The 72,089-nt window shown below is 36.3% G+C and overlaps 1 protein-coding gene across 1 annotated transcript; it reads left to right on the top strand.

Annotated features, from left to right (window-relative positions):
• The first annotated feature begins 16,453 nt into the window (after positions 1-16,453).
• LPCAT1 (lysophosphatidylcholine acyltransferase 1) lies at positions 16,454-63,133 on the top strand. Its single transcript, XM_070939110.1, has 14 exons — positions 16,454-16,606; positions 27,751-27,893; positions 30,098-30,312; positions 35,565-35,677; positions 41,118-41,178; positions 42,972-43,030; positions 45,210-45,244; positions 47,132-47,186; positions 51,122-51,204; positions 53,034-53,159; positions 53,905-54,058; positions 55,881-55,979; positions 61,271-61,409; positions 62,958-63,133. The coding sequence occupies exons 1-14, from the start codon at positions 16,454-16,456 to the stop codon at positions 63,131-63,133; spliced, it is 1,611 nt and encodes a 536-aa protein (XP_070795211.1).
• The last annotated feature ends 8,956 nt before the right edge of the window (positions 63,134-72,089 follow it).

Raw genomic sequence — 72,089 nt, 5'->3', positions numbered from 1 at the left:
TTACTTGCTATGGTATCTTCTTGCATTATTATCCTTTTACTTTTCTATAAAGATATTTAGAGCTTATTATCATTTCTTTGTGTATACCAACTTAAAAATTCAGTGTTGCTAGTAAATCTCACCATTTCACTGTATGTATCAGTTTATTTGGGACACTGGTCCCAAAGCACCATAGTTCATCTGATACAGAAAATGTCCATTTAGTCTTGCTTTCACTACTTTAACCAGTTAAGTAATTCAACTATTTCTCTTAATCCATGATTTCTAAATTTATTAGCAATTCTGACTTTTTCAAAATATTTTTGCAAAAGCAATGCCTATCCCCATGTTTTTCTTAAACTATTTTATTTCTATTTCTCTATTTCCCCATTGCAAAGTTGTATTGATTTTTTCTTCAAAAATACTTAATAAAGTCATATTTACAATTTACTTAGAAAAGACATTGTCTTCTGGCTTCATGGTATTTTTCCAAAAATGTTGTAACACCTACCTCTACAAAGACATTTATTTCATTAGTACTTACTATACTTGTAAGTGCTTAAGTTCTACTTGCTTCTGCTTATTTGCATGTTACACAAATAAATCTCCTAAATAAAGTACATTACCATAGTACTTTGGTATTTGGCTGAAGCATTGGCCAAAAAAGGATTCTGATGTGATGGGAGACACACATTAATTTTTTTCTAGCCGTGTGCCATAGAGTCATATCATATTTATAAATAATGGAGATATTATCTTCCATTGATACATGTACTACTTATTTATACAGAGATGCAGAATACATGAAAACAAAATCAAGTTTACATTTATTGTCCATTTTCTGATCTAAAAGCTTGATTTACTTGCATACCCTTATTTAACCCATAAACTGGGGCTGATTTCCAGAAAAATCAAGCAGGGAAATAGTGTTCGTGGTATCTTGTCCCATGTGATGGCTCTACCACTATATTTCCAATCTCAAGAACACCTGACCAAAGCAACAACTGTAACAAACCATGATGGAGCTAAATGACACACATGAAATCACATAACTCTGAAAATGCTGACATTACATATTATATCAGAATAAGTGACCCAAGCATCTGAGTCATGCGTGTGTTGTAATTTGTCCATTTGTGGGCACCACACCTAAGTTAGTACTTTTCACATTCTTCTTGTACTTTTTCAGTTGAGCACCCATCACCATCTCATGTTTTGAGAACCAACTTATTTTTTGAGAATCAACTTGTAATTTGTTTTAGAAGTCTTTGCTCTAATATTTACCGGCTACTAATCTGAAATTTTCCAGAACACTCTTCTACTCAATGGCCTACTTTGAGAGGCTCTCATGTAGTCCATCATTCTTACAACTTCTTTAATTGCTTCCCACAAATATAGGAAGGAAGGAAGGAAGGAAGGAAGGAAGGAAGGAAGGAAGGAAGGAAGGAAGGAATAAATTACTATGTATAACTATATGACATCAATTTGACATGTCTGTCAGTAACTGGGAAAAAAACTAAAGTGAAAATTAAACAAACTGAAATTGTAATTTATGTTATAACAAAATAAAACAAAATTGAACTGAACTAATAAAAAAAAAACAGAACCCACCTGCTAATCTGTTTGCATCCTGGACTGATCATTTTATTATACTACATTTGATGATTCTCACCTTAACATATAAATTACTCCCTTTTAACAGTATTAATACATAGTATGGATTGATGCTGAGTTTGGGAATCACAAAATCCTTTAAGTGGCAAATTTGTAATGACTCGGTCATGTATACTGTTCAAAAACAATCTGAACCAGAGCCACAATCCCTTGTAACAGCCATTTACCGGGCTGCAGTATGTAGCTACTTTTGCCTCATGAAAAGATTGATCTTCTTTTACGAATGTCCGTTGTAGTATAGGTCCTAGGAAAGTGCAACCTTCCCTAAGTTGGTACACTCCATAAGATTCCTCCTTCCTCTCCTCAAATTCAGTATGATAACAGAGCTAAGAGAAGGCAGTGACATTTGGAATGAGCCAACCTGCAGAATAATAGTTGTATATTTGGTATATGTTGCTTTCTAAATGTGAACTTGGGGTTGTCTTGGGCAACTAAATAAACACATTCTTGAATTTTCTCCCTAGTAGCCATCAATTGCAGTCTTTACTGCTACACAATTTCTATGCTCTCTCGCACATAATGGAATTAATTTTTCTATTAATACAAAATTGCTTTGTGGTGAGATGGGCAGCAAACAAATTTAATAAATAATAATTAAAAAGTATATCTGTGTTTTCCTTAACAATATCTACCACTTTTGTAAAATACTGTCTATTGATTTCATAATTTTTGCATGAACAATCTGAGTCTGTGTTTGTAAATAAGGCCACATTGCATTTAGTTTGGGTTCCTGTTACGTTCTGAACTTATTTCCACTGCTTTTTGTACCTTTGTTCTATTGCTGAGCACATTGTAAGCCGCCCTGAGTCTTCGGAGAAGGGCAGCATATAAATCAAATTTAAAAAAAAAAAAAAAAAGAGGAAAATTAGCTTTATGACAACTAGCAACACTTACCCTATATTTTTTAAAAATCAATGTTAAATTTTTTCACAGCTGATTTTACAAATTTTTAAGCAAACATTGTTAAACTTCTCGTATGTCACTGGGAGTAAAGTAGGTTGAGCTATATTGGCTTTTGAGCAGATATCCAACTGGTAGGAAAGGGATTATTATCCCAATTGCACCACAGAGACACCAAATCACTCTGTTCAGAATAACTTTTCAATTTACTTTATGAATAAGGAAAAAATCAAGACCTTCCTGCACATTCCACATGAAAGTAAATTCAGATTAGATGCCTAGTTGACTCTGATCAGATAAACTGATAGACAACATACCTCTCAATGTTTTATTATAATATCTAAATAATTTTATGTGAAATCTTCACAAATTTAATTTGATAAGTACTTATTGCATCATAATAAACAGAATGGTAATTCAGTAAATTAAATTTCATTGACATTTAGCCCCCACTGAGGTGGCTAGTGACACCTCAAGAATTTTGTTGTAATACATACAAGGAAGATGTCTAATGCTTGATCATCAGGGCTTGCTTCCCACCCATCTTTCTACACATCAATTCAACTCACAAATCTGCTAATTGGCTCCATCTATTTAATATATTTTGGTCATTTTTTATTTTTTATTTTATTTTATTTTAAAAGACTTCAACATACCTTCTTAACAATTTTTTAAAGGATGGGCCAATATGACTATTCTGCAGAACTGACCCATACTACTGAAGGATACGACTGGTGATTCTTCATGTTCACAGCAAGTCAGATCAGGGACCAGATGCTAGAATTTGTTAATTTTTAAAATACGTTTTCCCTCCAGTAATGAGGTTGAGCTCTAGGAAAGATTTCAGGCAAATATTATAACTCCAAGCATAGATTTATGCATCAAAGAACTAAAATAGGAGACTGGGCTAAATTCATCCATGCCCATTAAGAAGCAGCTGTTAGCCTCATTCCCTGAAGCTACACCTTCTATCAATATCACCATGTGGCCATCCAACCCTTCTTTAAAATACTAGAAATGAGCTCATGTCCATATGAATCCATTCTAGTATGTACTAAGCTAGGTATTCTTTATTAGTACAACTGCTGTTTCTGTTTGCCTGTGCTACTCACATTCTAAATGTTATTTGATTCTAGAACTGCTAGGGGTTGAAAATCAACTCCAGCGCAGTTTTTTGTTTGGAGAGCTACAAGCAACAGGAGCCCTACTCATGCCACCCATGCCCTAATTGAACAGTGAAGAAAAGAGCTGGGCAGATATCTATCATGTGAATTTGAGTTCTGTTGTGGTCCGCCAGTAGCCTGTGGAGTTGGCAGCGGAGTCAGACAGTGAGGAGTCTGGGGAGGAACATGGGCCAGTCCTGGAGTCTGGGGAAGGCCCAGATGAGGGCTCTGCATCAGAGGCAGAAATGGAGCCAGGGCCATCTGGGAGTGATGCGTGGACTCCGGAGCCTCCAGAGTCGGACATCAGAGAGGCAGAGGAACAGGAGGAGCCTGTTCCTAGTGCATGCATGTGCAGAGCTGCCAGAAGGCACGAACAGGTAAAACAAAAGGGACGACTCGGGAGTAAGGCCTGGAGATGATTGGCTCCTCCCATAAGGCTTAAAAGAGGAGCAAAGGCACATGGGCACTTTGCAGGAAAGCAACGTTGTTAATTCTGTTCCCAGTCGGCATCTCTGTTTGATTCTGGAATCTGTGCGGCTTTGCCAAGTAGGTCTTTGGCAGTGTCAAGGGAGATAAAGGTTGGTGATTATCCCAAAGGACTTTTTGCAACTAATTGGGACTCAGCTGTGAATGAACGTAATTCACAGCTGTTGCAATAAAAGAGGTTTTTGGGACTACTACGTGTGTTTTAATGACTCAGGAAGCCTAGGTCACAACAGGTTCACCATGATATTCTGGCAGCACAGGAACAACCAAATTTGCAATGACTCCCCTCTATATAGATACTGTTCCTAAATACATATAGTCCTCAACTTATGACCACAATTGAGCCCAAAATTTCTGTTGCTAAATGAGACATTTGTTAAATGAGTTTTGCCCCATTTTATGACCTTTCTTGCCGCAATTGTTAAGTGAATCACTGCAGTTCTTAAGTTAGTAACATGGTTGTTAAGTGAATCTAGCTTCTCCATTGACTTTGCTTGTTAGAAGGTAACAAAAGGTGATCACATGATCCTGGGACAAAGCAACTGTCATAAATATGACTCTGTTGGCAAGCATCTGAAATCAGGTCACCATGGGGTTGCTGTAATGGTCGTAACTATGAAAAACAGTCATAAGTCACTCTTTTCAGTGCTGTTGTAACCCTAACCCTAACTTGACCTGGGGTGAACCCCAGGGGGAGAGCCTTCTCTGTGGGGGCACCTACCCTCTGGAATCAGTTGCCCCCAGAGAGAAGGAGAATCCAAGACCTCAGTGCCTTCCGCCGTGCCCTTAAAACCCACTTTTTCCAGCAAGCCGGGCTGGCTTAGGAAGAAATTTTTTAAATTTTTTAAAATTTTTAAATGTTTAATTGGTTTGTGGTTTTTTAAATTTTTGGGCCAAATTTATATATATTTTAATTGTTTTTAATATTTGTATTTCATGTTTTTAATTCTGGCTGTGCACCGCCCTGAGTCCTCAGGGAGAAGGGCGGTATATAAATTGAAAAATAAATAAATAAATAAATAAATAAACTTTGAACGGTCACTAAATGAACTGTTGTAATGCGAGGACTACCTGTAATTAAGAATTTAAAAAGGGAAACTATTCACATCCTTTACCTATTGCTCTGTTTGTTGGATTCAGAGAACAGTATCCAGATGCTACATACAACCTCTGAAGCAGAAAAGAATATATGGATCCTTCCCCACTATAATTCACAAAATAGAAAAACAATTGGGAGAACCATTTGGGAAGAGGCCTAAACATTAATATTCCAGCCTAATAGAGACTTTCATATGTCTATACCTTTGCCCCTTATTATATAACGGATCCTGTGATTGCTGAGAGTTGATTTGGATGGTGGCAGGAAATAAATGCAGTAAGTAAATAGAAAGATATAGGCATCTGCATAAGGGTGGGGAGGAGATGACAAAACATACTCCTGCCATTACATGCATGTGCAACGTCATAATGCAAGTAAGAAAGGGCGCAATACAATACGTATTTTGTCATTTTTTCTATCACTGAAGCTAGACATAAATGCCTATATCGTATGAATACTCTATTTAAATTATTTTAGTGACAAAATCAAACTGCTTTCTGAACGATGTTCTGTGGAACAATTCCAACACTATCCTGATCCTTTGACCAAAAATACACTTAGAAGAATATAAACAACTTGTGTTTCCTGGAATTTGCAAATGTGCTGGAGGTTCCTCTAGTTATTCAAGAAAATAATAGGGGATTTCAAGCACAGAAAGCAGGAAGTGTAACAAAAGAATTGTAACATAATAAAGATTCTTGCCAAATAGATGTGTTAATAGCAGCAGATTAAATACCAAGAAATGTATAGACTACCATGACCTTATTTTAATCAGGGTACCTAAGGGAAAGTTAAACAATAAAATATTAAAATTCATATAAATCTTAATAAATGCTATAAGGGAACAACTGTGGAGACATTGAGCTAAAAGAATCTCTGTGATTGTGTCGTGCAGTAGGACAATATAAACAAAAAAAACCCAAAAACTTTACACTTCAAAAGTAATGTAAATGCAAGACTTACGTAATCTGATTCCAGTTAAATTAATTGTTATTATTATATACCAAATGCTTGTCAACACCTCATGCACCTTCCTTTCATTGACTACAATACTGCAAGTCAGGTATAGACTTGTTTTTAATTGAGCAGTTCTGTAGAAAACTAGTACCATGTTTTATTTCCTATTTTCGCAAACCAAAAGACGAAAGACGCATGACAACCCTAAGCAAAGCTACATTCCAAGGAATTCAGTGAGGTTGATGCTCCTGAGTGAGTAAAACTGAAATTCTGTCAAAATATAGTCCATACCACTGATTTTACCAGCAAAAACCTGTAAAACCTGTATTAGCTCTTATTTGAAATAAATTCTACGTATTCTAGAGCACTAAATATAAATAGTTGTGAAAATTATTATCACAAGTTTAAAAAACAAAATAGTAAAGCTGTCTCTAAATATTTTTTCTGGACAGCTGGGTAATTCTCAGATCAGAGTAATTCTAATCTAATTCCAATTCTAATTTAATATACCAGATCCCTTGTTCGCTACATTTTCAAGACCTAGATCAGGAAGGTTCAGGACAAATGCTAGACTGTAGAAAAGTCTATCAAGTGATCACTAAGAATCAACACCAACTTGATGGCACACAATTGATCAGATCAAGAAGAAAAACTATCTATGTAGTGATAGATAGATAGATAGATAGATAGATAGATAGATAGATAGATAGATAGATAGATAAGTCTTTAGCCCATATCAATGTACAGGTTCAAACACATATATGTAGTTGCTATGAGTTAATACTGACTTGATGGCACATAATCAGTCAATCAATCAATCAATCAGATGTTACACGAATATATGCTGTAATTCCATAGTTCATTATTTATTTGATTTGTAATTTGTAATATTTCCAAATTCTGATGAGACAAAACTAAACTAGAAAGAATGAATTACAAACAACTAAATGATAGAATGGGTTAATTGCTTGCATATACTGTGTTATGTAATAGGCTATGAGAATAACCTTGGGAAACAGGAAGAAGAGCTACACAGGTGATATAAGAGACATTTCAGACCACAAAAGCCCACAACAGAGGGTGAAGAATAGCACTTAGATTTATATCACAGTGCTTTACAGCCCAATCTAAGCGGTTTACAAAATCAACATATGGCCCCTAACAATCTGGGTCCTCATTGTACTGACCTTGGAAAGATGGAAGGCTGAGTCAACCTTGAGCAGATGAGACTCGAACTGCCAAACTGCTGGCAGCCGGCAGTCAGCAGAAATAGCCTGAAGTACTGCATTCTAACCACTGCGCCACAAGGCTGAAACAACTATATGCAAAAAATACACACATAAGAATTGTATATGAATTCTAGTTTAGTTAATATCCCCAAATATTTTATTATTATTTCATACTTTTTTTAGTATTTTATGGCATTTGTCACTGAATCAGGAAAAACAGTTAATGATATGCTTCCCATAATAGCTTTTGTCACAGTTGCTAGTCATCATAACATACATATTGTTTGATTTGTTATTTAATTTTCTGATTAGACTTACTAATAACTACAGGTAGTCCTCAACTTACAACTACAATTGAGCCAAATATTTCTGTTGCTAAGTGAGACATTTGTTAAGTGAGTTTTGCTTCATTTTACAACCTTTCTTGCCACAGTTGTTACGTGAATCACTGCAGTTGCTAAGTAACATTGTTGTTAAATGAATCTGGCTTCCCCATTGATTGTGCTTGTCAGAAGGTTGCAAAAGGTGATCACATGACTCCAGGACATGGCTGTTGTGGCCCCACCCTCTGAGCCTGTCCCATCGGAGGAAGAAAGCTCCGAGCATGAGGAAGAGGAGTCAGCCAGGCCTCCCTCTCCAGGCCCCTCCCCTCTGGCATTGTCTCAAGTGCCGGCCGAGGGAGAGGAGACAGCTGATTCGAATCAAAGTGATAATGAAACATCATTCCTGGACGCATGCCTCCGAAGGCGTGATAAACGTTTGCAGCAGCTTGGGAGGCGTGCTAGGGATTAGAACTGAGTCACTGGACCACACCCCAGAGACTATATAATAGAGGGTAGTGGTCAAAGGATCCTTGTGACGAACAAAGCAAAACCTTGGACAGTCACTAAAGCCTCGTCCGGAACTGCTGGGAGGAATATTATTTCTGTTTGGACTTTCTTGAACGTTCGTATCTTATCTGTCTGTTTGTGAAAATAAAGTCCCTTGGCAGACGGTGTGTCTATCGCTGCCAAGAGGGAGATAAGAACTGGGTGCGTTCCAAAGTGTTTCCTTAACCCTCGGCTGGCTGTGTGGTGTGTGTGTGGGGACGGGGACAGATCAATGGCAACTGGCATAACTATGAGTCAGTTGCCTAGCATTTGAATTTTGATCACGTGATCATGGGAATGCTGCAACAGTCATAAGTATGAAAAAGGTCATAAGTCACTTTTTTCAGTGTTATTGGAACTTTGAACAGTCACTAAATGAACTGTTGTAAGTCAAGGACTACCTATATAGTATTTTTATTGAAGGTTGGAAGACAATACAGGGCGATAGAGGAGGAGGAAAAACAGGGCATTGTTTGCAATAAATTTAAATATTAGCAATAAAATAATAACAGAATGGTTTTGTGAATCTATGTTATAATATTCAACATGGTGCTTGCACCTCTCTTTATCTACAATTAAAGAATAAAATCTACCAATGAAACACATTTTGAATGAAAACATGAGTAAGCCTCTTGAAATTCTGGTTTCTTCTTTCTAACATAACAACTAATTCTCAGTATTGTTTTATTGTTAGTTATTTATATAAGAACAATTTACCATACAGGTATAGCTGGAATATACATTTGAAAAGTAAGAGTAAAAGGCTGGTGAAATAAATCACATGCTTTTCTTTTCTCTGGTTCATTTTATAATCTTATCAACATAATAAAAGCCAGAAGTCCAAAAGCAATAGTAGCTATTTTAAACATAGGCTCAAATAATGTTCAAATAATCCGGTTAAGTGATCTATGGCAATTTATATTATATTTCTATCCTAATATGGTGACAGTTTCAAAAATCCCCTTGGAATATCATATAATAGCTGGGTTCACATTGCATGTTCAACTAAAATGTAATGGTCTAGTTTGTGCAAATCCAATACAGTGAGTGAATTAGTGTTATGTATGTAGATTTTGGGCGGGCAATTTGAATTAACTGACCGTCAGCTGATTGGCTGACCACCACAGCTGCAAGGTATATAAAGGGAGCTGTTTCCCCTGGTCAGTCGCTGGGTTCTCACCCTACAATAAAGAGCTGTTGTCACTCACTGCCTGGCTTGCTGCGTCCTCATTCATCCAATTTAACAAATTAGCTAGAGTCAAAACTTTATGGTTTACAGCAGGGAGCCCCAACCCCGAGACCACGGCCCACAACCTATTTGCAACTGAGCCATGTGAGCGGCAGGCCGGCATACACACACACCTGTGCAGCTCAACTCGCGTGAGCATTAGGCCGATGCACATGCACACACGCAGCTCAACTCATGCAAGTGATAGGCCAACGTGCATGTGCATGCGTGCTGCCCACTACTCTGTGAGTCAAATTGCGTGTGCACATGTGCATGCTGCCCCACAGCTTGTGCGGCCTGGTTCTCCACTCCCCCCTCAGCCGGGCCGCCAAGCCACAAAAGTTGGGGACCGCTGGTTTACAGTACAGTATAATGCAAACACTGGCAATTGGACTAATTCACTTGAACACTGTCAAATAAACCACCTGACTGCCAACCTAAACCTATAAGACAAAGTAAATCTCATTGGTCAGAGCTCTATTTACTGCTAATTATGTATGTACTGGAATGTTAGAATGTAGAAATAATTATAGCACTTGCTTCTGATACTGAACATCACTAGCACTGATGATGTTATCTAGTCTGGGTAATGAAACATCTGCAAGAAAACAACTAAACTCAGAAGGCATCAAGGACCCACCCCATAAAAATAATTTTAGATAATATAAAAGCAGCTTCCATAGCCAATTTGAAATATTTTCATATAACAAATTTAAAATTACAAAGTCTGAACCTTTAGTAGGAAATGAGGGGCTTAAGTGATGATTAGCAACCCTAGTGCTCTTGATTTTCTTGGCTCTAAATTGATATTAATATACATGCACTATGCATTATAAACACAGAGAGACAAATAATTACTGATAAATCTGTATAATACCCCAATATTCTGTGGTAAGAATAGCTAAATGGAAGACGGGGTCTTTTAAAACCAATGTACTATAGATGATGGAATTTTAGTAGTGCAAACTGTCTGCTGAAATTCTTTCTTGCATCAAATTAACCATGTAATGCTTTTCTTTCACAACTTGCTACTTGTAGAAGGTAAATTAGGGTGAGCTGTAATTTATAAGTATGCTTTTCTAGAGGGGAAATCAAGTATCAGCAGAATACTTTGATTTCTAGCACTCTCTGTTCCCCAGGATAAGTGATACTTTACGTATATCTAAGAGTATGAGTATCTACAAAAATATGTTTATTTTTGGGGAAGAAGCCACTTATGACTCAGATATCAGGCGCTGCTTACTCCCTTTGATAAACTAAAACAAATTCCCTAGTTAAAACCTGCAGATGCATGTACTCTTATGTCTATAGTTTCCATTAAGAGTCATCACCATCATCAGATATAAGGGAAAGCTTTACACTACTTTGCAGTAGCAGAAGTACTACAGATTAACCTATTTGCTTATAAAGCCTCTGAATAGCAGGATTTTTATATATGTAAAACTATAGTATAGTATGTCTAACAACAGTACTTTGAAAAATAAATCTCCTAGTTTAAAATTACACACAGAGGGCCCCAAAGTAATGCCCTCTTCATTTTAGAGAGATATGCACAGGCAGAGATCTAGATCTACCATCACATAATGGTAGATAGTATCTGGGAACAATTCTTTCTTCTATGAATACTTCCCTGCCCATAGAGAAAATTAGCAAGTCAAAACTGGTGGCAGCATGGAAGTTGTTTGGAATTATTTTGGGTATACTACCTTGAGTTGTGTAAAGGCAGGATATAAATCTAATAAATATATCTTTCTCTTAATTTAATATTTTGCAGTTTTATTTTCAAATTCAAATACGAGAAGTACGTTCACAAGAAAATGTTTGCATGTGACAAATTGGTGCAGAATTATACTCAACTAGCCAACCTTGGAAAAGGAATGTTACAGGTAGCAAAACATAATTTAAACCAAAGAGAAGAGAAAAGAAGAGAGAAGAAAGTGAAAAAGGAGAAAAGAAAAAGAGAAAAGAGAAAAGAGAAGAGAATAATGTTAGAAGTGTAAATTGACTCCATCCTAACAATCTTTAGTATAAGAGGGGTGGGAAAAGGCCTTCCAGATTGTTACCATACCTTATATTACTAAAATAGGTTTCTGGTATTTTTTACCAGAGTTAGCTTCCTAACCTGGCCTACCATGAAAGGATAATATCAGTCTTAAAAGCCTCACAGTGATCCCCTGATACCAAATATAGCTAAGGCAGATCTAGTTTAAGTTTAATTCTAATGTTCTGTTCCTGTGGTGGAATTAAATTATGTTTTGCTAACTAATACATGTCTTTTCCAAAGTCACCTCTGTCCTTCTCTACAACACCTTACCATAGAGCACTGGGAATTCTCTGGGAGATCATGATTTATTTAAAAAAAAAAATAGAGACAAAACAAAAACCTTCCAGCCTCCAATACTGTGTTAGCCCACAGGAGCATGCTTTGATCCCAGGCAGGATTGTACAAATCATTGTATTTTATTTTTTTATGCTGGTCTATGACTATAATAAAAATTCTGACCTGTTAAATCCTGTTGCCTTGTTGCTGGAAACAAATTATCTTCTTAATCCAAGTCCTCTAACACTGTGTGTGCTGTGCCTAGTGTCTGGCTCCTGAAGGAATGCTAAAAAAAACCAAGATGTAGAAGAGGAATGAGGAGAGGAAAAACAGGTGGTACAGAGCACATGAGAGACGAGAGAGACGCTATCAGGGCCTCTATGCTGGGACCTCTCCTTAATGGTGTTGCTTGCCTTCCTGTAGCTGCTGAGGCCCAGAGGGAGGGGCTGTTTAAGGACAGACACTGATCTAGGGCTGTGCTGGCCTGGGCACCAGCAACAACAGGCACATACTTGCCTTTCTACAGGCACACACCTGCCTTTCTAAGGATGCAGGACTGCCTTTCTGCAGACACTGTGGCCTGGGGGGCTCTATCTTAAAATAGAAGCAGGAGATCTAGGCCTGGCCTTGGCACCAGTGGCAGCAGGCACATACCTGCTTTTCTGCAGGCCAGGGGGCCCAGGGTGGGCATTCTGTCTCAGACCAGGTGCAGAAAATCTGGATCAGGCCTGGCCTGGGCAGAAGCAGGAGCCATCCATAAAGCAGTGGGGGAGGGGAGGGAAGTTTCTTTAGTTAATGCAAATATGCAGGACTACACATGAATATAATTATTTTGTAACTTCTGGCCTATATTTCAGCCTGAACATGCAGGGATTCCCTGAGGCTGAAAAATACATTAAAGGCTCCTTCAGGCTCCAAAAGCTGAGAAAAGCTGTTCTACAATAAAACCAGCCTAAAACCCCTCAAGATAATGAGTAAAGTTGTTTAATCTTATCCTAAGGATCAATACCCAGCAGCATAGTTAACCTACTAAACAGTCCTAGGACTGCTCAGAAAAATAACAACAATCATTGTCAACATTTATTGTAAAGAGGCACCAACCATAGAGTGATGCCTCCTGAAACAACAAGCTGTAAAAATTGAACTACGGATTATAAAAACAGATTATGAAATATCCCGGCTGACCTCAGCAAGTCCCACTCTGAGAACTTACCCTAGCATTTATATACTTCATTGTCTTTATTGTAGTTGATCAATGAACTGTAACAGAATAGAAACTCATAGTTGAAGTAAGAGCTGTGTTTGTCAATATAAAAAGACACGGTAGAATTCAGATACATAAACAAAGTTGCCTCTGCACTTGAACCAAAAAAACCCCCAACCTTTACTCTAAAACTTTTCTGAAATCTAGCTCTGCAAAACAGTTCATTTGAAACAGTTACTACCTGTATTTCCCTGAAAATAAGACCTAGTCATATTTTCGTCTGGCCTTGAAAATACGCACTTGGGCTTATTTTTGGGGAGGTCTTACTTTTTTTTGATGTACAGGAGGTGGCAAGTGTGGGGGCCAACAGGAGTGGGAGCGCAGCTACCGCTGACCTGCCCCCTCCGGCTCCGTCCCATTGTCCACTTGCCCACAGCTGCAATGGGCCAAGCTCTCAGCACGACCCGGTCTTCACTATGGCAGACAAGAGCAGCCCAGATGGCAGCCAAGAACAGTGCTGCCAGAAGGGCAAAAGGCCCACAGCCCCCCCTTTCCTGCCAATCATCCTTTCCTTGTGCCGAAGATGCATGGAGGCAGGTGTTAAAAAGTTAACATTTCAAAAATGTTACCTGCGGAGGTCTCCTGATGCAACACTCTGCCACAGCTTCAGAGCCAATCTCCACCTTCCCTGTGCAAGGCTGGAAGCTTTGGATGGAGCATTTTTGGAATGTGTGTCATTGCAAGGCTCCCAAGGAATGGACAATTGGCAGGAAAATGGGAGGGGGGAGGGTTTTCCTGCCAATCGTCCATTTCTTGGGAGTCCTGCACTGACCCACATCCCAAAAATGCTCCATCTAAAGCCTTCAGCCTTACAATCCTGCACAGGAAAGGTGGAGGTTTGCTTCACAGCAGAGCTGAGGCAGAGTGTTGCACTGGGAGGCCTCCACAGGTAACATTGAGTTGCATGTCTTGCTCCAGCGAAAGGAGTGCAGGCCAGGCGCTTGGCAGCCAGCGAAGATGGGGTTTTGAGGTGCAAAGGAGGAAGGGGCGATCTTCCCTGCCCTCCTGCTGCAGGGCCGCCTCACGCAGGGCAGCGCAACCCATGGTGAAGGGGGCCTTGGCAGGCCAGCAGTGGGGGAGGTGCTCCAGAGATCTGGGCCAAGTTGCCAGGCACAGCCAGGAGGGCAATGAGGCCCAGTGAGGCCAGCAGCAGGTGCAGCAGGCCCAGCAGCTGAGCAGAAGTGAGGGGGGGAGCCAATTCCGACATGCTGCATGGCTTTCTGCCTCATTGTAGCAGCAGCCTGAGCAAGACCCGAGCACCAGGCCTGGCAGAGTGCAAACCCCTGGTCGCTACCTGCTCGAGAATCAAGGTGAGCTGCAGAAAAGGGGCCTACAGCTGAGAGGTTGCCTGGCTCCATGGGCAGGGCTGGAGCTTGCAAGTGTGTGCCAGAAACACCGCCAGGTGCCCAGAGAAACATAATGTGGGACACTCTTGGCCCTTGCTGGCTCAACTGATTTGTGGGCCGTGATTAAGGGACCAAGCCTCCATGAGTGACCAGGGAAGGGAAAGGCTGCCTCCTGTGCTGGCCAAGCCCACCCCTTCACTAGGGCTTATTTTTGGGGTAGAGCATATATTAGGCCCATTCCTAAAAATCAGGCTAGGACTCATTTTCAGGGTAGGTTGTATTTTTGGGAAACACGGAACATGCTTGGATGCATAACCTGTTAGAAATTCTGTTTATATATAGCAGTAAAGCACATGGTGACTGTACTCATTTGATCTGTAGTGCTATATATAAACAGACTTTCTAACAGATATGTCTATATATTGATATCATTTCAAGAGATCAAACCTGTAATGTAAAAGTTTCACTGAATCTAAAAGGTAGGATTAATGAAAGTAGAATAAAAAAGTTATAGGTATCATGTTCTTATTTCAAGGAACAATTCAATTCAATCACTTTTTGATGCATCTTAATCTAAGGTCAAAAAAAGAGACCAGCACAGAAGTCTTTCAGGTAGTATTTTCATTTTGATAGGAAGCAAAACTCTTAAGTTGTATTCTATATAAAGGCAGAGATTTGCAGTCTGCAGACTAGTTCCAATGTGGAAATAACTTTCCGTCCACAATTTAGGGGCAACAATCTGTTTTGTTATATAGAACAGAATTGTTTGGCTACAGAGTTTTGAAATCAATTAATACCGCTTACTAAGCATCATGCACTAACATTTTTTGCTCACTACTGCTGACAATGAGCCAATGTCTTGCTGACAATCAGCCAATGCTTGTTTCCAATTCATTTAGAAAACTGAGTTGAGCAATACCTCTTATCCACACTACCATTCATAATATAATACAATTGTATATTTTGTAAAAGATGTTTTACAGTAGTACTTAATTCAAGACATATTTGTGGTAACGTTAGCAACGTTCCCGCATGTTTATTTGGAAGAACATTCAGTATAATGACACTTAATTCAAGATATTTTAGACCAAATAAGTATTGTTGGCTCTAACCAATCATTATAGAATCTATGCTTGTTCTATCTATCTGAATTCTTATCCTCATTCCATCTGATTCTACTAATGTAAATGAAAATCCTTCTTCTCTAGGAAAAATCTTATGCACGAATACACCAATGTGCGTGCCTTGTTTTTGAAAAGGATTATTAATGACATTTAAAAAAAAAATCAGGGAATAATTAGAAGGTCCCCTAACCAAGTTTGCTTAAAGCTCTGCTTAGAAGAGATTGGAAGCAGGTGTCCAGAGGATGGAAAGAGGATTGTCAATAAATCACTTCCTTCTAAATGAAGAACACACGGGCTGCCGGCCAGCTTTTGCTCCGGACGGAGCCTGCCTTCCCCCCCTCCTCCCCCCGCCTTTGCTTCTACTTTTCCCGCCCCTTGTCCTAAAACCGCCAAGCGACTGTCGCGCTTTCCTTCCCCATCACTGCGCCTATTGCGCATGCACCTCCTTGAGGGCGGGGCTGAAGCCGAAGCCTGGTAGCGGCGTCTGACAGAGCCGCGCATCCTCTTTCACTCCCTGCCGGTTCAGGGAGAGCCAGCGGTGGGTCGCTGACCAGATCTCTTCCTCCACCGCCACCGCCGCCGCCGCCTCCGCTAACTACGTTGTCGACGGCATCCCCGGTTGGCCTAATTTATTCACCGCGACCCCGAATTTTACTCTTTTTTTCCTTCCTCGGAAATATATTTTCCTCCCCTTTACCCCCTCCTTTTTTTTTTTTTTTTTTTTGTAAAGCCACTGCGCCCATTTTCTTTCTTCGCTGTCTCGCCCCTCGATTTTTTTTTTCCTCCCCTCCCCTCCTCCTCTTTTGCGCCTCAAAATGCGACTGAAAGGCCGGGGATGCTGCGCCCGGAGCAGAGGCAACGGCGATGGAGTGGAGGAAGGCAGCGGAGAAGGACGCGGGCCGCCCCCTCCACCAATGCGGAGTCCCTTCCTGCACCGGCTGCACTTCAGCGCCCTCCAGAAAGCAAAGGTGGGTGTGTATGGTGGGGGGGGTATGCGCGTGTATGCGCCTACACACATGCACGCGTGTTAAGCAGGCCGGCGGGAGGAAAAAAGGAAACACGAAAGCCGCTCCGCCGCCCCAAATACGTAATGGTGCTTCCAACACCCCCCCTTTCCCCGGGTCTCCAAAGAAGTGTGCGTGTGCGCGCGCCCCCGCGAAGCAGCAGTTGCTTGCTCGTGTCTGCGCCTGAGACATCCTCAAAACCTCTCGGGGCTTTATTAGAGAGGTAAGCGTGCAGAAAGTGCAATAGCCTGCCGAGATAGCTCTGCCTGTTAGAAAGAAACGGTCCCTCATTGTTAGCCTGGTAGGAACTAACGCAGGCGTTAGAATCCTTCATATTGTAGCTGCAGCTATGCACTGGGGCTGTTGCATCTAAGGGTCCCTTGAGGTTAATATGGGGAGGAAGGGCAGCAGGCAGCTGAATGTGGGAAGAGACGGGTATTAGTTGCTTGATTAGCCTAACAAAGGAAGCTGAAGGCCACAGTAGATGGAGCCAAATTATTAAAATAAGCAGAGTAACTTCAGAAGGTGTTCTAAACCAACCAAGCAACCAACCCAACCCCAAAGCTATACGGTATTTGTTGTTGCTGTTTTGGGCTCCCTTTTTCTGTGTGCTCCTTTTTCATAAAAAAGTCCCCCCCCCAATCCATCATAGTTATTGTTAGGTTTCTGTGGCACTTCAGAATCCTGACACAAAGCATGAGAGGTGCAAACCTTCTCTTTGAACACCCATACTTATTAGCACTAGTTGTAGTCCAGTGTTTGGTCGAAGGCAAAACTAGTCAAGGAGTTTGCAAGAACGTAATGTTGGGATCCATAAAATTGTTGCCGCTTCAGACTGCTGTTTTAATAATAATTACATGTAGAAACAATATTAAGGGAAAACAATCAGAACTCTCCAAAAATTTGCATTCACTAGGGATTATTCATCTGTCCCCAGTGTTCCAATTTATTAACGTTTTAAAGTTAGAGGCTCCCAGAGCTCTGTATCCATTTCAGTTTCTACACCCATGTGATTTTAACTCACAAAATAAGCAGACTTAACTTCTTGATACTATTTTTTGGGCCTAGCAGGCATGAGAGACCAAAAATTCCAGGCTCAAATATACCAATTGGCTGTGATTGCATTTTTGAGAAACACAGTACATGTATCCTAATTGGCTCTAGGAAAACCAATCAATCTCAGATATAGAATACTGACAGAGATATTTCTCAAAACAGCCCCATCTTTTCATGCATACCTACCCATTATGTGCTGTAGAAGTCAAAAGAAGAGTGCCTTTGAAGAGAAGCTGACTTGTTATGTAGGATTTGCTGTTTTATTAGAGAAAGAATTGAACTCTGCTTTAAGGTCATTGCCCTACCATCTTTACAAAGAACTTGCCCTGTTTGAGAGAATGAGAGAAGCATCCTTCACTTACTATAATTTTTATGTTTTAAAATCCATATGAGAGTAAATACAATTTTAATCTCCATATCTATGGAGCCCAAAATGAGAAAGTTGGGCTTACTATATTCACCACAGGAGGGTGGTGGCCAACTTATTGTGGCAACTGAATACGATTGAGGTTTGCTGAAATCCAAGCTTAGTCAAACCCAATGGTTAACCAAGATTACTTAGAAATGACAACACTGATTTTCAGCACAACTAAAATATGCATACGCTTAAACGCCTAAAAGAATTAAAAAGTTTAGTTGCAAAGAAACCCTAGTTTAAATGTCCTAATATCTGAATACAAGCCATTTTAACGCCATTTTATTTTTATCAGTTTACCTTCAGCCACTTTGTAATTCCAAAGATAGGAACATGAAGTAAGATATATATCTCACATTTGATTGAGGACCTTGCATCAGAACTTCTTTGGGCGTTTTAATATGGCTGAAAATTAATTGATTTTGGAAATAGTGGATTAAACAAATTGTGGTCTAATGTGGGTTCTCCTGTGACATTCTTTTAGCAGTAACAATGCAGGATATTCAAAGTATGTACAGAGAACCAAAGAGTAGTTACAGTATTTCATGTAGATAGCATCACCATAGAATTCTGCGATTGGTAAAGCTGATCCATTTGCCTTTTTTATAGTAATGGCACCGGTATTCTGGTAATATTCTGGGTGCAAGAGGATGATGAGGGCATTTTGTCTTGTCAATAGTTATGTGCTCTAGAAATCACAGAAGTAATTTGCATATATATATGTATATAATATTGCATTGAGATATTCCTGTTTTGAATGGACATACTTTTCAGTTTGAGGGACAGATGTTCTCATTCATTTTGTTTAATATGAAGAAATGCGCTAGCTTCACTGTCAGTTTCCTTAAATATTCATTAAGATAGGTAAAATTGTTTGATTTCCTTGAATCTTTGCTCTGTGATTTATAAAATTGAATTATTAAAAAAATCAAAGTATAAATAGAAAAAATGCTTATTACATCCTCCTTTCTAGTTCCAGAATTATGCATGAAATTAAAAATGTGTCCATCTAGACCTGCTAATCCCAGTCAAAAATGATAATTAGTCATTGATCTACCTTTCTTTGCCAGCAGCTTTCCCCATTTGTGCTAAAGCATAGAGAAAGTGAAAGACCAGACTAAGTCTCAACATAAAAGGAAAAGCGTACATCAAGTCAATATAGTGGAATACTTGGAAATACAATATAGGGAACAAGTTGAGTACCATCTAAAAATGAGCAGTAAACAGAGTTTTGTTCCTGACCTATTCATTGAATGTTAATTGTATTCCCTATATTAATTGACAAATCCAATGTGTTCCTTAAACTAAGCTATGTTTTGATCCTACCAAATGTTAGTTTAAGCAGACCATGCAAAGGTTTAGATTACTTTGCTTCTTCCCCTTTCACATCCAGCTAGCATTAAACCAGGATTTATAGTTATGTTGAACCCAAGATACAGTGATTTAAATTTTTTACTTAATCATGTCTTGCTGAATAAGCTTTACAAATCAATCAAACCTATTAACCAATCCCCATTTGGGTTCACACAACACATTATATCAGATCCAAAAATCAAACAAATGACATTATGAACCTTGGTGTGGCATTTAAGAAAAATCTATGTAGGTTAAAGAGATTTTTTGCCCTCTATTCCTTTTGCAGCCTAAAACTTTGAGAGTTGGGGGATTGTTTGAGGGCTATAGGGAATCTCATCTTCTGATCTTTGCATAAGTAATATTCAGTAACATAGTGGATTTAGTAAGCACTAGTTCTTTATCATATATATGTTTTTGAGTGTTTAAAAAAATTCTTATTGTTTGTATAATAAGGATTCTCAAAATATCAAATAAATGAAACAAAAAAGCATGGATTAAATTCATTTTTCCATTTCAATTTCATGTAGTAGTTGAATAATTATGAATTGGTTGCTAATAACACTAAAATGTGTTAATATACAACTAAACATCCTACAATGTTTACTTTATGTAACTATTTAGAAACATTTGTTCTTAAATTATATGCTTTTATGATTAAAAGTAAACTAAAGGCATTAATATGTTTCTTTTCTGAGTAGCAGGTTCTTTTCTCAATTCCTGTTACTCTTATTATAAAGATTTTTTTTCCTAGTTAGGAACAAAAAATAGATTTGTAGGCATGTAAGAGTTTTAAGAGAACCAGCTGGCTTAGAAAGCAATAGAATGTGAGTTATAGCCTACTCTGTGAACACTGCTTGATGATTTTGAACCAATCACTCACTCTCAGCCCAACCCACCTCATAGGAATGTTGTGCGGAAAATAGGCAGGACTATTAGGTATATTTGTCACCTTGAATTATTAAGTTACCATATAGGTGGGATAAAAATTATAATTTGCATGGAAAAAACCCTAGAATTCTACAAGTTTCATAAAGTTTAACAACACAACATGGATTTTTTTTCTAATTGTTTTTTGTAGCTGATCCGTTTTCTCTTACCTTGAACCCAGGAAATAAATCATCTAATGGAGTTGACCAGCTGCAAAACTGCTTGCCTTGCATCTACATTGCATCTTTTCTGCTTGCTCACCCAGCTGTTTTTATATAATATAACTGTTAAGATAAATGAGAGATAGAATACAAGATAAAGGGGGAGGTGGATATTGCTTTTCAGGGAGAAGAAAAGGCAAAGACATGGAGAATATAGGTATGAGTAATTTTCAGATTATGTGGTTTATCTGCTAATTTAGATATAGAGCTGGTATTTATGGAATAAAAAAATTTCAAGTGATTCAAATTTAACTTCTATTCCATAGTTTTTTACTCATTTCTTTAAAAAAAAAGTCTTTGTTGAATCACATTGCTTCATAGTCATCCTATCACCAAGATCTAAATAGCATATTTCTCATCTGTGGTTTGTAACTGATGAATCCTCACCAGACAAGAGAAGTACTTAATATAACCTTGAAATTGCACAGATTAGATCTCCTTAAATTCCATTAATTTCATTGGAAAATTGTCATATTTATGTTGAATTAGCCAAATCCTTAATTTTAATTAATTATGGGCTTCCTGAATATGTAATCTCACGGTTGACTCAGTCTTCCATCCTTTCTAAGGTAGGTAAATTGAGGACCCAGTTTGTGGAGGCAATAAGCTGACTTTCTATAAATATACAAAAGTATGAAGGCTATTGCTTAACGCATTGTAAGCCGCCCTGAATCCCCGGAGAAGGGTGGCATATAAATCAAATTAAAAAAAAATACATTGGATAACATAATTATCATTCCAAAATTAAAATAAAGACAATGACAAATCACTTCCATATTTTTGTGGAGATAACTGAATGCATATGTCTATGAAGTCACAGGAATTCAGTTTGACTTGAAGACAACTTTATTTTTATTTTCTCATCAACTTATTTTAGGTGTAGTCTCCTTAACGTGTATTCTTTTTTAAAATGCAGTAAAATATTCACTGGTTTTGGGGTGTTTTTTTGTTTGTTTGTTTGTTTGTTTGTTTTTTTGGTATGGCTAGTTCAGTTTTCATTTGTACCTGTAATTTTGTCTTTCTTTTTCCAGTACAGTAATAATTTGTGAGGAAATATTTTGGGATGTTCAATTTTAACTGCTATTACTTGTTGACAGAAATCTACCTGTCCCTTCAAAAGCTATCCAATGAGTCTTGGTAAATTTGCATGCAATAATTCTATTTGCAAGATAGTCCATCTATAATGTTCTATCATATTATTTGTTTTCTTTGGTATGTGATCTAGGGATTTTTACCCACCCACCCCTTCCATTCATTTGTGTGTCTAATTCATGGAGACTGTGTGGACATGTCCTTGCAGCTTTCCTCGCAAGGTTTTTCTGAAGTGGTTTGCTATTCCCTCCTTCCCAGGGCTGAGATAAAGTGACTGACCCAAGGTCACTTAGCTGGCTTTGTATCCAAAACAGGACTAGAACTCAGTTTCCTGGTTCTAGCCTGATGCCATAATCACTACACCAAACTAGCTCTCTCTAGGGTATGGGTGTCAAACTCGATCATGTCACGTGATGTATCATGACATGTGATGTTTTTTGCCTTTGCGTAGCTGGGATGGGCATGGCCTGCGTGTGATGCATCCAGCCCATGGGCCACCATTTTGACAGGCCTACTCTAGGGATTTAGTTACCATCAAAGATAATTCATAATTATTTAATTTGTTTCTACTACACTTTAAAATTACCTGTTTATTAGGTAACACCAGATCTCACTGAAAATCGAATAGATTTATGAATAAACTTTCAATTTGAGGCTCTGCTGCTTATGAACTTAAGGTTAAAATGCAGGTAGTGCTCACTGTTTTACTAAATGAGTAAGATTTATTCTCAACAGTTACTACTTAGCATCTGCTGGTGTCTTACCATTCTAGAATAGCATAGTGATTATGATACCTAAGAGCAGCTCTGCTGATGTGAAAAGAATGCATTTTTTCTCAACAGGAGCCAGCCAAATGGCAAAAGGCCCATAAACAGTGTCTGTGTTATTAAACAGAATCCAGACTAAATATGAGAATTTTATATCCATGTCATGGCAAAATAGTTTTTCTTCGTTTTTGCTATGTTGAAGGCTGCCAGCAACAGTCTCTGGTGCTTGACTGTGGAAGAACCCCCATTGTTCAGAGGATTAGTATGTGAATTTTGTTTGATTGGCAAAGATCTGCTATTTGAAGAAAAATAACTGAGCCGTTTGCCAATGAGTAAGAATTGTAGGGTGCAACAATGAAATCTACAACTCTTGTGGTGCCCCTTGATTATAATCAAAACATATGCATGCCATCCCAAAATCCTTTTGAACTCTTCTAATTCAAGGGCTGGCTTTATTAGAGAGAGAAAATAGTTACCTAGAGAAAACAATATGGTATAATAGCACCATCTTCTTTGAGTTGTGGATATCTGTATGAACCTTATGAAAGGTGTCAGGACAATGTGGAAAATAGATGATGTCAAAGCTGAAACATAGCCATTATTACCTCATCTGCCTTTTTTCATAAATTTATTTCTCCTTCTACCCTCACTCATTTTTTCAGTCCTGAAATTAAACATTCAGTTCTAATTTTAACTTTCTATAAAAAGGTAATAGGACAGAAAACCTTCAGGACAGCATATCATTTCTCAGCTATGCTTGTGCTCTCATGGTTATCTCTGCTATTGCAAGGTATTTTTCCCCATAACTCAAGACAAGCAAAACAGGAAATTAGTATTGTTTGCAATGCTTGAGCTGTTGCAAAATCTATTGGAACACAAACTACTTACACTCTAATAATTATATCAACCGGTTGTATTATTTCATTTAAACAGACATGGTTTAAAAATATTTTCAGATTGGTCCTTTTTCCTTCCTATATTCTTATTTTCAATATGATAACTTCAAGCAAATGATCACAATACAAAAACAGTACTTTTTGGTAATTTTAGTTAATAAAAGTATAGCAAAAAATATCCAGTCAGATTTTTTCAGTATCTTCAGTGCTATCTGGTAGGTTTTTTAGCTAATACTTACATGCTAAGATCACAATGTTAACTATTTGTTTTTTAAGTTACTTTGGATTAGCAACAAATGATATTAATTTCTAGAAACCCATCTACAAGTAGTAAGGTGAGATGATTATTAAATTTTCTGTGATGTGAATTTCTGCTTGAAATATGATTCATGATTATGCTCTTTTAAATTGAATTGATAAAAATGATAAATGATGAATTGATAAAAAAAGTTGCATATGCCTCTTAAACTGAAAATCTAAGTCACAATATATTTATTTACGAATTTATTCAAACAAGGTATATAGCTTCCGTTTCACAACAGTGCCTTGGGAGGGACGGGACCTAGCAAAGAAAGCTCAGTAAAAGTTTCCCACAATAATTGGCAACTGAGTCACTACTAAGTCACTACTATAACTTGCATTTCACAGGTCTCATTAATCTCCCAACCCCGCATGTTTTTAAGGCTTTAGGAAAACATTGCAGAACATCAGAAAAAGGAAACAGATCATCTATACAACATCTTGTAAAAAAAAAAAAAGAGGATACCTCCACAACTTTATCAAAAAGTGCCTGACTCAACCCAATACAGCACAACCAACACAGGCTGTGAAAAGCATAACACTGCCACAAAAACATCTCAGAAACCATCATTAGAATCACATGGTATCACCAGGCACACAAACCAACTAAAGCTCTCCAAAACATCCTAAGTAGACCAAAATACCCAGCAGTCCCAGAAGAAAAAACAGAAGTCATCTACAGCATGCAATGAAAGGACTGTAATAGCCACTATGTAGGACAAACGGGCACAAAACTAGCAGAACACATATATGAATACCAGCTAGCATCAGAAGACATGATGAAAACTCCATAATTGCACAACACATTGACAGAGTTAACCATAGTTTCAACTGGGAAACTATGAATATCCTAGATTAAGCAAGTCCAAAAATGCTAGAGAATTTCTAGACACCTGACATTCAGACAAACTGGCCATCAGCAGACACATAAGAGATAAACAACATCTACATACCATTTAAAAGAGACAAAAAGCCAAAAAGGAAACAAAAAAAAGCAAAATACCTCTTTACCTGCAATCAACACTCAGGTGAGCAGAGATTAACCACCAAGATTAACATTAGACTAACAAGAAGTAAACAATACCCCAGTCAAAGAACCATCAACTCAGACAAAAAAGCTAAGAGTAAACAACAGCTTCATCAAGGAACCACCAAAACCAGACCCACCAACACTGACAGGGCAAGCCACTAGTATATAAAATGAGAGCAAATGATGATCTTGCCTAGTTTGGTAATGAAACATCTGCAAAAAAACAAACTCAGAGAGCAACAAGGACCCTACAGCTTTATGAAATGCCAGATTTTGGGGAAGACGGAGATAGGTGTATCAGAAGGCAGATTCTGCAACAGCAAAAGCAAACTTCTTAGACCCCACCAAACGATATTCTATGACCGTGATGGCGAACCTATGGCACCTGTGGGCATGTGAGCCGTCGCCCCAGTTCAGCTCTGCGCATGCACACATGCCTCCCGCCGGCCAGCTCGTCCAGGTCTGCCGGGCACAGGGACAGGGCACATACACAGGAGGGGCGGCGCATGCATTGCATTTTGGGGGTTTGTGCGCTGCGCATATGCACGCTTTGGGCACTCGGTCCGGAAAAGGTTAGCCATCACTGTTCTATGATATGTGGGACTCAGACAGTGCTCTTTCACTAGTATCTAATAGCATAGGTGGAAACAGCGTATACTGTACATATGTGTAGGTTAACACTCGTTCTTTATATACACTTTATGTGGATATATTTTGAAGGAGCACTATATTAAGTTTGTATGTGGAGAATCTCTTCAAATATTAAGTATAAAAATGCCCCGCCAGCCATTTTTTCATCCAGCAGAAAATTTCTATGATAAAATAAGAAATAAGAAAATGACAGAAAAAAGAAAGGGTGAATGAAATTCTTAGAAGTAAAATTTTGTTTGTTAATCAGAAAGCTACACCTTTTTGTTTGAGCTAATACTGTCAGTCTCAAGCAAATTTTCTTTTCATGGGGATTTGAAAATAGTATTTGATATCTCTTGTCTTCTAGTTCCAGCTTTGAGTAGAATCTTTTTGAGCAATCTAAAAGGCTTTGATTTGGCTCAGAAATCGTAAGAACTTGTATAATAGTATTAGTTGCTAATATTTAGGTAGAATATGAATAGTTTTAAAGGTAGCTCTCCATACAATATATATTAGACATCATTGGTGCCTCAGAATGAAAAATTCTTGATACATTTTAATGTGATTTTATTTTTATGATTTTCTGTCTGTCACTCAGACTTACTTCAAAGTACTATACTATCATTTGTAACGAGAACCTAACCTAAATATCTGTTAATCTGCATGGTGAAAATGATTAGAATATTTTCTGTAATATAGAAATATCAATTAGAATATTCATATTTAAACTAATATCTGCCTCTAGAATTTATTTATTTTACTTGTGATAAATTACATATTTCACACATCCTTTAATTGTTATTGTCATCCTTTGTATGTTCTTCTAACAAACTGTTTCTTTAGTTTCCAAGCATAAAAAGTGAAATAGGTTCTTATGTAACAGATTCATTTATCCTGTTCATTAAAGTAACATGATTCCTAATCCTAATCCACTTTTGAAAGTATAGCCTGTCTTAATGATCACTATCTCATTAATTTTTTTTGTTCAAACTATAAGTAAGTAAAGTGCATTTTTAGCATATTACATATAAAATCAAAGGGTTTTTAAGTGAATGAATAAATGAAATGGTAGAAGTTGAACTATAATAAATTCTATACTGTTAACAGTATTTCTGATAGTTGATAAGATCTAAAATCTGTATAGTTGGACATCCCTCGTATGAGTATGCATATTCACATAACTGTTTACATTATTATAATGGTATTAATTTTCTACTGAAACCAATTCCCTCCCAAAAAAATCCCAAAAGGACTAAAAATGTGGACCCAAAATATAAAAAATTACAAATGCTGTCCTTGGAAGCAAATAAAAATATAATAAATTACAGCTTTGATTGCAGAAAACTTTTCTTTAAATTAAAATGAAAAGGAATTTGTTGCAAATTAGATCAAAATTGCATTTGATATTGACCATATGTAATTTACAAGACATTGAAATAAATGAAATAGGTGAGCTACTAAGTAATACTCATGGTTGTTCTTCTGAGTTTCTTGTTAGAAGGTCAGAATAAAAATGTGAAGCAAAGAATTGGACAGTTGAGATGATGTATACATCCCTTTGCTTTGAGTTCACCTGAAAAGCAGGACACAGGTTCCAATACATTGGAACTAGTTTAGAGAAATTTTGAGAATAGGATGCAAGTTTATGCTTTCCCACGGTTCAGTTCTTGTAAAAACAGTATGTGATATTTTCACTTAGTATTGAGCTGTAGTAGTATAGCCATGAGACTTTTCCAAATTTGACAGGTGGTTAAAGATGTGTTTAAGTCCCCTCCCTCTTTTGAAAAAGAAAGATTAAGGACAAATGGGTGTTCTTTCACAAAATTAGTGTGAAATATGCCACTAATGCTGATACTAGATTTCAATATAGCAGTTTAGGAGTGCTCTGCACTTGCCAAAATAGGTTAGAGTTAGAGACAATTCATGGATGATTTAGTTTGGCCTTATATTATTAAACAATTATGGTTATCTATGCTGTGAAAGCTATATGTTATATGCAAAAAACTGTTGCATATCTTTGTTAGTCAATTTCTGCAATCAATTTTACTTTAAAGTGCTATGACAAAATTTAGATTTTAAACAAATATAGAAAATCTCTAACTATTCCAACTCAGTGTTTAATTATAAATGCTCTTCCATGCTAATTAAATTATATATAAGACTATGACAGAATTTTATTTAACAATCATTGGGGCTTTGTCTAGAATTGCAAATAATTTTTTGCCCCTTTTAGTCACTTTAACATTTTCCCATCTGTACAAAATGAAGCTTTGGAACCACAAATTAAAGCAGCTTTAATTCATATACCAGAGAGAGAGAAAGAAAAGTTTGTTAATTGTTTTATGTGCTCATCAATCAAATATTGTTTGGCTTGTGTCCAAATCAAATCCTTTGAAATGAATCCTTTTAATTTTGCAGATTGTCTTCATGACCTTGACTCTGTTCCCCATCCGGCTGTTTTTTGCTGCGTTTATGATGTTGCTGGCTTGGCCTTTTGCCTTCATTGCCTCAATAGGATCTGCTGAAAAACAGCTAGAAAAGCCTCTATCGTGGTGGCGAAAGTAAGTTGTTATGTCCGTTTTACTTGCCAGTATCTCTTGCCATACCTCAACTGGTATGGTATAAGACAGCATCAGCAAAGTGGGATCCATTCAGCTTCCCAGGACTCCACCTATTCACTAGCCCAGTCCCAGAACATGGCAATTATCATTTCCAGTGATGTTATTTCAATGGAAGTAGCATTAAGGTCAGGATGGGAGAGGTTTATTTCTCAAAGGTTTATTTCTCATGAAGTTATGTAGTCCTCAAGAAGCATGAGAAACTGAATTGTGACCTCCAGCCTCCAAATATTGCAACCCTTAGATCAGTAACTTTTAATTTTTTGTTATGACTCTAAAATGAATTTGCTGCAGAGAAAGTATACTTCCATAAAAGGGCAAGATAGATAGATAGATAGATAGATAGATAGATAGATAGATAGATAGATAGATAGATAGATAGATAGATTATATGGTAAAAATTCAATTCACAGAACAGTCTTGGGTGCCCACTCTTGTTTCTTAACTTATTTCAGATAATTGGTTAAAGACACAATGCTGGAATAGCTGTACTGTGCTGTGTCCTAAAATACTGCCCCTGGAGTAATAAGTTCACAAAATACAAACGTTTTGATGGTTCAATATTGGTGTTTTTCAGGTTGTGTGCTAAAGATTTTCCCCCTTTTGAATGGTGGTTTTCAGTGCATAAATCAGGCACCAGAGTTGAGATAGATTTGCTTACAATGAATAACTTTATCCTACAGTGCTACTTATTTTTTAGTGTAGAATCTTCCTCAATTACTTAAATTGCATTTGTATTGTTTTTCTTTTTAAACTTGAAGATGAGTTACTGAAAATGTTGATAAGCTCTTGAGAGCTCTGCTGTTTCTGGAAGTATTTCTGTGCGCTCTGCCGTGCAATGTTAATACTAGGATTAACATAGGTACATCTGATTGGATCAAAATCTAACCTTTGCTGAGCAGTTTAGCCTCTCCTCATTCATACTTTTCACATTTAGTCATATGAGAAATAATGTAGAAAATAGTCTTCTGTTGTCCGAGTGTTTCGTCATACTATCTTAAAAAGAAAAAGAAGTTGTTCAAACGCCTAGTTCTGACATATGCATATTGAAATATATTTTAAAGTGAAGACACCCACTCCTTCACCTTTAGAGAATGCTTTGTGGCCAAGCTCCTTATGCATAACAATATAAGTTCTTTTTTCTTTTAATCAGAGTTTTGCTTTCAGAGGGAAGGAACTCAACAATACTGTTGTTTCAGCCGACAAATTAACAGAGGTTCCATAGTAATATAATTTATCTCATAGAATGGATACATTTTGCCTGCTTTGATTGAACATCTATGATGGATACTGACTGGGAGAGGCTCAGAAATTCATTCACTTCTTATTTCATAGCCTTTATAAAGCTGATCTGATTGTGAAACTTGGCTTTTTTATTTTCCTGACTCTCCCAGTCATTTTGTTTGGATGCAGAGGAGACTTGATTATGATTTCTAGAAGTGTTGGATAAGGAGATGGTAAAGCGAATAGTAAAATCAGAAGAAAGCAGAATTGATTTAGCAGTTATTTATTCCAGTCTGGATAACTTAAGACTGCCTGCAGTCCTAGAAACTTTAGGGCTGTTCCTGTTCTGGAATAGTCATTTCTAGAAAGCAGTAAACTATCCCCAAATCAGCACAGTCTGGGAGAAAACAGAATGATATGAGGACAGTGGAACTTTCTGCTATAAGGCCACCGAATTTTGAACACAAATAATAAGCATTTTAACAATTTTCATTTAATTTAAATCAGTTGTTTTGTCATAACTCCATTTATGTGACTTGTCTTTTATTTTTTTGAAGTGGATGCCTTGGCATGCTACTTAAATGCCAAGCATGGTTGTTGGTCCCCAAATTTACACACCATCAAATTACCTTAGGTGGTAGTAATTTTTGTTTTATAGTGATCTACTGCAACCATCTGCCTTTGGAAATATATATAATAAAACCAGTCAGAGGAATCACTGGGCACATAAGTCACATTTTACTGTTTAAGTAATTTTTAATTATCTGACATAACACTATGATGCTTTAAAATTAAAAACCTTCTCAAGAAACGAGAACTTTATCTTTTTTAATATATTCAAAATTTTTGGTCAACTAGGAAGGTTTTGCATGTTATTTTAAAATAAGGTTGCTTTTGCATCTGTTGTATCCACTTGTTTTCAGAATTATTGATATCTTGCTGAAGGCAATTATGAGGACAATGTGGCTTGCTGGTGGATTTCATTGGATAAATGTGAAAGGCAGACAGGCATTGCCCACTGAAGCAGCAATTCTGACCCTGGCTCCACATTCATCATATTTTGATGCAATACCAGTGACAATGACTATGGCTTCCATTGTTATGAAAGCTGAAAGCAAAGACATTCCTGTGTGGGGAAGTAAGTAAAAATATTATCTTCCAAGTAATATTCAGATGATTGCATTTAGTTTTAGATCATTTAGGTAACTGCAAAACTATTCTAAACATAATACCAACTAAACTAAGCTATTGATTACCTTTTGAATGTAAAGAACAGAATTTTAAAGAAAATCTTGGGGCCCTCCTGCAAAATGCTTCATATTTTTAATACATGGTTATTATATGAGTCATTCTCATAGGGTTTTGAGAATCTATCAACTAGCTCCTTATTTGCCAACTTCAAAATGTTGGGTTATGTATTATTAATTAAGCAAAGACTGTGTTAACAAATCCCTTCAAGGACTACTGTTCTACTCAAGTAGGTTTAGAATGCCATAGGGCTGATAAAACTACTGAAAAATATGGTTCAATTATACAGTATTTGTTGAAGTCATCGATAATATTTTATGGATTACCATTGATTCCAAGATCTCTTTGTAACTACAGTCATGTGAAAAAGTAAATACACCCCATGTAAACTATTTTTCCTGTTTAAACATATTTGGATGCAACATTTTGTCATTTCAAACAGTATATAAAGATAAAGGTGATATAACTGAAGAAAAAAGCTCTGAAACATGACTTTGCAATCATGTATTCAACAAAAATTAATATATGGTGTATGCCATGTCCTTCTGTACAAAAAATAACTACACTCTTAATTCTAATACCTTATATATCCCTTTTGGCAGAAACAACATCATGTTAGGCATCACTCTCTTTCAGTCTTTGACATCAGATGGGGGAATTTTTCCCACTCTTCCATGCAGAATTTTTGTCTGTTTATGGGGTTTCTTGCATAGCCTGTTTCAAATCACTCTACAGCATATCAGGGAAATTTAGATGTGGGTTTTGACCTGGCCTTTCCATTACCCTCCATTTCCTTTTATTTGTTTGCAGCCATCTCTTGATGAATTTACTAGCATGCTTCAGATCATTGTAATATTGCAAGGTGCATTTTCAGTTGTGTTTCAGTCTTCTGACAAATTGTTTCAGATTATTTTCTAGCATCCTCTAATACTATGAAGAATTCATACTAGATCCTGTGATAAGTGAGGTGCTTGGCCCCTGATTGTAGCAAAGCAGCCTGAAACCATAACATTGCCACCAGCATGCTTTGTAGTTGGCATTGGCTTCTTCTGGTGAAAGGCTGTCTTTGGTTTTCTCCAAACAAGTATTATGGCCAAATAACTCTTAAAGGTAAAGGTTCCCCTCATACATGTGCTAGTCGTTCCCGACTCTAGGGGGTGGTGTTCATCTCAGTTTCAAAGCCAAAGAGCCAGCGCTGTTTGAAGATGTCTCCATGGTCATGTGGCCGGCATGACTAAATGCCAAAGGCGCATGGAATGCTGTTACCTTCCCACCAAAGGTGGTCCCTGTTTTTCTACTTGCATTTTTTACGTGCTTTTGAACTGCTAGGTTGGCAGAAGCTGAGACAAGTAACAGGAGCTCACCCCATTACATGGCACTAGGGATTTGAACTGCTGAACTGCCGACCTTTCAGTCTATAAGCTCAGTGTCTTAGCCACTGAGCCATCACGTCCCCTAAATAACTCTTACGTTTGTCTTATTTATTCAATTAATTTTGTTCCAAAAGTTTGTCTAGGTGTTCATGAGTAAACATTTGTCTTGTTTTGATGTTCTTTCTGGACAGCAAATGTTTCCTCTTGGCGCAGTTCCTCTGTAAGATCTAATTTATGAAGCTTTTTTCTTATGGTACACTCATGTACCTTGATATCAGCAGTAGCAAGACTACTATTATAAGTCACATAATAAAAATTGAGTTAGAGACTTCATTCAGCACCTTGTGTTTTGTTCCCAGGTTAAGCAAGTTGGCAATTGTTTAAAATGTCCTCCACTTGTAGATGTAAATAACAGTAGAATAATTGATGTTGAATTGTTTGGCAAGCTCTTTTAAATTCCTTTTCAGACATATAGGCATCTATCATCTCCTTTCTGAAGACCTCAGAGAGCTCTTTAGAGCTAGGTACGGTGATACCACACACTTCAAAACAAAGAGCAAATCAAACTAAATATCTGAGGTTTCAATTACACAGATTCCTACTAGATCCTGTCTGATGATTTTCTAATCATTTGCACCTGATCTTGTGCACCTGATTTTAATCTTAAATATTTGAGGTAATAAGTACAGCTATGTACTCTCTCTTTTCACATGTGAAATTTGATTTATGTTAATTTACACAATGGATTACAAAATGTAAGTAGTGCATAATAAATTACATCCCCTTTATCAATATTGTTGAAATAAATATCAAATATTTGTAAGGTGATAAGGTCAAACATTTCAATAAGATATTCTTTTTTTTTTTTTCATGACTGTATATTATTGCACCAGTTCTTGATGAAACTAGGGAAACTAAGGCTAGGGAAAATAGTCCTCTCTAGACAACTTCTATTTATACCTATATACTTTATTTTTATGGCTTGCCTGGAGTGCACTTGGCTTCAAACGTCTCTACTGACTGAAGGTTATAGTACTTCGACTTGCAGGGAATTCCATAATTATTTCAGTTTTTAACCTTAGCTTGCTTACCATTTCTCCCATTCAGATGGGAGAAAGTATATTTCAATCTCATAAAGGAGCCTCTTGATTCAGACCAAAGATTTGTTTCAGAGAAAGTTGAAAACATGTGGTTGCAGAGAGATCTTGGAATCGGTGGTAATCCATAATTATCATCTATACCTTCTACAATAACCAGATATAGTAGTTGATCCATATTTTTTTTTGCATGAACTATTTCTATTCTAGGCTTTAAGCACAGCTTTTTTTTGCAGAGGCTCCCTTACTTTATCTTAGACCACAAAGGTATCTATAGAAAAAAGCTTTTACTTGGCATCGGAGTGTTCTTGTCCTTCCTGGACAAAAAAAATTGCTTGAAAATGTTTGGTTTATTGTATTTTCCAATGAACCACATGGAAACCAGGTTGCCTGTAAGAGGTTTTCCAGTTAGTAGTATATTAGTTAAAAAGTATTTTGTTGAATGTGTGTATGTTATCTGTTTGTTCTTAATCAGTGTTTATCTTAGATTGTGAATTCAGATAATTACTTTGGTTGATGAGACTTATTGGCATTTTTAAGTGATAACATAAACAGAGGAGTCAACTACACTTCTTAATTTAAAATTGCTATGTAATTTTCTTTCAGGTAGCTTGCTTGCAACATTTGTAGTTACAACTGGAATCAAATTATCAGAAGCAATTATTACATATTGCTCAGGATGCCTATTATTTGCCTATTGTGGAAATGGAAAATATATTTTATTGGGTTTTTTTCTCAAAATTAGGCTTTTGCCTAAACTTCTGTAAACAAGAATAATTTAAACAGCATTGTTAAGGCATGAATGGAATTTCACTTCTTAATAATTCCTTAACTGACTCCAAAAGCTTAAACATGTTTAACTAAATTGAGGAAAATTATTGGCAACACATTGAAATTTATGTGTTGTCATGGGTGAGGAATATCGAAGAGAAGAAGACTGATACAAAAATAAATGTTTTGAGGGGATTTTTTGCTAGCATTTTTGGAATACATTTGACAATAGAAATTCTGCTTTGGACTCACATCTTTAGCTGAATTGTAGCAATAATAATGCTAGAAGCAATCATTTGGAAAAGGTATCTGCTGAGCTAGTAGCTCTGGATTACTTACCTGAGAGGAGCAGATAAGGAAAGTCAATTTGCATCCTAAACAAAGATGATAGAAAGTTTGAAATGTGATGAGATGTAGCCCAGTCCTATTTTTAAGCTGACATTTCTCTGTTTTGAAAAATAACCTACGATATTATCAACCCACCAAGACTCTTGCATTTCCTTATCTCTGTATTCTAAAGATGGCATCTAAGAAGTTGTTCAGTTCTATTCTTGTAAACAACCTTGTAAGGTGAGCTTCAGGTGAAAGATGGCAACCAACCTTCCTTACTCTAGCTCACAGTTGTCAAACTTGCCATATCATGTGATATATGGCCATGTTTTCCCCCTTCGTGGAGCTGGGGTAGGCATGGCCTGCAGATGATGCTGCCAGTTTGACACGCCTGCTCCTTTTTCACCCCACCCCCTTTTTCAGAAAAATCTATTGTCTGCTTTTCTACCCCCTCCCTCTTGAAACCTTCCTAGACAACTATTTTTCTTTTGCTTCACAAGTAACACAATACCATGCAGGTTATAAATAAGTACAATAAAATAGTCTAGTAAATGAGTCATGGAGTATAAAGAAGCTGCATATACATAAGTAAAACCTGTCTTATTTGATTCCTGATAGTTCTGTGGATACAGGTAGTTCTTATTTAGCAACTACAATTGGGACTAGCAACTCAGTCACTAAGTGAAAAATCATGTGACAGTGACTGAGCTTATGATTTTCCTTTGCTTTCCTTTGTTTTACAATATTAGAAGGATATGGCCCAAAATAAATGGATGAGGCTAAATAGCGGGGAAGGTTTCTGTAACTCAATTCATAAGGAAGTTGGGTAAAGGGGTAAATCTTACAGGTTTTTTTCTTCCACCCTTGGGAATGCTCAACCCAGTGTTGGGATAATTAGGAAGAAGAGAATTAATGTTGCTGTTGTCATTCATTGGCGAAAAAGAGATTACCAGAGAATAAGCAGATACACAGTAAGGAATACATCAAAAAGAATGCAGTTAGCATGACCCGTTTGCCTAGGGCTCTGGCAGCTCTGAGCTGGAGCCACTTAATAACTCTGTGATAAGCCATAAACATAAATGTGATGTAACAGCAGTCACAAACCAAAATAACATAATTTTAAAATTGCATGGCATTGACTTTATAAACTTTCCCTAGGCTGCTATGCTTTGGCTTTTTAGTTAAGTTTTCATTCATCTGGAACAAGTAATTGTCTCAAGTGTTTGAAGCTTCAAATTGTACTCAATTCAATAAGGTAATTTCAAAAAGAAAGAAAGAGAATAAAATGGGTATGTTAAAATGGATTTTAAAAAGTGCTTTCAATTTAAGGGTTTAATGTGCAAAGTAATAACTAACCAGTTTATTTTTAATGTATTGTTACTATTGTAGCATTCAACAGTGGTTCCTGTTGTCAAGATATAAAAAAAGATTAACAGTTACATTGTCTTTTTTTCTAGAATGTGTTTATTAATTATATTTTGTTTGCTTCTACTATTGATACATTTTACATAACTTAAACAATACCAAAGGAACAAACTTGGAAATGTTGATCTTTTTGTGTTTCTTTCTAGCTTTAATTAAATATATTCGACCTGTATTTGTATCTCGATCGGATCAGGATTCCCGCAGAAAAACTGTTGAGGAAATAAGACGGCGTGCTCAGTCTAATGGCAAATGGCCACAGGTATTGATAAAGCATCTTAATTTAATTGTATTTCTTGCTTGTAAAGAAATAGTATAAATATGCTATTTTTGTTCAACATAATTGCCATCACCATTTAGAATCCCAACAGTGGTTAAGATAAATTTCAGTTTGAATTCAGAGTTTTTCATTGCCCTGTTGAATTAGCATTTTCTTACTTCTCTCTTATACATAACTTGATTTAAAGTGGTAAACCTACCTATAAGAACAGAAAAATTGCCTCTTTTTAAATAATACTTAGGAATATTTAATCCATATTTCTATTTCTAAATCTGTTATTTGCCCATGAATGTTTATGAAGCTGTTTCTCTGAATGCTGGCAGGCAAAGGAAATACTGTTTTTGTTTATAGTTTTGATTACATATAGATTTATTACATTATAATAACAAATTTGAAATAATTGATAATTCATTTGAATGAAATTTGTGATTCATTAGCATTCTAGTTCTTTTGTTTAACAGATATCTGAGCTTGAGAATCATGGTTCTCTTTTCTATAGTGGTCGTTCATTTTACTATTTACATGGTACTCACAGTGATTGAAATTTCAGTATAGTATATTACAAATAGTGGTAAGAGAGTTTTCAGGTTATGAGATCAATTTACATTTTTCCTCTGCTTGCATACGGTAGGACATTTGAGCTTTCTTTTCTTGGGCAATTGTGGTACTTTCCTGCAATCATTTTTTAAATATGCATACACATAGTTGTGAGAGATGAATGATCTTTTTATTTTAAAACCTGTATTTTTGCACAGCTGCCTCCGTGGCTTATGAATTGTGCTCATCTACTAATCTAGGATTAGCAAAACGGGGGGAGGGGGAACCACAGGCAGATGAGCAAAGAACATGTGTGCCAGGCATATTGAGCTGACCAGGAAGTCTGAGTTACAGTCCTGTCCCTTTTTTAGATTCCCTTCATCTTCATTCAGCTGCCTTCTTTCCTAGATGTTTCACAGTACATTGTGGGGCTTGTGCTTGGAGATCTTCTTTCTCACGCTTCTTCCGGCTCTATATATCATCCCCAACCACGTTTTCGTCTTCATTTTATTGCCTTAAGTGGATGACAGCCACAGCAGTCTTCACAGTACACAACGTAAGCACTCAGAGGAGAGTTGCTGAGGAGGAGCACTTTTTTCACTGCGTGGCTGTTTTAAAAGAAAGGGAGAGGAAAGAATCTAATAGGAACCATTTTAAGGGCCTCAATTAGCATATGTTTGTTTTTATTTTTATTGGAGCAGAAAAGAATGTGAAGTATCCAGTTGGTGTGGTCAGGTATAGGCTTTAATTGAAAGAATTTTGTGCTGAGTACTTTTTTTTCTTTTTAGAAAGGAAAGAGAGAGAAAATAGAGCAGAAAACCAAGGATCCAGCATGGTGCTAAACAGAAAAGCATTGTCATTGGTTGATATGCTGAAATAAAAAACTAGAAATCCATTAAAAGTGTTGAAGGTCTTTAAAATAGAAATCCATTAAAAGTGTTGAAGGTCTTTAAAATGAATATGATTGTTATATTGGACTCCACTAAAAATAAAGAAATGAGCAGGTTCTGAAAACAATAAATAGACTCCTATGAACAGAACTATTTATATTATAGCAGCAATTGTTTTAAGACTGTCAGCAACAAATAAGTATAAATTGGATTTAAAATATTTAAGCACTCTTATCTAGGTATTTTTAAATTAATTAGAGTTTTAAGGTTAAATTTCTGATCCATAGAAATTTAAATGTAAATTGTCTGTCTGTAGAAGACATTGAACCTAAGAAACCCATTGACAAGTGATTCTTACATGGTTGCCTTGAATGTGAAACAGTATTGTGTTATAATTATAATTCTGCAGTGAAGGGTACATAATTTTTACAATTCTCATACATGCTCGCTTGAATTTTTCTGTGCTTTGCTGGGTTTGCATAATCAGGAATCCATTGGTCCAGGCTACTGATTTTTCTCATAAAAGAATATGAATTAATATTCTTTGGTTTGATTAATCATTTGACTAATTAGATTTCTCAGGATTGGAACATAGGACAGTTAAAAGGAAATCTAGGAATGAAGTTTTGATTTGCTTAATAGCTTAATTCTCTGTTATATTACTATCAAAACCAACATTCTTTATTTGGGCACTATATTATATTCACTAACAAAGCCTAGGCATTAGCTACATCTATTTTCAGGAGACATATAGCTGGCATATTCTCCAATCATAAACTTATCTGAATGTGACATATGAATGTGGTCAGTGTGGCAAGCTGGTACAGTTCTTTGCCAGCGGTATTTGTCAACAGTGCTCATTGAGCCCTTGAAAGCGGGGGCGGGGATTGTCTTATCCAGCTTGTGAAATGAACCAGAATTTGCTGGTCACTGGATAGGTATTCATATACAGGTAGTTCTAGACTTACAACCACAATTGAGGCCAAAATTTCTGTTAAGCGAGACACTTGTTAAGTGAGTTTTGCCCCATTTTGCGACATTTCTTGCCACAGTTGTTAAGTAAATCACTGCAGTTGATAAGTTAGTAACCTGGTTGTTAACTGAATCTGGTGTCCCCATTAGCTTTGCCTGTCAGAAGCTTGCAAAAGGTGATAACATGACCCCAGGATGCTACAATGGTCATAAGTATGAACCAGTTGCCAAGCATCTGAATTTTAATCACATGATCATGGGGATGCTACAAAGGTTGTAAGTGTGAAAAACATCATAAGTCACTTTATTCAGTGCCCTTATAACTTTGAACGGTCACTAAATGAACTGTTCTATTTACCTTTTGTAAAAGAAGACTATAATAGCCTGTTGTGACTTATTTTGCTGTGTAATTGCAGCACTTTGCTTATGGAATGTGGTCATTGTAGAGCCTAGTAATAAAACATCCATGACTTTTCAAAGGCCTTCCATTTCTGCAATTATAATAAACACTGACCATTTTTGTTTACTATATTGTAAATATAGTGAATATTTGAATGATTTTAGAGCAATAATTGTGTGCTTCAGAAGGGAAAAATCTCAGCATTTATTCATTCCTGAGAAAAGTAAGCTTAGAAAATATGAGTATTTTTTCCCAAGAATTTCCTTACTGATTCATAGAATTATGTCTCTTAATCAACTATCTTTTTCTCTGAATTGAATGAACCAAACAATTTAGCATTTTCGTATGGATTTAGTGATCATTGTATTCCCCTTTTCTCAACATTCTCCAATGTAATATAGGCAGTCCTCAATTTATGACCACAAATTGCAAGGGTGGTTTGGCCATTCCTGGAAGTGAGTTCCCTGAACTGGAAGCAGTGTGAGGATTTCCAAACATGGGCTCTGAGGAGATAGATTAGTGGAGTGATGGCGAACCTTTTAGGGTCCGAGTGCCCTGCAACCCAAAACCCACTTATTTATCACAAAGTGCCAATATGGCAATTTAACCTGAATAATAATTTGTGAGGAATTTCAATCACTCTTTCACAACTTGACTTCTCCCTGATGGCACTGGATTTCTTTAACAGCACAACTCGGGAATGATGGGAGTGTACTGCAATAGCCTCTGGAGGGCCATCACATCCTCCCTCCCTCCCTCCCTCCTCTGATTTCACCATCCTTCCTTTAATCCTGTATATTATGGTTTGTTATTGTTGGTATTTCTTAAAGAATACTGTGTAGCTTAGAGGCTCTCAGCAAAAATAACAGCAGCTGTTGTTTGTGGCTAAAGCTACCCCGGGCTGTTATTTTCACATACATACACACACACACACACACACACACACACACACACACACACACACACCTATTTTTATTCCACTTTTCCTGGGTCCTTGGGAAAGGAGTGGCATTTTTTCCCCATCCCCGTCTTTAATAAATCCTAACCCTAACCCCCCTCACAGCCTTTTAGCTACTATTGTCCTACCTTGCTTCCCTCTCCCCTTAAAACGAGGCTAGGGAAGAAAGCCGGGAGAGGGGAGTGGGAGGGAAGTGGGAGGGAAAAAGAGACCCAGGCAGATCCCTCTCTGAATAGTCTCCCGGCCAGATTTCAGCTGATTTCCTCTCCAATCCTCCGACTAACAGACCCCCCCCCTTTTTGGACTCTGGATCACCGGGCCTTTATTTTCCCCATTTATTGTGGGAAATTGGATTTTTACTGGGTCTTCCTCTCCATCCCACGCCAAAAGGAAAGCCAGCCGGGCTTCTCCTAGAAGCCCATCTAACCTTCCCCTTGCTCCTTTCCCCCTACCCCGCACTCAATCCCACTTCAGGACAGAGGAATGCGCACTGGAAATGCGTGTTGGTACGATGTGGAGTGACTTTCTGATGTTCTGGCACTTGGCCCGCAACTCTCCATGCTTCTCCAGGCCCAGCTTGCTGATGAGGGGGGGGAACAGCCCTGACTCCTCTGCTGCCCCTCCCGGCCCCAGCCATCCTGCCCAGCTTCCTCAAAAGCGCGGCACATTTCAAAGGCGGCAGCTCGCATCTAGAGGTGCCGAACAGTGGGACAGCTGCGAGAGCCGGGCCAGGCCTCTCCACCATCCTATTCACCAATGGGGTGCTTCTGTTGGCCCATCTACCCCCCTCTGGGCTTTTGTGCTCAGTGCTTGGCCGGGGAAGGGGAACACTTCCCCACGCCGCCCCCTTCTTTCTCTTTGCCCTGCCGAGGGAAAAGGAAGGCCAACAAGATTTGCCCTGCCCTCTTTGCTAGTGGCAACAGAAAATGTACCAGTCGGAATGCTGTTGCCGCACAAAGGCAAGTACAGGTCGCTTCGCTCCCACACTAAGGCTCTGCCCATCACTACCGCCATGATAGGGCAACAGCTTTTTCATCCCTCTGCCGCATCAAGGCCACAGGGAGCCTCAGCAGAGGGGTGAAAGAGCCACATGGGTCACATTGTGGCTCCGTGTCATAATGGGCTTCAGGAGGAGGACGGGTCCCCGCTTCCCCCATTGTGAAGTGCACAAGTGAAAAAGTTTATTCAATCAATTCCAACTTCGTGAGATCTTTTTCTTTTGTGAGAAGATGGAATTGAGTGAAACGCAATGGAGAAATGCAATTGGAACTGGGCTGGGGCGACGGCGTGCATGTGTGCCCACAGAGAAGGCTTTGCATGCCACATCTGGCATGCATGCCATAGGTTCGCCATCATGGAATTAGTGGCTGCTTTCACAGTGTATTTTCTTCTTAAGCTGTAAAGAGCTATCTTCTTAGATAAGAAGGAATGGGTGTATGGAGAGAAAACATTTCATTGTACTTCCTACCTTTTACAGTGCCAAAATGAGAGTGCTTATATGGACACTAGACCTCATTCCATGAATTTTTTCAAAGATTACTACTTTCCTTTTACAAATGCCTCAAATAGCAAATTGAAGACTAAATTCTACATTTGAAACATGTTTTCTAAAAGGCTGTACCAGCTGCCCAAAAATATTAACCAGATATTTTGATTTTTTTAAAGATAATGATATTCCCAGAAGGAACCTGTACTAATCGATCCTGCCTAATTACATTCAAACCTGGTAAGTATTTTGTACAGCTTTCCTTTAATAGTTTTGGATTTTGAAACATGCAATTCAGTGTTCATTATTGCTTAGTTTCACTTCCTACATTACAGCAAATATGCCCTTTTCTGTTCCTTCCTTTGTGGGAGGAACGACTGAGTATTTTTATAACATTTATACATATGTAAATATTATGCCTTGCAGAATTTAATTGACCAAAAATACTTAGCCTCTTTAAAAAAATCAAATATTCGTAAAACGTTGCAAAACATTATGACTGTTCCCTGGGAAAATGCAACGGTTGTTCTTGATGTATGTGCTTCTGTGTTTACTTACTGCTATGACATTCAATAAAATGTTTTAAAAATACTCAGACTACATAACTTGTGAAATATGTGGATATATTTGAATTTGAATTTATAATCCAGGTTTTTGTGATTGTGTATTGTCAATAATTGACTGCATTGCATTAATCTTTCCTAATACTACCAATTTCTGGTCCCTTCCCCAATGGCATGACTCAAAGCTCCTAGAGACAGAAAAAAGAAAACTAAAATTAAAATTTGGAAACTTCTTAATTAAGGAGAAATGTTTGATTTAATGGATTTCAATAATAGTTTCAATAACTGGATAACATACACATGAAATTAAAAATGTCTTTATATAAACACCCTAAGTCCTCCTTCGTTGGGACTTCGACAGAGGACTTCAAAGAGTTTTGTACTCCTATGGGTAAATTGCTGAATTCTAGAGAAAGGTAAAATGATGAACCAAAATAGGAATGTTAATAATGCAAATCTAGAAGGATGCTAGCAATCTTCCAAAGATGATGTTAATTTTTGCATTGCAGAAACTGAAAAACACATAAAACAGTCTTGATTTGTTCACTTGGGATGTCTTTCTAATTTTCCAATTATACATTTTATTTATAATGCATTTTTCTTCCATCTAATATCTGTTCCATTGAAATTATCAATAATAATGTCAATTACATTCACATAAATATTTGTAAGCCATAAACTTAAAATCTATGTCGAATATCTATATAAAACAGATTTGTTTTCCTTTTTTTTTTTAAAAAAAATATCATTGGAAAACAAATATAAAAATATGCAATACGCTTCAAATTCAAAGAACATTGAACATAAAATGTGTTATTTCATCTGGTTATTCCATTCTGGAAATATTCTTGGATTGAAATGGCCCTAATTTGAGTCCAAAATGTTTATTTTAGACTGAAATCAGAATTCTTTAAAACTTAAAAGGGCAGAACTACCTGTTTCATCTTGTAAAGTTTATTTTTCAAAATACTATGTATATTCTACTGAACAAGCTTGTAATAGAACTTCTGCTCTGTCCATTCTGGAAAATATATATATCAACATCAAGGAAAAAAATGTCTTCAAGAAAAAAAATCCAGTTGCCTTTTGGAGAAAAAGAAGCACTTTTGGGATAACTATGACCCGAGGGACAGAGAATCTTCACAGACATATATCAACATCAAGGGATTATATTGGCAGGAGAATATTGCTGTCAGTAGACAATTTTTTATATTGTCTAGAAAATAAACACTGCTAAAGTATTAGTTAACACAGATACTCCATTTTTCACGCAATCCAAAGTCCAGGCTTAATTAGGCTTAAAACAGAGTTACTGAAATCAGCAGTACTTAAGTTAGATGTAAGTAATTTAATGGTCATTGATTTTAGTGGGTTCTCCTTGGATTTAGATCTATTCAGTTTTCTTTAAAGCCATAATAGCTTAGAGTGAGAGATTGTTGTAATTAAATATGTGTCCCATGCATATTGTAGGAGCGTTTATCCCTGGAGTACCTGTGCAACCAGTGATCTTACGTTATCCAAACAAGCTGGTATGTATTGTACCGATTGTATATATCAATATCTGAAATAATACTGTCTACTAGAGAAAATGTTAAGAAATTATTTGAAAGTATATTCTCAAATCTATTTCTTGAAAAGCAAAGGACCAATACTAGATGACTTGATTTTTTAAAATGTTCTATTGCTAGACAAATACCGTACAGTACAGCATGAACTGGCTTAATTCTTTAGTGTGAGAGAGCAAATCAGGCATTTTCCAAAGTTAAAAGTAATATTTTTGGTCATTAATCAATTTCAGTTATAGTTATATAACTATATAATTATAATTCAGTTATAATCATACCATTAAAAACAACGTCTGCCTGCAAAGTTTGAAAATGGTAACTATACATTTAAAAAATAGTGATGCAAAATTGAAAAATTACTGGAAAGCTAAAATCTTTTGGACATGATCAGCTTAATTATAATTAAGATTTAAATGATACTTGTATAATAGTAACATAAAATAGCACTTGATGGTATCTAAACAAACTAATAGCAAACCCTGTAATACATAGGTTAAGAACACCAGTGTGGGTATAAGGTAGCAATTAGATCTCAGTTAATTTTGCATTTGGCTACATAACGTTTAGCTGTATTATATAAGAAAATTACATTCATGGACTTATACCTGCTTATATAGCCAAGCAGCCTAGAAGATAATGGAAAAGGAAGAGCACTTTGAATATCTCTATAAAATAAGTAATGTGGCCAGTGTTTTTTAACCATGAAGATATTTAGATTTCTACTCATGGCTAGGGAATTCTAAGACTTGAAGTCCACACATCTTAAAGCTGCTAAGGTTGAGAAATATTACAGTAAACAGAGAAAGTGAAGTACTTTCAACTTGCCCAATGTTATAAAAGCACAATCATTCTGAAAAATGATTGTTGTAAGACAGCTAAAGGGAACACACTGCAACAACAAGGCAAAGTAAAAACCCTTCTAAGATAGAGATTTTTGTAAGAAATAAGTGTAACAAAATATTAGCTTTTATCTGCGATGGGCGATCAGAAGACTTGTTCATACCAGTTTAGCACTCTTTCTAAGCAATAGTCTGACTTAGAGAAATCAGATTGGGTAGGGGATAACATTTATTGTGCTGGTTAGAAAGAAGTGTTTTGGTATAAGTACAGCTGATATTTTAAGCTCCAAATTAAGGGATGTTCATTTCATTTTCCTAGAACAGCAGTCAAGCGTAGAGCAAACAAAATTTAAAATGGGATTGTAATTTGGGCAGAATTTCTTCACATTTACCTAACCTGAGTAGAAAAAAATGGGTGGGGGAATGTTTCCAGTAGTAATCAGAATTGTAGATGGGTAGGATGCCTTTGAATGGACTAGGCAAGGTGTCTTCTTCCATATCTCTCTGGCTAACTCTTCAGTTTCATTTTCTTATTGAGCACTTTATTTCATTTGTGCTGTTGACATCCACTTTCCACTCCTATCTCTCAATTTCTTTCTTACTTCCCCTCCTCTAATCCTCTGCTAGCCCAGTCAACATTTTGGCTTTAAATTGTGGATAATTACATAGCGTGAAAATATTTTTCTTTGAAATATTCATTCCACCCTGGGAAGGAAGGCCCAATAAGAACATAGGAACAGTGATTGAATTAACCTATATTATGCTAGCACCATACACCAGTGCTGCCAGTCTCCCACAGTGGAAAGAAATATTTCGGATTAAAATAGCCCATGACAGCAGAATCAATCCGGTCAGTACAATTTTCTGTTAGATAATATGCTGACATGCCATTACTGTCTGTGGCATTTTTTGAGGGTCTTCCATTCCATTGGTCCTGGACTTGTGCCCCACATTTCTTGGAAGAGATATCCATTGTAACGCTTCATTATTTTATCTGTCTTGAAGTCTTATTTCTGAGAGTATAGATTAAATTTTTATTTCTAATACTTCTACTTGTAATATTTCTAATAGAAATATTATTTGTGGAAGACATAAAATTAGCATGTAAAGTTTGACACCTGGCTTTATATTTCTAATTACAAAAAAATCATTTTCAAAATCTTTGAAATGATACTGTGATGAATGTATCATATCTATCTACTGTTAAATGGATGCTGTTTTTCTGATGAAACCTGTTACTATGTTGAGAGTAGGGCAACAAGAAGCTGTGACACCTATATTTAAAAGAATTATTTTGTTTATAGGATACAATTACATGGACATGGCAAGGCCCAGGAGCGTAAGTCAGTGATGTACTATTTGACTTATTTATTACTCTTAAGATTTAGTGTGACATTCACCCTCCAAATTATTTTTTGCTCAGATGTAAATGGCAGTGACTTAATATTTCTAAAATAAAAACTGACAATTGGGACCCAAACTGATCTGATTATTCTGAGGATTGTTAATGATGTTTGGGGCGTGTTCTCTATGAAACAACTTTTAAAACAAATAGAATGCATTGTTAATACCTGTAGGATTGTGTATGAAATGAAAAATGTGTTTTGTTTTAACCTCAGAGCAAACAGTGCAACTTGAAAATCTTATCCCAATTTCCTGAACTGGCTATATTACATTGAAATATTTCAAATATCCCAACCATACGAAAAAAGGGAGCTTGGAATATGATCCTTGCTCCCTCATTTCTTATTCTAATGTTGCAAACGGGGGAGGAAAGTGATATTCAGTACTGACTGCTATTTGCTACACAGTTTTCATTAGAATTGGTTGTGGTGATATTTTTTAAGAAGGGTGACTAATGCTGTTTGAGTCTGGTAGTTGAAAATACAAAGCTACTACATGAGCTTTATGTGTGAAAGGCTCTCTATAAAGTGTATATAGCCTACCAACCAGCATAGCAGAGATAGTAATATTAGTATGCATCCAGCTGAAATAATTAATTTCTCCTTAAAGGCAGGTACATGGTACAAAGGTTGAAGGAGTTTAAGGAGAGATGTTCTTACCTTTAATGGGAGAATTTTTAAAAAAATTAATTTTAATTTTTAATTTAGAACTAAAATGAAAGCACAATATTAGAATGGAATGCAGGGGAATAGACAAGATTGCCTAAGTTAGATATTAGTATATACTTTTCCGCAAAGCTGCAGTAGCAGTCTATTTCAGTCATAATAAATTATTTGTAGTAATTTTCTCTCCAGCAGCAGAACAGAATCCAACATGGCTTTTCACATGCTAAACCATGTAGTTTCTCTAGTATGCCAGCTCATGATACACCTCTAGCTACAAACCATTAGCCTAAACCAATAGCATTAGGTGCATGACAGTGCCAATTGGTGGATTTGCTAGGTAGAAAAAAAGTAACCAAATAATGAGTCACAAAATGTTTCAATCACGAGACATAAAAGAGCCCATATATTTGAAATGTCTGAGTTTTGTTTCGAGAATAGACAAAACAAAAACATTGGAACACTAGTTGTTTCAAGCTCAAAAATGTTAATGTTAACAACAGAACTGATCATAGTATATGAACTTGTCAAATGACAAGATTCATTTCATCTTAAGTGAAGTGTGCAAACTAGCGTTTGCATTTCCTGCATCAGAAGAGGAGAACACATCTTTCTCCTTCTGTCCTGGCCACTTTTTACAGAGGCACGATTGAGAGCATTTTAACAAACTTCATTATTGTTTGGTTTGGTGGCAGCAGTGCCTTAGATAGAAGGTCCATACAGAGAGTGATAAGGACAGCTGAGGAGATTATAGGAAGCTCGCTTCCTGTTATTCAAATACTGATTATAAGCACTATGTGCTTAGAGCTCGAAGTATTGTTAGAGACCCCACACACCCACTTCACGGTCTTGTTTCTGTTGCTTCCCTCTGGGAAGAGATTTTGTACCCGTAGTAGCGGGACTACTAAATTCTGTAACAGCATTGTTCCTTATGCCACCCACCTTGTAAATTTGCAAGATTCTTTTCTTTTCTTTTTTGCCATGTATATGTATACATTCAAACTAGACTGATGTTTCTCTGTGTCATATATGTGTGGTTATGCGGGTATATCATAATGGTTATCTTTTGAGAGCTGAATATAACAAAATTTCATTTTAATGTATGCTTATTAGTGTATATTTAAAGTGGCATTAAAGTTTTAATCTATTCTATTCTTAAGGTTGACGATTCTGTGGCTTACCTTATGTCAGTTTCATAATTTTGTGGAAATAGAGGTAAGTATAATAACACAAAGTATAATTAATCTGCACTTTTACTGCGTAGATATTGGAAGAGAGAAATAAAAAGACACAACTAGTGATGATCTTTCTGTGTTTATGTGCAGTAGAACATAATAATGGAGATGTATGACTTTTTTTTTATCATAATAAGTATTTTTACTCAACTTCAAAGGAGTAGTTAAACCAACCCAAATAATCAGATATAAAGCTGATCTATGGATGGGGCAGGCAACTGAAGAGTTTTGTTTGCAGAGATGAATTCCTACTTAATAAAGTTAACACTATTTTAGCTAAGCCAAGCTTTACATTTAACATTTGGCTTTCTTCTATCAGACTTTCCTGAGACGTATCTTCTTCAATATCCTATAGAGTTATTTTCAAGGAATATTTCCTTTCATGAAAATCAAACAAATAATTTTTCTATCAAAATATAAAGCAGCACATCTCTGTTTATTAATACACTCTTACTTCAATACAGTACAAATTTCTTGATAGTAATGATACCTAGCTTTTACTGATCTGTATTGAAAGTACAAGAGGGAATGAGATCTTTAACAGGATCTAAATACTAATTGTTCATATCTGTTTAGCATGTAATTTCATTAATAACATTAAAATATAACACATTGAAACATGGTCATATATATTATAAATCAACATACTTCCCATGCTAATGGACTCTAAACCATATTCTTGGTAAAACTATGTATTTGTAATTGAGATTATTGTCTATCTGCAGATAACTTTTTTATTAATGTCATTTGGTCATTACACCATTACACATTAGCAATTTCTGAACTTCTTGTGTAGCTATTTCTTAGCATATGCGACAATTTAGACTGATAGTAAGGTAGTGGGTAGACACAATATTCTTTTGTGTCTCCAATGTATTTGCAAACATTGTTCACTCGAGTTATTTCAGATGTCTATTATATTTTGAATCCAAGATAGTAAGCAAAAAAATCTCTATTGTAATTTTTAAAGAATATTGTTAAGGAAATTACTTTGAATTACTTCAAATTTGTCTCTACATTTTGAGTTGATATTGGAAAGGCAACTGAAGCAATCATTTAGCTAATTCTGATAAGTAAACTATTTGGAGGAGGACAAGATGTTTAAAAGAATGAGGCCAGCAAATGTTTGATACTTACATAATCTTTCTGGCTGACAAGAGGAGGCTGCTGGGGAAATGAGTTTTATAATGGCTTATTTTTTTAAAAAAACACTGTTCCATCCTTTCCGAAGTAATATTTTTGAGACCATTATCAAAGGAGCCCTCTTGAATGCTACTACTCAGCTAATTTTCTCAACTTTATTTATAAATAAGATCTTAGAAGGAGTAGTGAAAATAGTGGCTTTCTTGATTATGATGATTTTGGATGAAGTTTATTTTTGTATTAAATTTGTATTATTTGTATTAAATTTCTATACCGCCCTTCTCCCGAAGGACTCAGGGCGGTGAACAGCCACAAGATAAAACACATAAATACAAAAATTTAAAATAAAGTAAAAACGAATTAAATAATTTGGCTGAATTTAAAATACCCCATAATTTAAAACAAATTAAAATTTACATTTAAAAAGGGGAGAAGATTTAGGCCAGGCCAGCTTGATGAAATAAAAAAGTCTTAAGCGCGCGACGGAAGGTGCCCAGATCCGGGATCCTCCGTATCTCTGGGGGGAGCTCGTTCCAGATTGTAGGTGCCCCCACAGAGAAGGCTCTCCCCCTAGGGGCCGCCAGTCAACATTATTTGTACGACGGCACCCGGAGGAGCCCCTCTCTATGGGAGTGTACTGGCCGGTGGGAGGCTATTGGTGGTAGCAGGCGGTCCCGTAGATAACCAGGTCCTAAGCCATGGAGCGCTTTAAAGGTGATAACCAGAACCTTGAAGCGCACTCGGAAGACCACCGGGAGCCAGTGCAGCTCGCGCAGGAGAGGTGTTACATGGGAACTCCACGTTGCTCCCATAACCACCCGCGCGGCCGCACTCTGCGCCAGTTGGAGCCTCCGAGTGCACCTCAAGGGGAGCCCCATGTAGAGAGCGTTACAATAGTCCAGACGAGAGGTGACGAGGGCATGAGTGACTGTGTGTAGAGAGTCCCGATCTAGAAAGGGACGCAACTGGCGGATCAGGCGAACCTGATGAAAAATCCTCCCGGTCACGGCCGTCAAGTGCTCTTCTAAAGACAGCCGTGAATCCAGGAGGACGCCCAAGTTGCGAGCCCTTTCCGTGGGGGCCAATGATTTGCCCCCAATAGTCAGCGATGGCGCCAGCTGACTATATCGACTTTATCATGTGAAAGCTTTCCAATCTAAGTTTAGCTTAAGCAATAACAAAGTAATATTCTGAAATGTTTAACTGATATTGGATTCGAGTCATTATTGTATGATGTCTCTTGTTCTTAGATGCTGTATTTATCTTGAAGGATCAGACAGCTATTATATTCAGAATAACATTGTCCAGTTTTGCGCAGTTACATTTCTTGAGAGGAAAATATCAAGCCAAAGAGATCCATGTCTTAATTACAATATTCACCCTAGGGTTGCCTTTGAAAAGTGATCAAAGGCAACTTTAGCATCTATAAAATTTGGCAGGCAGAAGTTTATTTTACGAACTATTTATGCCCAGTTTTGAATTAACTATTATTAAAAATTAAGCCTAAATTGCCTTGGGCCAAAATACCTGTTGCTCATCTATTGCCATGAGCCTCGCTATCATTTACATGTTTCTTAGAGTTCCTGTTGTATGTTTCCTAGTATATGTCCCATAAAAAGGAATTAAACTGATGAGTACATGAGAGAATTTTCTGATGTTAAAATAAAATACAATATTTTAACGTCTGATGTGCATGTGTTTTTTTTTTGTTTGTTTTTTTTTGTCTCTTCTTTTGCTATTGTGTGTTTGGTTTTAAAATGTAAAATACTCAATAAAAATTATTTTTAAAAAAAGAGAGAGAAAGAGAGAGAGTATTTTCTATAGCAGTATCTAACTATGGATTCCCAGAGGGGTATCTATCAACTCTTACTGGCTGTAGATATGCAGAAATAAATTAATTTGTCAGGGATTTGATAACATGATAATATTGAGTGTGGAGGTTCATTTGTCAGAGTCAGTGTTCTGCTCATAAGAGCTTTGTGTGGTCAATGAGTCTTGTGATGTGGAGGTCATGTCAGGTGAGGGTCACATCATGTGAGGATCATTGGTAGGTAAAGTGCTAGTTGGAGAGTGATGGGTGGAGGGTGACTGGTCAGAAGCCCATATAAGCAGTAGAACATACTGTACAAATACAGACATCCCCTAAATTCTGCTGAAGATGTTACCTACTCTGGTAACAAAACATGGGGAAACCAACCCACAAGCTCAGAGAACAAACCTCCACCGTGATCCTACAGCTGAGTTACAGATATTCACCACTATTGTAAACATGATAATATGACTTTGGCTTACCTTACTTTTAGGAAATGTTTTGGGTTTTTGCCTGTTTTATTACAATGTTTTAATTTTTTGTGTATCTTAAAATGGTGTACTGTATCAAGAGGCAGGAAAGAAATTCATTTCACATCTTGAGTGCTCTTTTAAATAAAAAGGGTTTTCCCAGTTTAAAGGCTTGAATGATGGGGGGAAATGGAATAACTGTAGTGACAGGAAACCTTAATACAAAGGTAGAGACATAATTTGAGCAAAAATAATCATTTGCTTTCTGAAGGGTTACATTTGTTCTTAGAACATGCTAATAGAGGAAATGAAAACCAAATACTTGTCATGCTGGTATTTCTTCTCAATGATTATTCAGGCTTCAGGTTGTTAGGTTTTTTTATTCTTGATTTTAAATGCTTGTTCCCATAACATTTCTTTATCTTCAAAACACCAATGTTATATGTTTGTGTAATGTGATAATGTCATTAAAATTTATTTTCCTGTGTATAGTTCCTACCTGTGTATATACCTTCTGAAGAGGAAAAGAAAAACCCATCTTTATATGCGAACAATGTGAGGCGTGTAATGGCAGAGTGAGTAAACTAAGGTTTCAAATAGTATAATAACCTCATAGTTTCAAACAGTAGCAACATTTTTGCTTATATATGAAATATTGCAAGAAAAATACTTTTTCTGTGCCATGATGTCAAAAGATAGAGGAAAAATATTAGTGGTAGGAAATAATTACTGCTGTGTTTCAAACAAACAAAACCAAATTAGGAACATTGTAGAGTCAACCAAAGACCTAACTAAATATTTGCATGCTTGTAACAGAGAAAGAGAGGAAATATGGGTAATTATGTTAAATTACTAAAATAAAATGGTTGGGAAAAACTGCAGATAAGAGATTATTTCCCCCAGTGTCAGAGTTCTTGTTAAGGTCCTCTGTCTCATTGACAGTTTATATTTCATGTAAACATCATGTTCAAACTAGAAGCTGAGAAGAAGAAGGCTGATAAAGGAAGTCCAGTAAAAAGAGGTGCTCCTCAAGCACATATCTAGGAGTAAAATGTTTTTATAGTATTAATTCAGATACATTTTACTAGATAATACCATACATGAACAGCAAAACTGTCTAAATACTTGCAGATAAGTTTTTTCAGTAACTGAAATGTCAGAATCTTTAGTCCCTACTGAAGAGAATATATTTTAATAGTCAAGCATGAGATTTTTTTTAGAAATGAAAATTAGCACTGCAAAAAGGTTTCTATTCAAGAAAAAATAGAAACTACATCATGAGTCCTGGTGGTGCAATGATTAGAATGCAGTATTGCAGGCTGACAGAGTTTAATACTGACTGGCTCAAGGTTGACTCAGCCTTCCATCCTTCCAAGTTTGGTAAAATGAGGACCCAGATTGTGGGGGCAATATGCTGACATTGTAAATCGCTCAGAGTGTGCTGTAAGGCACTATGGAATGGTAAATAAGTTAAAGTGCTATTCTTACTGCTATCATGCATGGCTGAAAAAGAGTTCTATGTATTACAGCTACTTTAAAAATTGCTATTCTATATTTAAAATCTTTATATTTATATTTAAAATTGAATCCATTTTGTTAGGGAAATAACAAACATGTCACTTATAGAAAGACCTGTGTGCCTTCTAGAACCTGAGAATATTTTTCTGTCAAATCTCACTTGCAGTGGATTTAGTTTCAATCTGTTAATCCTTATCCATCTGATTATAGTTTCCGAGTACTGACTGAGAATAGATACATCACCCGAGTGTTTGATAAATATAGAAATGAGTATTGTCAGATGCTTCAGAACATTTAACTCCTAACAACCTCTGTGGGTAACTAATATACTTTAAGAAGTAACCAAAATCTTGTAATGGGGAAATGGTTTTACAGTACTCATTGCATGTATTTGCTGGGATCAGAAAATCAAGCTGCCAAATCCTGACTCAAATGTTAAATTGGAATGGTCCCAGTATTGAATCTTGTGGAAATTTACACATGCAAGGTATTGAGGCAGCACCCTGATTAACCATTTCTTGGATCTGATTTGACAAGGAGGACAGAAATTACAAAATAACCAAATATAGCAATCTACTGTGCTGCAGTTATAAATTAAGTTAAGTTATAAATTAAGGTGAAATTTGGAGATTGCAAGAAATAGATATGTTAAATAGGATGGAGTCTAGTCTCCTCAATGCAAATTCAACATAGTATCCTCAAGTCATTACCTCTGCTTCAATTTTTACCTTCCACTTCTAATATCTGAAAGGTTTGTAAAACAAGAAAACTTCTCTCAGTTGTACTACCATGCCATGATTGAACTTTTGAACTATGCATCAAATAGATGCTTCCTGAAACTGTGTGAGTATATATGTATATGTGTACATATTTTTGTGTATTTAAGGGCTTTAGGAATTTCAGTAACAGACTATACTTTTGAAGATTGCCAGCTGGCTTTGGCCGAAGGACAACTCCACCTCCCATCAGATACCTGTCTCTTAGAATTTGCAAAACTTGTAAGAAATCTTGGGTAAGTAAATTATCAATGCATAATAATATACAACTGTTTTTAGCAAACAAAAAAAAGGCTTTGTAACTGTTCAAAATTGTATGACAAACTGATTATAAAATGCATGCCATTGCTTTTCCAGTTTTTCAGGTAACTTTTGGTTCAGACAGAAAGGAAAGACCAGCCTTATTTCCTTCATGCTTTTAGATGCAAAGAAAATAAGTGATTTGAGGTGTGATCTGAAAAAAAGTGGCAGATTTAGTTTATCTTTACAGAGATTTTATATGGCTGTATAGATATACATCATATACAAGTATTTAATGTATTTTACAAAGTGAGAGGTGTTTTTTTTTTTTTTTTTTTTTTGGTGGATAGCCAAAGTCTTTATTCAGATACAATTCAAGAAACAGAATTTGTAAAACACTTCTATTGAGAACAAAAATATGTAAGGGCATATTGCAGGAAGAAAAGAATGTGCAGCCTTGATCTGGTATTTTGCAATATACATTGCAAAATAAAATGAGAAACATAAATTGCTCAGTTGAAAATAAATGTTAACTGAAATCAAGGTTTTTTTTTCCTAATCGGTTTCAATTGAAACTAAATTAGCAATTTTTATGGATTTTTGGGTTAGTGTAAGAAATAGAGAGGAGTTCTCTCTCTCTTTCTCTCTCTCCCTCTCCCTCCCCCCCCCCCTCTCTCTCTCTCTTTTTGCTTACATGATTATTGTCAAAAGGTAATACTTTGTTTTCCTTACCATTCTAAGGTTAAAGCCAGAAAAACTTGAAAAAGAACTTGATGCATACTCAGAAAGAGCTAGGAAACTGAAAAACAAAAAAGTCACTCTCAAGGAATTTGCAGAGTATTTGAAAATCCAAGTTTCAGATATGTTAGAAAATATGTTTGCACTTTTTGAAGAGGTAAGAATTCATTATCACCAGAAATATAACACGAAAGTTATTGTACAGTAGAAAATGTTACTGTGGGTAAAATCCATTTGTGGCCATGTGCCAAAAGAATGGGAAGGAGTGGTGTCACACAAGTTGCTGGAGGAGGAAATGCTTTGTCACTACACAAAAAAGCAATTTGTCACTCGTGATCATTTTATCCACACCCTGGAAGCTATGCTAATTTTTCCAGTGTTCACCTGATCAGCAATCAGTTCATTAATAGAGAACATGTTTATTGTTACTAACAGCAGTTAGAAATAACCATCTTCTTTCTTCAATGGCAAGATTGAAATCTCTTCCTCCCCTTCCCCCGATCTGTATATGATTTAGTCAATGAGTGATAATGAATGTACAGATAGCAATAGCACTTAGACTTATATGCCACTTCACTGTGCTTTTACAGCCCTCTCTAAGCAGTTTACAGAGTCAGCATATTGCCCCCAACAATCTGGGTCCTCGGAAGGATGGAACGCTGAGTCAACCTTGAGCCTAGTGAGATTCGATCTGCCAAATTGCAGGCAGCCGGCAGTCTGCAGAACTAGCCTGCAGTACTGCATTCTAACCACTGCACCACCACAGCTCTTACTGCATTCTAACCACTGCGTCACCGCAGATGGTCCTTGACTTACTGACCACAATGGCGGCTAGGATTCTGATCATGAGCTGTTGGATTTGTAAGTCTAGATTTTACAACCAATTTTTATGATTGGCTCATAAAGCAAGATATCAAGATTGTTAAGTGAACTACCTGGTCATTAAGTGAATCCAACACACAAGGGCATTTTTTGCCGGAAAACAGCAAAATCATTGCAAATCACTGTAGCCAGTTATGAATAACCAAACACCTGAAATACAATTGGGTAAACATGGGGAGGTGCAGCAGTTATAAATTTGAGGATGAGTGGTAGGTAGCCTTTTTAAAGTCCAGTGTAACTTCAAACAGTTGTTAACTGATTAGTTGTAAATTGAGGATTACCTGTACATGCATGTGAGAGAAACTGTACATGTAATCCTCGAATTACAACAGTTTGTTTAGTGACTGTCCAAAGTTACAATGACACTGAAAAAAGTGACTTGACCATTTTTCACACTTATGACCATTGCAGCATCCCCCTGGTCATGTGATTTACATTTGGATGCTTGACAACTGACTCACATTTACAATGGTTGCAATGTCCTGGGATCATGTGAACACCTTTTGCAATCTTCTGACAAGCAAAATCAATGAGGAAAGAAGATTCACTTAACTATGTTACTAATTTAGCAACTGCAGGGATTCACTTAACAAATATGGGAAGAAAAGTCATAAAATGGGGCAAAACTCACTTAACAAATTTTGGGCTCAATTGTGGTCATAAGTTGAGGACTATTTGAATTTGGAAACAGGAAATGGCTGTGGGTATGATATGACTCTACCTACCAGTACTAGTCCTGTTACATATATTTTGTGGAGACAATTGCATCCCTCCACTGCTAAATTTTTCACTCTGCAGTAAAAAATTACACAGATATGTTAATCAAATTGCCTATATTTCTTTACATAATCACATTTGTAGGGGATAGGTTGCTGAAAAATGAAACCATAAATAAATACACTCTTAAAACTTTCTTAAGTCCCATTCTGATAAAGAAAACAGAAATTTATATTAGATTTTCAGAAATTCACAAGGATTTGCCCCCATCTAAATAATTGCATTAATTCTAGTTTTAGGAAATTGGTGTCCGTAAGTGCAGAAATTTTCATATATTCTCTATCTATGAATTTCTGCATGTTCCTTTATTTTTTCAACAGACGGAAGATGGCCTGATTGACATACGAGAATATGTAACAGCTTTGTCGGTAGTCTGTAGACCTTCTAAAACATTGCAAACAATGAAGCTCGCTTTTAAGGCAAGTAACATTTTTTATTTAAAATGCTTAACGGCTATTTAAAAACCAAGGGGTTTTTTTGCAACATAGGTAGATATTAGGTCAAATACTGCAATATCATTGTATCTGGAACGCACTACTGACTTTACAACTGTTCTTAATCTTACATCTGTTACAAATCATAGCAGCAATCTGGACTGTAGAGACACGATGCCTTTTTTGTCTGTGCAAGCAAAATGAGATGGGCCAGATTTTTTTTTCCTTTGCATGACACACATGGCTTTGTATCTGGACAGACCTTCTGTCCACAATATTTTAAAGCTGAGCTTTGGGGCAGAATTGCACTCCCTAATGGTCATATCTATATCAAGAGATATATCAAACAAATTGGTTCCTTTTTTTGTCTCTATAGCAGTACCTAATGAGAAATAATCCCCATCTCTATTTCCTTTTGGCCATTATTGATCACATTTTCCTGTTTATTGCTTTCTATCTTGTCTTATTTCTCTTTTTCTTTCTACTACCATTGCATCTCTTTTTTCCTAACATTCTCTTAGCCAATGGCCTCAGGTCCTGTCTTTTGAGAGGGAGGGGGAGAATATATACATTGTAAAAGTAAGCTCCCTACCAACTGGAACCTTCTTTGTGCCCCCTCCATTGGCTTTTGTGTTCTTTGGCAGAGCTGCGCTTCTTAAAGTTTCATAGATCACAAAGTGTTACATGCTCTGACTCTTAACAAAACTACACTTTCAGACTTTAGACTGATCAAGCAATGCTAGTTCCAGATGCTTCCTTGCTGAACTCGAGCATGGGTAGTTTTGCTGTATTGCTGATGGAAGTAACATTGATATTCTATTGTACTACATCTCCCCCCTCTCATTGCAAGCCAGATACACTGGTACTGCCAGTGACTTCTGGAGAACTCTTAACACCAGGAAAATCAGTTATGGGAATTTATTTTATTTATTTATTTTATTTTACTTCGAATTTATATACCGCCCTTCTTCCTGGGAACTCAGGGCGGTGTACAGCCAGATAAAAACACATAATATAAACATTAAGAACAAATTAAAAGGAAATATCTCAATTTGGCCAAAAAATTTAAGAAACTTATAAATTTAAAATCATTTAAAAGGCATTGTTAGGCTAGCCCGGCTTGTTGGAAAAGGAAAGTTTTAAGGGAACGGCGGAAGGCCGTTTAAACACTGCTGATATTATGGAGGTTTGAATGCATTATATGTTTTACATACTTCAACATTTTGATTCACCGAAGTGGCTGACTGCAACAGATCACAAATTTTGACCTCTGTTTCTTCTCCTTTAGCTCCAGTGACTGGCACTATGCCATTGGTACCATCTTTAAAATGTCCAACTCCATCACCATATTTTTCAAGGCTCACAATTCTTGATCTTCAGGCATGATTCTATAGATCTTTAGCAAAACCTAATGGTTTCTTCTCTGAGGCCAAGATTCCTAAATGTTCTCCAATTAACTTCACCACAATTACTGTTTGAATATGTATAGTGCTACCATTTCCTAGCGCGAAGTTTCCCCATACTCCATATATCCATCCAATATTAACACTATGTTTAGGATCTATAATATTCACATAGATCCTATCCTCTTCATATGTAGACTCTTTGGTTCCACTCTTCATGGCCATGTGTTCTGTATTGGGTTATCCATATTGATCTGTCTCAGGCTTAACCCATAAACCTCAAGTTTCTGCAGTCTCGAAATGCTAATTTGAACAACTGTTCAGTTGCTCCAGTACCTCTATCTGTCCCATTGGCTCCCTTCCCTCAATACTATTGTTCCTTCCTTCATATTGTATCTGTAGTTACCATTTTTATACCTTAGCCATGGATCCAGGTCTTTTTTCATTTCCATAACTCATTTCTGTTCTGGAGCACCTACTTGATTTTCTGTGATTCCAGTGCTTTGCAGCCCCATTAACTAGGATATTGGCTTGTAATCTCTACTGCCAATCTCTGTAATCTCTGAATTGCCTTCTCTGTATCTCCTGAGCTTCTGGTGTTTACTTAATTTTCAGATTTTGAGAAGTGTATTTTGACATCTCCTTCTTTACATTCTCTTACTCTTTGTTTATCTGGCAGACTAACATTTCTCTCTTGGTAGATGTTCACTTATGAATTTGATTATCTCAGAAATCAAGTAGTTTGTGCAGTAGAGATGTCATGGTGTCATATAACTACTCATGGAACTATATTGTGAATCAGCTATTTTTTCTGAGTTGTTTTCCGGCCACATAAAACACATTGCAGTAATCCAAATGAGAAGTGACTATAAGCAATTGAGAAAAAGGCAAAAATGCCATGAAAGAGGAATCTGTGCAAAAGCCCTCTTGGTCATGGCTGCCACTTGATCTTCAAAGAAGAGCCATAAATCCAGGAGGAAACTCAGATTTATACTTATTCCATCCAAAAACTGCAACCCCGTAAAAAACTAAAAATGGTAAATTTCCAGACATGGCTGATCCATGAATCCAAAGCTAGTGCACAAGGCTATGTTAGATACTTTTGTGAAATACAAAGCATTTTGTTGTTTTTGTGTAATAATAGTCTTGAGTAAGTTTGCCAGTTTCTACATAGTATTTATTGCTCAGGATTTTTCAGTTAGCACACCTACTTCTTTCTCTCATATTCATAATCTATTCTACCAGACCAGCTTTTACATCTATAAGCCTTTTGTCAGGAAATATGCCGCTATGACATATCTGCTAAGATGCTTGATGTACCCATCCATTTGCTTTTATCGCTCTTTCCATCTGATCCTTATTATGGCCCGTTATTTTAAATGATGCTGTATCACAACGAAAACTGAGATGTGTAACAGACCTCCTGGGACAGGTTAGCATGTGGCAGGGAGTTCCCACTAAGTAGCACAACTTTGTCAACATTACGAACAAATGTCTGCATGAGTAGAGGCCAAAAGAACCCAGTTAATAGGTATGCTACTTATTGTTTGTATGTCTGCCTCAAATATGCATTAAATAAATGTAGTATCAAGTGGTATATATGAGTTGACATCATATATGGAATGCCACATGCAATCCTCATTATAGTTTGCAAGCTAATGATTTTTGTGAGAGACACTTACAGAGTAGTTTGAAATAAAAAAATAAGGAACTCAAACACAACATTTATTAGGTCATTTTATACTTTCAACTGTGAGCCATTTCAAAAGTGTTGAGAAGTTTGTATTTTTTTTAATTGAAGGTTCATCTGCTCTTACATGAATTTCCTCTTACATCCTTACTTCCTCTTTTTTGTTATAAGAAAGGTAGTTGTAAGGACTTAAAAACTGCTAGTCCTTAATTTACAATTGATTATTTAGCGACTAAAGTTATGACAAATCCTACCCTCAAAATGTGACCCAGCCCAGCCCTGAAGTTACATCTGGAGCAGCACCTCTGCAGTTGTTCACCCTTGCAACTGACCACAGAGACATTGCAATACATGCCCCTGACTATTTGCCCACCATCCTGCCTCACCGGGTCCCCATAGGCACTGGGCCTGCTTTGTGACCCTGATGGATTCCACACACTGCTCCCCACCCCTCATCACCAATTGCTTGCTTAACTTTTGAAGACTTCCAGAGCTGGGGAAGTCTTGAGTAGAGAAGGAGGACAGTCCACTGCATTGTTGGGCCACATGGCACAATCACTCATGTGGCCATCTTTTTCTAAGTGAAAAATAATGTTCTTGATTTTATTTTCCTCAGTTTAAGCAGAAGGGCAGAAAACAGAACATGTGGTATCTCAGGGGGTGGGGAGAGGCCTTGAGAGGCCCAAGGCAGGTGGCCTTGTGCTTACACTATGCCCCCCAGGGTCTAAGAAGATTGTTAAAGGAGGCAGTTCACTTACCTGTCCTCCCAACTTGTAACCATAATGGGCACGCTCCATTACAGTCAAAACTTGAGGACTACCTGTATTGTGACTTCCTACCATCTATACAAAGCAGACTCTAGATTCCTCAGTTAATACTGAAGATCTTGGCTTCTTCTTCATTGATAGCAATCTAGCCTAACCTACTGTCATTTTGGAAATGTGCTTCCAGTACCTTCTTAAAAGAGAGGATTATTTTGCATTTTGGTCAATCCTTTTGAGGTTCTCCTGATCTCCCTTTTCTTTTCTGCATAGTCCATGACTCTAAGCTTGTGGGGCAGTAGAGAAGGTGTGTCTCTATTGTTGAAGGCTTCAAAGAACCATATACAAGGCACTCATTTCCTCTAATGGAACAGGAGGCTCTTGGGTGATTCTGCATTGGCTAGCTCTTGCATCTTCCTATGTTTAGTTGCATCATAGAAGCTAAACGTAGTTGTCCTGAAGGCAGAATCAACAATGCAATGATTTCCTCTTTTTTTTCCTTGCGCACATAACCAAGGCGCAATTTCCTGATTGCTTCATTAATCTATATATTACTAAAATATTATTCCCATAATCTTTAACTGGGCAAAATAATGCCTCATAGGACAATGATTTTTGAAACAAGGTACTTCAAATGAGCTAACTTAGAGAATGTGTCCAAAATCTGGGACATATAACGCCTGAAGGAATGAAATTTGGGAAAGTTATGGTTGCTTCAGTGGTGCTGGCTTGCAGCTGCAGTCATGTGATGCTCATTTGGAACATTGCATGACAGTCTCCAGCTGTTGTTCTTGCAGTCCCTCGCTTCCTCCCCATCCTAGTGGCAGCTGCTTACCTGCCTGCTGGGAAGGGAATGAAGGGAAAGGAACCCCCAGCACACCTTCAAACATGCTTGAGAAAGACCCTGTAGTCTGATGCTTCACTAAGAACTAATGCAGTTTTGGACTAACAATTTCCAGTTTCTATTCCATCAATCTAGATCACGGGGATCAAACTCGATCGCATCACGTGATGTCACGTAACATATCGTGACATTTTTTGCCTTTTGCGGAGCCAGGGTGGGCATGGCCTGCATGTGATGCATCCTGCCCACAGGCCCCCTGTTTGACATCTCTGGTGTAGATACTTCATGCCTCTCTATGAGAAGCATGATACAAAGGGATAACTCTCAGTACTTTGTCAATAGTTATCAGCACTTTTTAAGTGCAAAAAAAGTGCATATTTGCACTTAAAAATTAGACAGTTTATATTGATTGTTAGGAAAAAATTCACACCATCTAGGGGCAGAAAGAACATGTACTTGGAAATAAACTGAAACATATAGTTTTCTGGTACTAAACTTAATATTTTATTTTGTGTCTCATATTTAGTAATAAATATGGTTCTTTTCTGGAACGTCTAATAGATGTCCATATTTTACAGATGTATCAATCAGAAACTGGGGGTATAACAGAACAAGAGTTAACTTCCATCCTGAAGAGCGCCATGGGTGTTTCAGACCTTAATGTGTCAAATCTTTTTAAAGCTATAGATGATCAAGAAAAAGGGGAAATTGCATATGGTAAGTCTATTTTTTATAGATTTTTGTGTATGGAAATCAGAAAGGGCATCTGGAAACGAAACCTAACCAAATAGAGGTAACAATGCCTCCATCAAAGCAGGCAAGGCAATCTTCTAAATATAGACCAACAGCAAACCCCACACTCATTCACAATGATGATGTTACCTAGTTAGGTAATGAAAGGTCTTCAAACAAACAATTAAGCTCAGACAGCCACAAGAACTCCACAGTTGAACCCTGAGCTAAATCTATACTCTTCTAGTGGAATCTGAACGGATATTGAGGCTCAAAAAAGGGAAGGAACAAACTTCAAAGCTACTGTGCATTTCCTTCTTTTGTGAGACTGCAATTGCTTGTTTGTTTATATAGACTGTGGATTGCTTATTTATGCTCATGCCACACATGTAAATAAATAGATAACACACAAAATATATTGCACTGCATACTGTGTGGTGTAATTCATATTGAAGCCTTATTACATTTGACTGACATTAAAAGATGGAATGCAACTACTTGACAGTGTTACCCATTGCTTTTAATTGCCCACATTCCATATCAATGAAATAAAGAGGTGTTCTTGAGAGAGAATCATTTCTGGCAGTCTGTAATATAATCTAAAATTAATATTGCAAAACCAGTACTGTGACTCCTGGTCAATCCTACCACATTTCCTAAGTTGCTCTATATCTCCCTTAGTTGCAAGTTCTTCTAGTCCCTGCTAGTACAGTTAACATATATCCATGCTTCTTTGACAATAATTTCTTATATGGGCTATACAGAAATCTATACTATCTATAAAAAAAACCCCTATTCTAAGGAATTCTGAGCATCTTGGAATTTCTTGCTAGAAAGATAAACAACAGCGAATAAATATAATTGCTGAACGTTTGTTAATAATTTTTTCACATTTTTCTGCGAATTATCAAAAATTATCAATTATCAAAATATAATGTAATTTTAGGATGCATAATCTAACTTGAGATAGGAGGAGCTGCCCGAGAAGAGAAAATTTGAAATCTCATAAGCACTAGAAATGGTAGTTGCCTTTGATGAAAGATAAAGCTGTTTCTGTATGTATCTTCTCAGAGGATATTGTGGATCAGTATTGAGAAACAATGTACACCATGGAAAACAAAAATAGTCTCAAAAGCACTCTTACACTATTGTTGCTCTTTAACTTCAGTTCTTACAGAATGATGGTGATGTTGTCTACAAGGCCCTGTTATAATTATGCACTCTACAATGTATTGTTCCAAATATTCTATACTACTAAACAATTATTAACAACCCACCTTAAACATGTTCCCTAAAGGTAGATAAACCATAACTTAGCCATGCTTAGGCAAAACCTTCTGAAATCAGTTCAGTCTGTCACCATGAACTTAGTTTCCATTGATTTCAGTAGACTAAAATTTTCTAAATTTTATCTAAATTTTCATTCAACTAATTATACACAATACTTTTAATATGACTTATAATACAGCAAAAAGAAGCTATCTATGATAGTAATTAAAATGATTATTGAAATTGTCTTTTTTCCATTTCTAGATGATTTCCATTATTTTACTGAAATGTTCCCAAATTTTGCTGAAGAATACCTATATCCTGATCAAATGGAGTCTAAAAGTTATTTGGAAACTCCTGCTCCTAATGGATTCTGTGCAGATTTCAGCCCACAAATTACTGAAAATAGAAGAAATTCCCTACAGAAAAAAATGAATTAATATTAATAATTCTGTCATCCTCTTGTGGTGAGAGGAGTATGTCCTATCTAGGGCTTTTCATAGTCACGCAGCTATATAACCTGAAGTATGTGAGAAGGCTGTATGTGTGGATGTGTAAGAAAGAAAGAAAGAAAGAAAGAAAGAAAGAAAGAAAGAAAGAAAGAAAGAAAGAAAGAAAGGCGTGTATGAATATTTTACTGCATTAATGAGCATCTTTGGCTTCCTATTGGAAAGATCACTTTTTCCATCAGCAATTTGGAAAGTAAAGAATGTAAACAAACTTTAATTTGTATACTTAAAAACAAGATGCTTGCATATTTATATTCATTGTTTGATTTCATGTACAAACTGTCCTACAAAGTGTGCATGTGAAAAAAATACTGTAGCTCCTATGGTGTCAAGTGCACTTCGGTGATTAGTGTTATCCCTATTTAGGGAATTCTTTGTGGGCCAGATTCTGCTTTCCTTTTTTACAAGGCAACATTGACCGCTATTGTCAATGACCTTCAGAGCAAGGCAAGCTCAGTTTCACCTTTTTCATTGTAATCTAATAGGTAGCTAAAGGGGGGAAAGTATGCAAAAATATTTTTACCTAGGGAATTGTTTTTATTCTGTTTCCTTGTAAAATGACCTTTTTTGAATTTTTCAATCCATCTTGATATCAAAAAGAATAAGGGAAATTATCAGGATTGTGTGCATTTTGTGCTAAAACCCCAGATTTTAGCACAGAAACGCAGATTTTATACTTCAGAAAAGCTGAATTCCAAAGTCTGTCTCTCAATCCTATGAATTAGGTATATTTCTGTATTTCATGTTGATTGGCTTATGGGTAAAGGAAGGTGAACAAATGCAAAAAAAAGGATGCAGACCTAAGAAACACTGCCTCTGACAATTGGAATTTCAGATTGTTCTCAGCCTTAAGATCTAGAAACATGCCTTTTTAAAGTTTAAAATTCTCAGGATAGCAAAATCTGCACTTAAAATTAGAACTTCTATATTTCTGGGTGGATCATGGAATACACACAGCCTTGCTATTTCCCTGTCTTCTCTGTCACTGCTGCATTTGAGTGTTCTGGGCAATGATAATTAAACAAGGGTCATTTAAAAAGCAGTTTCAACAGCTTTTTGCACAGAATAAAATTTTCTATTAGATTGAACAGGCAAAAAAATAAACTTGCTGTATTATAAATTCCTAATAATTATCATATAGTTTCTTAAAGATCACCAGTTTTAGCTATATGATTTTGACTGAAAAGATCTTTTTGGTATTATATCTGTTTTTTTATATAATTCCTGACTTTGTAATTACTTTTCATTGAAAAATGTTTTAATATGAAACAGTTGTTTCAGTTTTGAAGTGGGCTGTTCAGCTATTCTAGAAATGAATTTCAGTCTCAGAATGGAAGTGTGATAAGGTCAGAATGGTCTGTTTCAGAGTCAGAACAACTGTTTCAAACTCAAAATAAAGCATTTTAAGCTAAAAAGATCACAAATTCAAGTTACTTTGCACTAGTTACTTCTAGTGAAAACCTAGTATCCAGGTTCTCTCAAGACACTAATGTTATTGCTGTTTACTATAACTCTACATAAAAGCTGGTTTACTGGCTTATTACATTTTGTATATGAATCTCTTTCCTTCCATAACCAATAGGGTCATATAATTTTGAATAACTTTTTAGATTATATACATTTCTTTTTTAATGTGCTCCTATGTTTACTAAATCCTGAAAAATACATATACATTGCTTTCAGCTAAAATGTATTTTCCTTCCCTCTTAATCTGGTCTATGGGATACGTTTATCACTATTTATTCTTCCCACTAATTCAATTTATTTCCCAGGAATTTGATCACAATCTTTTACCAAGGTAATTCTCTGATCTCTAAGCCACACAATACTTTGCCTCTACTCTGGATGCTTCCATTATAAATGACTATTCTATAAATGTACATCCACAAAAACATTTTAATGCAAGCATTTAATTTGGTGCAATGACTAAATTTAGATTTTAATATAATCATAGATCAATTGAAGTTAAAAAAACCACCAATATACAGTATATCTCACACATAGATAAAGGAGAATAAAAATATTTTTTTAAAAAAACTAATTCTGTTTTGAGACATGTTTTATTACAGCTCTTCTGGCAGTGTGATGCCTGCAAGTTGACACCGCACATAGAATATATACACAGAAAGCTCTATAAATTTTAAGTCCTGGTGGTTAGAAGTATCTTGTGTCCTTGGCCTTTCCATTTTGTAGCCACAGAAATCATATGACATGCTCTCTTTCAGAATTCAAAAGCAGATATTTCTTTCCAAGTAACTAAATAAATATTCTAAAGAAATGAGATTGCTGGTTTATTTATATGCCTGTTCTGTTTAGTCATAATATTCTATTAATTGACATAAAGATAATACTGCCTCTTTTAAATCTGAATATCTGTGCAAAGAGCTCTTTTGAAACTAGTAGGTTAGTGTATTTCAAGTTTGGGACCAAAGATTTTTTTTTTCCTTTTAGGTTGATAGAGCTGCTGTGATCACTTCAGGCTTTTTACTTTTAGTGGGAGCAGCTTTTGATAGATTTTAGACTGACTGTGGGATAATGACTATATTAATATAGAGTCCTACTGTGCAAGTAATTGCCACAACATTTTTATATTTCCTGCTATCATTTCTATGTTAATGTAGGGGTGGCTTGTTTTCATAATGTTTCAAAACATAAAGGTTTTTACATATAGTAGCAGGAATGGATCTCTTGCTATCGTTGCTTTTATTTTGCTAATAATGCTTTTTTTGAAGAGCATATGGAGAAGGAGGTTTTTAAAAAACCAAGTCCTCCTCAGAGATTTTCAAAGCTAAAATCTATTTAGAATTTGAAATATATAATATCTTCTATTTTAAAATTATTTGGGTAAAATGGGATAAGGATAATGCAGATGAAGGCTATGTTCAATAGTAATACTATGGACTTAGCCAGAGAATGATGCTTATTCTTTTGTTTTACCCATTTTGCCAAATTAGATACACAGTTTTGTGATGATATGGATGATTGTTTGCATAAATGATTCTTAGCTGAAGTAATCTAATACATCTATAAGTCTGGTCCTCCCTCCCTTCTGTTCAGTGAATTAAACTAGTTTCTGCAAAGTATCAGTAATTGAAAGTGCTGTTTTCCCTTAAAACCAAAATACTGATTTTAAAGAAACCTCAGTCTCAGAATTTCATTCATCTTGAAAATAGTGGTAATTCATTATTCTCAATCATTTCTCTTAATAGTGAATATATTCTCTGGATGTTGATTCTTAACTTGCCAAAGCAGTGTGATCCAATTTCAAGAAAGGAAAGAGGAAGATAAAGCAATACTGTGGTATAGATTAATGCTGTTAGGTGGGACAAATAAAACAGAATTATTGTCTAATAATTGGGCATAGCTAACTGACCTATAAGATAGGAACCCATAACTTAATAACATCTTGACAAAGGCCTTATTTGCAATTCATGAAGGCCACCACATTTATCACCGATATCACTTCCTTATATGTAAGAAAGAATTCTACAGTAGTACAGTTGAATAGGAAATGCAGCCCCTTTTAGAGTGAGGAACTCTTAAATTTTTAAACTCCTTAGTAAGCAGAATCAATGGGAAGAATTGGTTATGTAGGAAAGTTTTGGTTGAGGAATTTCCAGTAGAGAGTGCTACAATGTTTATTACAATGCTTTATTATATATCCAAAGAGTTAGGTTCCATGGTAGGAAAACAACAAGGCTGATAGAAAGGATATCCCCTTGCTAAATTTTGTATTATTATTCTTGTTTCTCTATTTTACCAAAGGCCTTGAAAAAACAAAACAATATGCCAAGGCCCAGGACTTGTGCCAGCTCAATTATCTGAAGAGAAATTCAGAGAACAACTATCATCTGCTTCAAAGTCAACTAACAGTGAGATATATATCAGGGTTGCATTCTGCTTCCTCCTCCCGTTGATTCCTATTAAGCCACAGAAAGCTTCCCACCATATGGGATGTTTTATTGCATTCTCTCTGTGATTTATATATATGGGTTAGGCATCCATGGAGACCCTGTCCAAGCAGCTAAGAGATATAAAATTTCAAGGAGGAATGCCATTTTCTCTGTGTAGTATCGCACATGACTAGATCACATCACACTAAACCCTCATTACATTCTTGTAACCACAATAATTAACCTCTCCCCCCAAATACTTTTTTGTTTCCATTTAGTATTCCTATTTCTATTTTGACTTATAAGGAGCATATGCAAAATGTTATTGTCCCCCTCATGGACAGACTCTCCAGTATCTGCCTTTGGTCCTGAAGATCCTATTCCACAAGTGCCATTGTTGTAGAAGGAAAGTTCACTCTTCAGATTGATCTTTTTCTATCTTGGGAAAGGTGATGCAGTAAACTCTTGTAAATATTGCCAAACAGACAGATTCAGCATAATCATTTGTCTTGGTTGTGAATTTTCCTTGAGAACAACCATATGGATGGCAGATTCTGGCATTTCTTCCTCCACTTAAAACCTATTGTGCCCCAGAAACTGTCTAAACACCCCTTTCCCTCTTTGATTGCAGCCTCTCTTTCAAAGGGAAATATCAAGCTTCTGTTGTATTGCTACTTGTACAGAGGAATTGTTCATTAAACTGACAAAGCCTTCCCAAAAACCTGTCCCCCACGAGACTAAGCAGGACAAAACTAGGAGGAAAAAAAATCAGGCCGCTGTAGAGGTTCCACCTTGAGTTCTTTTCCATGCCTGCTTCCTTCTTTTCTTTCTACCATTGCTAGATTCACCTGTCTGAACCACATAAATGCTTTCCGGTCTTCCTCAATCCTAAAACTAAGTATCAGAGGGAGAGTTTATTAATAGCTCTCCAGATTACTCTCTTACAACAGAAAAATTTGGGATGAAGACCCTCTCCTACCTCAGCATAGTCAAGATCAAAGTTTAGATAACTTATGAACAGGTTTCTTTGGGGGAATACCACTTTCTCATTTCCATAAGTTCCATCTTTTCTCAGCATGTTCCAGAAATTAAAATTGGGTCTTATGGCAACAGCTTTGCTTTGATTTTGATCACTCTTCCAATCTTATCAAAACTACTGTTTTTTTAATATGATTATTGTCACCTTTCAATGCTGTAACTAGCAGTTTTCCTCATGCAATGGTTTTATGTTCTTAGGATATGGCTCCTTCAAAACAGAACTGACATCTGACATTTTAATTGTCCATGGCTTTAGTTTGAATGTAACTAACTTCTCCATACTCACAGGCTGGAATTACATCTTCAAATGTTCCTCAACTCTGGAATTTTATATAGATTAGAAGGGGATTACCAAATATGATTAAAATACCCATCTCCCAATTCTGTTGTAGTGGAGGCATCTTGTTCCATTTGTCACTCTCAGCAAAACCCAAGGGCATGGTTAAGGAAGAAGGTCTTGAACACAAGTTATAATCCTCAGAGATAGTCTTTGCATTGCAAATTATCTGTATGATGAAATTCCACAATTTTTACAGGAGATTCCTACCAGCCTACTTGTTAGATGATAAGTTTCAGATGAATCTGATAAATGAAGGAGCTCACTTTGTTTTAAAAAATCTCCCTTAATTCTGATGATGTTAACCTTGTGAAGTAGTCACAAGGAAATACACCCTAATTCTACTAGCAAAAATCTGTTCAAAAAATTAAATCACAGCTGCCTCTCACTGTATCATTCGACCAAATATCCTTTTACATATTTCCCACTATTGTAACTCTACACACTTGTGGCATTCCATAAGCCAATTCATTCAGTTCCAAGCAGTTTCCACTTTCCTGAAATGTATTTCAAATAATTCTGTTGGAGATTAATTTATTTTCTAATTATTTTTCATACCTTTTTTTTCCTGAAGTCACTGTACTTTTATCTTCAATTCTTTCACTTCTTTCCTTTCATACCCATTTTCTCCCCCAAGATCTACTCTTGACACTGCCAGGAAAAAAAGTCTCCCTAGGCTCTTCTCACATCACTCTGCAGTCAGCTCGCTAATCTAGTGACTTGATACAGTTGTTTGCATCTGACCAACTAGAATGTAAGGCAGTGTGCTATTATATACTCAGTTTATTGCAAAACATTGATTTTATGGCTTTGTTTTTTGTTGGAAAGATTATCACAATTTAAGAAACTTAAGTCTAACTCAATCCCCTATTGAATTTAGTGGTTTTTTGGTCTTCTAAGTATTAACCACTCAGTCCTATCTTGTGAGCTGCAGTTCATCCAGGTGGTGTAATACAAAAACACTCATGGGATTATTCATCATCTAGAACCAGCCTTTTTCTTAAACTCCATTAACTGTCTGAAGGAATAATATCTTCTCCAGGTCAGAGTTCAAATAAATCCACTTGTACAAGTTTCTTGTTCACTATGGACTATCCATATAATTTCCCTAAAGCTTTGTAGCTTCTCTTCTATTACATGAAGTTGTAAATATTCTTATAGAAAAAATATTTGTGGCAATTTCATAGATATAAAAGAAGTCAACATCTTTTGAATTTTCCAATTCAAAAAACAAAATTGTCTTATATTGATGGGTTTACCCAAGTAATGGGCTACAATATGTTTAATCTTATAATTCCTTAAAAATATCCTCTGTTGACAATTTTTTTCTATGACACATTTAGGAGAATAAGGCCCATTACTGTAAGTAATTATTACACAATAAAACTCGTAACAATCTTATCTTGGAATTTATAATTTAGGAGCTATACATAGGCAACACTTTTTGTACCCCAAACATCTTCTAGATTTGTTTACAACCCTTTATAACTTCCAAATTAAAGCAGCTTAGTTCATTTTAAAGGGAACATTTTACATGTTTTTGTATAATGCATATGGTATTCATTATAGAGAGAAATGTGGTTTGAGAGCAACATAAAACTTTTGATTCATTACAGGGTTATAGACTCTTTTTAAATAGTGACAAGATTAATATGTAGTGGCTATTTACATCTAGAATAACCATATTTATAGATTTCTAAAAAAATTAAAATCAGTAATTTCTCTCTAAACACTTCGAGATTACTTTGTTACAGCTGTACCTAATTTGGATCACTGCTTGAAGGCAAGTAATTATTCAGTCCGATATCCACTTAACTCTCATTAAGTTTCATGATTTGATATGTTCAGAATTTTTCTGTAAATTTATATTTGGACCAATAACCTTTGCTACTATGGCAATAGCTATTAACTGTATTATCTGACAGGAGATCTAACAGGTTAGAATCAAACATTAGCTAAATGCTATATGACAGTCAATACTGCTGAAGTCCTTTATTTAAAAAGAAAATGATTTGGGGGACAGTTTTTCAGTGCAGTACGTATTTTTGCATCCATTGTATGATTAAATGAAGAATCCTGATCAATGCATTTCTGATACAAATGTTTATTTTTTTTTGCTGAGGTTCTGGTTTGCACATGTATATAGACATTGTTTTTATTATATAAGAAACATCATTAACCACAGTCCAAATAGGAAAATATGTCCCTGAACTTGCTATGTTAGCAAATGTTTGGGATGAGGACCATGTATCAGCTTGTTGCTAATGATGTCATGTTGGCATTGCAGTGCAATCCAGAATTACAAGTATAGTCAAGTTTCCAAGCTGAAATATTTCACTTCATTGTCTTTACTGAAGTAACCTTTCAAATAATTCCTCTTTTTTGTACAGTGTCTTTTAAGTTTATACAGTCTGACTATATCTGGTATCAGCACTCTTCAGTGATTTCCTAAAGGGAATACCTCACTTTGAGCAATTTTTTTTGTAACTGTCAAGTGAGTAGAATTATGTGTCTTTGTTTTTAATTGTAAAATGCTATAAACTGAACCATGCCAAGGAACAAAATAATCATGGCTTTTATGGTTTACCATTGTGAGACACTGATTTCCTTAAAATAAATTTTGTGTTTGTTTATAAGAATTAGGTCTTTTCAAGATTTTAATTATGCATTGTGGCATCACTGGGCATTTTACCCTGGTTGGATTTTTTTAATTTGACTGGATTCTGGTAAACTTAATTTTGAATGTGAATACAAATTAAAAGAATGGGGAAAATATTTTGTAGTTTCTGTGTATTTCTTAATACTATAAAATTCATAATTTTGAAATATGAACCACCAGATTATAAAATAAAATCTTTAATTTCTGTAAAATTGCTGCTGTTCCACATAAACAATACAAGAAAAAACAAATAGGTGAAATGAGACATTGAGAGGAATTTTTTTACAGTTATGATCAATAAACTATTAATTGGTGTAAATGATTATTCAACGAATTTTCAACATTCTTTCAATTGCAAATCTAAATTGAAAACTAACCCAAATGGCCAAGAAATTACATAAGAAGTTGGATGCTTGTTGAAATCTTACCTAAGCCCAAACTACATTTTGGGGGTTTTCACATTTAAATTAAGATTATTTTAAAATGCAAATAACAGCTGTCTGATTTCACCATTATAACAGATGGGGTGGGTAAGTAGGTTGGTTGTAATCTTGAAGTAATCTCTTAATGTTGGCATGTATTAAGAGTTGGGAATCCTGACACATTTATCATGTTTGGTTGTCTTAAAAGCTGCATTTACAAAATATACAGAACCAAAACAACTGTTATTAAACACCTGCACCACCATTGTACACCTCACTCAACATTAGTGGACCTTGTAACCTATACTTGTCACAAATTATTGCAAATTTTTTTTTTGTACAATCCCAAAATATTGTTGCTGCAGACTACCTTAAAGCATAGTGCAGGGAGTTGCAAAATGGAAAACGTGCATTCCTTAGTGAGGGTTTCTGATTTAGCCTTGTGTGTACACAGCTAAACATTATATCAAAGACTAATAACTGATTCATCCTAAATAAGTGTACATATAAGCCAAAATATTTATATTATATTTAAACA

The sequence above is a fragment of the Pituophis catenifer genome, unplaced genomic scaffold, assembly GCF_029215685.1.
Source record: "Pituophis catenifer annectens isolate HBS135680 unplaced genomic scaffold, rPitCat1.0.hap2 SCAF_3, whole genome shotgun sequence".
Taxonomy (NCBI): domain Eukaryota; kingdom Metazoa; phylum Chordata; class Lepidosauria; order Squamata; family Colubridae; genus Pituophis; species Pituophis catenifer.
Note: the sequence above shows the minus strand (reverse complement) of the source record. Positions and strands in the feature narration are given on the sequence as shown.

Coding starts and splice junctions, on each gene's coding strand:
- LPCAT1 (XM_070939110.1), top strand. CDS start 16,454: ATGCGACTGAAAGGCCGGGGATGCTGCGCCCGGAGCAGAGGCAACGGC. Junction 41,179..42,971: donor CCTAATTACATTCAAACCTG/GTAAGTATTTTG, acceptor TGCATATTGTAG/GAGCGTTTATCCCTGGAGTA. Junction 54,059..55,880: donor TGTTTGCACTTTTTGAAGAG/GTAAGAATTCAT, acceptor TTTTTTCAACAG/ACGGAAGATGGCCTGATTGA.